General features: G+C 44.3%; 1 protein-coding gene across 1 annotated transcript; it reads left to right on the forward strand.

Annotated features, from left to right (window-relative positions):
• The first annotated feature begins 31,706 nt into the window (after positions 1-31,706).
• On the forward strand, positions 31,707-42,808 carry PAX1 (paired box 1). Its single transcript, XM_003983829.5, has 5 exons — positions 31,707-32,056; positions 32,518-33,147; positions 34,727-34,869; positions 35,395-35,617; positions 40,459-42,808. Exons 1-5 carry the CDS (start codon positions 31,804-31,806, stop codon positions 40,548-40,550), a joined length of 1,341 nt encoding a protein of 446 aa, XP_003983878.1. The 5' UTR covers positions 31,707-31,803; the 3' UTR covers positions 40,551-42,808.
• Positions 42,809-72,089: the final 29,281 nt, after the last annotated feature.

Here is a 72,089-nt window from a genome sequence, read left to right on the forward strand (position 1 = left end):
ATGGGGAGAGGCAGGTGCAATCTTCTGTTTTCCACTTCTGAACTCAAATCCTTCAATGAAGCGTTGGATAGTTTGAAGAGTTAAACTAAAGACAGGGACTTATTTCCATTTCTGCTCTGAACGCTGGAAGATCACCTTTCAGGGTGGCTTGGTGGCTGCATGGGTGCCAGAACAAACAGTGCAGCAGCAGGAAGCAGAGATGGCCAGACAGATGACCCTAGGTGAACATTCCCAGCCCCTTCGTGGTTCCTGTCTGGCGCAGAAGAAACCACAAGTCCTCATATGCCCAAGCGGGTGGCAGTTGTTCTGATCACCTGTTGCAGCCTTATAAACCACCCCAAATTTAGTGGTATAAAACAATAACCATTGTATTATGTTTAAGGTTTCTGTGGGTCGGGAATTCAGAAAGGGCACCAGGTGGATGATTGTGTCTGTTCTGTGATGTCTGAGGTCTCGGCTAGGAAGATTCAAATTTTGGGGGCCTGGAATCATCTCAAGGCACCTCTGCTCTCATGGCTGTTGCCTGTGATGGAAAGCTGAATGTTGGGAACTGTTGCCTGGGGCACCTGCCTGTGATCTCTCCACGTGGCGTGGGCTTCCTCACAACATGGCTGCTTCAGGGCAGTTGACTTGGCAGCTTACCGTTTTAACAGTGAGTATTCCAGTAAGACGAGCAGAACCTCTCATGGTATTTCATAAACTGACCTCAAGAGTCAAAAGACCACACTTCAGCTTAATCTAGTGATCCTAGTAGCCACATATCTACCCCAGATTCAAGGGAGTAGAGACACATCCTCTTAATGGAAAGAGTGTCAAAGAATTTGCAGTTATGTTCCAAAGCTGTAACAATAATGTAGCTAAGAGTATGGCAGGGGAATTTACACATGGCCAGGGTAAAAGGCCAGCAACTGAGAAATATAGGGCAAGTAACCAGATGGGGGACCAATTAGGAGCAGGGGGTGGGGCACTCTGTGGTTCCAGCAAGACTCAGGGTGGCTCAGTCAATAACGGGAGGCCAGGGGAAGACCATGAGCTCCCCAGGGGCAGACATTGGCAAGAACACTAGCAAGGTTCCCAGAAGTGGCCTCCATGAGCCGTACCTTGGGTAAACCAGCTGGCCCACACTTCAGAACCAGACCCACTTCCCCTCAGTCACACCATGTAAGGCTAGATAGGAGTTGAGGGAGACGTGTTGAACTATCCCTGCTCCAGGTGACATCTTGAGAAGTAGGCAAGGAGAGCAACAGAGCCCAAGTTTGGAAACTACTGAATATTTCGCTGATAGAGATTCTTTTAAATAGAAAATGATTACAATACCAGGGAGCACACCTGGGACCCTGAAACACCAGCAGAGGAGACTTCCACATATGTTCTTTCCCTAGTTAACACTGTTTATGATTTAAAAAATTCATATTCATGTTTATGATTATTTACTAATATATTTTTGTGTATTATAAACTTCTAAAGGGGAGGTGTGGTATTTGTAAAAACATGGCTGCAGGTTTTTAAGCTCCTCGCATGGAGAGGGAGGGTCTGTGTGTTCTCCCCTAGAATCTAGGTGGCCTTGTGACTCCTGTAATCTACAGAACGTGTGTAAGTGATGCCACGGGACTTCTGGGATGTGGTTCCAACAAGCCATGCCACATACAGCTTGTACACTGGAGCACCTGATTCTTCAGCCACGTGGGGGAACTCCAGACCTTGTGAGGCCACCATGCTGTGAGGAAGCCCAAGCCACAGTGAGACACCTTGCATGGGCCTTCCTGTTAGCTGCCTTGTTCTTTTTTTTTCTTTTTTCTTTTTTTAAATGTTTATTTATTTTTGAGAGAGAGAGAGAGAGAGAGAGAGAGAGAGAGAGAGAGAGAGAGACGGTGAGCACAATTGGGGGAGGGGCAGAGAGAGAGGGAGACACAGAATCCGAAGCAGGCTCCAGGCTCTGAGCTGTCAGCACAGAGCCCGACGCGGGGCTCGAACTCACAAACTGCAAGAACATGACCTGAGCTGAAGTCGGACGCTTAACTGACTGAGCCACCCAGGCACCCCTCTTTTTAATTTTTCTATATTAAATATAATTTATTTTCAAATTGGTTTCCATGCGACATCCATTTGACCCCAACTGGTGCCCTCCTCAATGCCCATCACCCACTTTCCCCTCCCTCCCACCTCCCATAAACCCTCAGTTGGTTCTCAGTTTTTAAGAGTCTTTTACGGTTTGCCTCCCTCCCTGTCTAACTTTTTTTTCCTTCCTCTCCCCCAGGGTCTTCTGTTAAGTTTCTCAGGATCCACCTAAGAGTGAAAACATATGGTATCTGTCTTTCTCTGTATGACTTATTTCACTTAGCATAACACTCTCCAGTTCCATCCACGTTGCTACAAAAGCCCATATTTTATTCTTTCTCATTGCCAAGTAGTATTCCATTGTGTATATAAACCACAATTTTTTTATCCATTCATCAGTTGATGATTTAGGCTCTTCCCATAATTTGGCTATTGCTGAAAGTGCTGCTATAAACATTGGAGTACAATTGCCCCTATCAGCTGCCTTGTTCTTGGAGCCATCCCAGCTTGGGCGCCACAGTCAAGAGTGATGACACTTCCAGAAGATTCCAGGCATTTGAATCTTCCCGGCTGAGACCTCAGATGTGGAGGGGCAGACACAAGCCACCTTGCCTTTGCCCTGCCCAAATTCCTGACAACAGAATCACTGAGAAGAATCAGTGGGTCAAACAGTGGATACCAAGTTGTGTGGTATCTATGCAGCAACAGATAACAGAACAGCAGGGATGGAGTCATTCTTTCTGGGGGGCTCTCAACCCCACCCCATAGGAACCAGATGCCCAATGGGTAGCTGGGAATTGGGCCAATCTGTTTTTATCCAAACATTGAAGCACCTGAGCTGCTCCACCTCTTGGGGGTCCATTATTGTTTACATGCTGCCTTCAGTTTGAAAGTATTTGTCAAATAAAGTAAAAATGCCATAATGCCACATTGCAGAGATTTTCTGATTGCCTTATATTTAAAAAAAATATATGGGCAGAAACTCAAAGCACACACACACACACACACACACACACACATCTCCCTAAGGTCATATCCTGTCTCTCAATCTCTGGCACTAAGGGGATATTCTTGTCTAATGGGACTACAGTTAGGTAAGGCAATAACCGAAATTTCTCAGTGAGGTCTTCCAATCCAGAAACTTAGGAGAAAGAAACACTGTATTGAAAACCTGTCTGATGTGGCTCCCAGACTCCAGGCACCCCTATCCCTGTCACCCCCAGATGGTCTCCAGGTCCAGGCCCTCGACTGAAGTCTTAACTTCCCTGCCCCCACATTGTTCTTCAGTTTGAAGAGGGTTCAGGGGGCTCAGGACCTGGGGACATTGGGTTGTCAGTAGAAGAATGTGATTATGGGAAGGGATGAGATGTAGGGGACAAAATTCAGAGGCAGGGCTGGGAGTCCTGGGCCCTGCTTGAGCAGAGCAATGGTGGGACAGGAGTCTTGTGGTGCACAGTGGGGGGAGGCTGTGGGAAGCAAAGCTAATGGGTGGGGTGGGAATGGGGTACAGGGCTTCAGAGGGTGGCAGAGGATGAGGGGGCCTAAGCTGGAGGCGATGACAGAACTAGGTCAACCTGACAGCAACTCCACAACACAGGTGGTAAGAACGATTCCCTGGAACTGTCTTTGAAACCCCAATGAGATTTGAGATTCCGGCGTCCAGAGAAATGTGATAGGCAAAGAGAAAACAAACTCCCCCTCATGTCCTAAGCTGGGGTATTTTGGTAAGTGAGTCTGCAGTCCTGAATAGGGGTGTAATGGGTCTGTTAGGGACCTGCCTTTCATTCAAAGCCAGCGTTTTTAGGCAGCACAGAGCACCCTGCCTGACAGGCACCCTCTTCAGCCTCCCCATTCCAGTTACTGGCATGGAAGGAAAGGTATCCTTAGATAGGAACAGGTGTCCTGAAATCCTGGAGCCCTTGCCCTGCCAACTCTGTCTCCATACAAGGTGAGTGGGCACATGTGGCTTGTGAATGATTTTATTTTATCGTTTAGAGAGAGAGAGAGAAAGAGAGAGAGAGCACAAGCAGGGGAAGGGCAGAGAGAGAAAGAGACACAGAATCTGAAACAGGCTCCAGGCTCTGAACTGTCAGAACAGAGCCTGATGCAGGGCTGATTCTCGCTCATGAACCGTGAGATCATGTCCTGAGCCGAAGTTGGACGCTCAACCGACTGAGCCACACAGGCACCCCTAGTCAACCATTTTAAAGGGGATGTCTGCCCAACTGGCTTCCTGTCTGCATGGAGCAAAAGTTTTTGGGATTTTTCTCCATCAGCCATCTCTCAGTAGACTTTTCCATTGAAAAACTGCCTGAAGTCAGATGCAAACTCCCCTCTCCTGAAGTCTTTTCCAGTGGTATTTTCAGTGTGATTGAATCCAGGCATGCACACCTGAAACGGAGTCATGTGCATGAAAATAGTATTGCTTGACAGTAATAAGGAAGATAATAGCAGCTGATGTTTTTTGACTGCCTACCATGTGCCTAAATTCTAGTTTAATTCTTATAATGCCCTTATGAGGTGGATGCTATTATATCCCATTTTATAGATTAGAACACTGAGGCACAGAGAGGTTAAGTGCTTTTCCCAAAGTCACATAGTAAGTGGCAGAGCAAGATTTGAGTTCAGATAAACTCATCAAATTGTACACATTAAACATGTGCAGGTTTTGGGGGCACCTGGGTGGCTCAGTTGGTTAAGCATCCAACTTTGGCTCAGGTCATGATCTCGCCATTCAGAGTTTGAGCCCCACATTGGGCTCTGTGCTGACAGCTCAGAGCCTGAAGCCTGTTTCAGATTCTGTGTCTCCCTATCTCTCTCTCTCTATGCCCCTCCCCTGCCTGTGCTGTCTCTCTCTCTCTCTCTCTCTCTCTCTCAAAAATAAACATTTAAAAAATTAAAAAAAAAGTGCAGGGATTTTTTTTTCTTGGATATTAATTGTGCCTCAATAAAACAGTAGAAAGAAAAAAAAAGATTGAAGCCCTAACAGTCATGCTCTAGTCAAACAACAGCACCATGTGATTGTGAATGCCCCACAACACCAGCCAGTTGTGCTCACCATTTTGATTTTGAATTCATTTTCCAAGAAGGTAATATCGTTTGCCCACAAAGACTTGCCCCCATCTGATAACTTGATTAACTTCTTTTCCTGAAATCTACTTTATTTCAAGAAGATGACAATCATTCCCAAGACAATACTTCAAATATTTTTCAGCAAAGACATTTCAAGATCATCACTGGCCTCTATTTCTCCAGGTACAAAATGAACAGAAAGGCAATATTCAACTGCCTTAGCCAGAGACTTCTGAAATTTATGTGTATTTCTTGAAAGAAAAGGTACATCCTGATTAGGGTTGTAGTTACATGACTATGCATTTGTCAAAATTCATATGCGCATTTACCAAGACAATGGAATTTTACCATATTAAGTTAGAAAGTTTTAAAAATTAAAGTGAGAGGGTATAAGTATTTGTACCAGCAATTCAAAAGGAAAAGAGAAATGTCCAGAGTCCTCTTAGAAGTGTCAGGCTACAAAGTAATATGAACATCTTCTTCAGTAGTTCATAAAAACTGACAGTGTGTGCTAATCCTTTTTGTACCTAGGAGATCTATGGTGACCTACTCTTCCTCACCTGCTGAAGTTGTGATCCTCACTGAGCACATTTAATCCACTAGCTCTAGATCTGCTCTTCACACTGAACACGGCCATCTGTTCTCCTAGGAAAAGTCAAGAAATAGACCTGGAATCGTATTGGTAACATCATAGAGCTGTTTGGAATTCAAGTGTGAAGAGTATTATCACATCACCTCAGATGATTTTTTTCAAGCTATCTGTAGTTTGGTTTCAAGGAAAATGATATGTACAATTGAGCAACATGCCTGAGGCTTTAGAAACTGTGTGGGGAAAAGATGCATTTATTTATGACTGTGATCACAAAATCCATGGACTTGACCTTTGTCATTGAGGGTCCTGCATGGCCCTCACAGGACACATGGTGAGGAATCTGTCTAAGCACTTGCTGACAACCCTGGCCTCAATGTTCACTTTGAGTAGTAGGAGAAATTGAATTATAAGAAGCAATTTCTTTTTTTTAATGTTTATTTTATTTATTTTGAGAGATAGAGGAGGGGGGGAGAGAACACAAGTGACACAAGTGGGGGAGGGGCAGAGAGAGAGAGAGAGAGAGAGAGAGAGAGAGAGAGACCCAAATTGATGCGGGACTTGATTCCATGACTGTGAGATCATGACCTGATCTGATATCAAGAGCTGGGCCTCAACCAACTGAGCCACCCAGGCACCCCACAAATCATTTCTAAAACCAATACTTAGAAATAACTCTTCTAACATTTCAATAGAATGGATTTAAATTAAACATATTTTAGTAATTTACTATGAATATCATTATCTGCCATCGTCCCCTATTTTTAAATAAAAAATTGTCAAGTACACAGAAAGGTTGACAGTTTACAGATGGTGAACACCTGTTACGTCTATCATCTATATTTTACAATTAACTTTTTCCTGCATGTGTATTATTAAATATTTACCTATCCATCAGCCAATCTTTTCATTTTACAAATTCCAAGCACCAGTAAGCTTCACTCCTAAACACCTCAGTATGTGTGTAATTAACTAGAGCTCAATATTTGTTTATACTTCCTTAAGGAAAATTTATATACAGTGAAATGCACAAATCTTAGGCGAACCATTCACGGACTTTTGACAAACACATATGCTTGTGTAATACAACCCCTGTCAAGGTGTAGGGCATTACTATCAACCAACAAATTTCTCTCATGCCTGGTTAATCTCCTACACCACACCCTCAAACCGGAACTCTTCTTATTTCTTTGCCACATACTAGTTTTCTGATATCACTTTTATTGGTTGCATATTGTTCCACTAAATGGACATACTACAGTTGAATCAATTTCCAGTTGTTGGACACGTGGGTTGGTGCCATTCTTTCCCTGCTGGGGGCTATGCTACATGGACATCCTTGTAGCTAACCTAGTGGGAACCTCTACTTATTGCAGGGGGTGGGGGATGTAAGGTCACTGTAAGAGTATCTCCCGAGTCAAAGAGGATGCCCATTTTCAAACCTTCTGACATGCTGTCCATTTCTTCTTCCAAAAGCTGCACCAATCTGCCTTCCTACTGGCAATGTTACACTCCCACCCCCTAGCTTTAATTCATAGTTGGCTTTGTGATTTGGTCCCCTTCCAAGCTGCTCAGTAGGCATGTATATTAAGTGATTCACCAAGGCTGAAGATGCCTCAAGAATGGGTGGGTAAGCCATTCCCATGGATTATAAATGTTTGCAAATACACCATTCAACATGTAAGGGAAGTGATATGGTGCCTTCTCAGGACCTGTATAGAATAATGTCCCCTCTGGACCCTTCTATGGCACAATAGAAGAATGGACTGGTTTATGCAGCCTCCTTACAGGGTGGAAAAAGGAATTTGATCAGAATGAAAGAAATCCTGGGGCACCTGGGTGGCTCAGTCGGTTAAGCGTCCGACTTCAGCCTAGGTTATGATCTTGCAATTCGTGAGTTTGAGGCCAGCATCGGGTTCTGTGCTGACAGCTCAGAGCCTGGAGCCTGCCTCAGATTCTGTCTCCCTCTCTCTCTGCCCCTCCTCCCCTGCTCATGCTCTGCCTCTCTCTGTCTCTCAAAAATAAATAAATGCTAAAAAAAGATTTCAGAATTAAAGAAATACTAAATTCTCAAAACTCTTATGCCACCAAAATGGTATAGAGATATCCATATCACTATCACAAAAAAAAATGCTCCATTAAACTACATTTCAATGCATTCAATTTATTTATTTTTCAAGAGTTTAAGCTTTACCCTTTAAAAATTCCCATGTTCTGGGGATGGAGGTGGTAATCATTTTATAATGTAAAAAGTATCAAATCAACATGTTGTACCCCTTAACTTACACAATAAGTTAAATACCAAGTATACCTCCATAAAAGTGGGGAAAAACATCCTGTGCTCTGTTGATGGACTAAGTCTATGATGATGATTTTGAAACTCAGTGATCTGTTTGGGGTGCCTTGGTGGCTCAGTCGGTCAAACATCTGACTTTGGTTCAGGTCATGATCTCACAGTTCATGGGTTCGAGCCCCACGTTGGGCTCTGTGCCGACAGTTCAGAGCCTGGAGCCTGCTTCAGATTCTGTGTCTTCCTCTCTCTCTGCCCATGTCCCAGTCATGATCTGTCTGTCTCTCAAAAATAAATAAACGTTAAAAAAGTGTTTAAAACTCAGTGACATGTAGATTCCTCACATCCATCGTTCTGCATCCATGGTCACTGTGTTGCTCCCATTTTGCAGATGAAGATAGAGGTGCTGGATGTTAATGATGTGCTCAGGGACAGCTTGGGAGTGAGTGACAGAAGGGAATCTGGAACATTATATCTCCTCGCCCAGACGCCTCCTTCCCACAGAAGGTGTAGATTAAGATAAAATGAGCCTGACAGAGGTTTCACCCAGTTCCGGACCATTGCTTCTTCCTGCAGTGCTGGCTTTGATGAGAGCCACCTCCACGGGAAATAAATTGTCAGGGGAGTCAGAAGAATCCACCCCAGCTTCATGAGAAGCCGAGGTGAAGACATTTTTGCATTAGAATAATTTCTGCTTTCAAAACCCTCTGGACATGCTAAGTAGCCTACCCAGCAAACACACAGAAGGATGACCCTCATCTGTCCTGCAGATGAGACCGCTGGGGAGAGGAGAGAGAGGGCTGCAGCCCATGGGCACCATGCCTTTCTCCTTTCCTTGAAAGTTGCAGAGATGTGCAAGCAGCCTGTTGAGAAATCCCTTCTTGGGCAACCAGTCTGAACTGCACTCAAGCTCTTCTGAGGCCTGGAGCTGGGAAGGGGCTCCCCAGATGCGAATGTCTAGGAACATCCCAGGAAGCCTATGAAATGTACTCTCCAGTTCCTCCTACTGCCATTTCCGTCTTCTTTACTCTTGGATCTACCGTCTGGTTCAGACAGTTGGTCTTCTGCAGCTTCTCCCAAGCCAATGCTAGGCAACGCCCATCTGAAGCCTTGCCTGCCAGAGAGGGCCGGCCTGGGCCATGAGGGTGTGAAAACCCAGCCTTGCTGCGCGGTGCTCTCACTCCTCCAGGCAGTGACAGCCTCTTGGCCCTCTCTGCTGGCCATGGATGCCCTGGGGTCCCAGCAATTCATCACATCTCCAAAGTGTGGTGGCTGCAGGCAGCGGATCTCCTGGCACTCCACCGAGGCTGCCACATTTGGAAGTGATTTGGGGATGAGAAAGGCTGCACAATGAGGGAACTCCGAATGGCTGCTCTCTTCCACTTCTGGCCACCCACTTTCTGAGTCGAGAAAGTGGAATCTGGCCAAGCTGGGGTGAAGCGAAACTGTCTGAAATCAAGCAAGATGGTAGCCAACATGATGGGCGTGGGTGGGTGAGTAACCTTTTCATCCTTCTTGGCTTAGTGGGCTGTCAATTCACACACCTGGGATGGGTCCTTGCCAGCCCCTCCTGCCATTCTGTCTGCCTGGCCTGGCCTCCATCGTCCATCTCAGGTCCATCCCGAGGCCCGCAAGTGCCTGATACCTCTCCTGCTTCCACAGACATCATGATTTCTCAAACTGTTCATCTATTTGATTTCCCTGTGCCCTAGACACCCTCTTCTCATGAGCTCACATATCCTTTGCAGAATGTAAAAGCTCTTTACACACTTGAAGTCCATTGTGATCTTTCTCCGTTTAAGCCACTGTCCCCCCTTTCTGTTCCTATTCCTCAAATCCAACCAGATGTTGGACTTTCCCATCACGTACTTCAACTGCACATCACCAACTGCATGTCAAATGGTGATGTTAGAAATGACTTTCCCTAATGATCCAGAAAAAGTCCCATTTTTCATAAAGTTTTTCTCCCCAACTTGGTTTTACATATGATTATTGTTTGCTGTAAAGTCCCAGTTTTTCAATCAATCATGCTTCCTTTCCGACGCCCCTTTCCCTGAGGTACTGTCTCCCCCTCCATGTTCATCTGCCCTCCCCCAGCCCCCACCCTTAGTGGACAGTGCCAACAGTGTAGCAGGAGGAATTTATGGAAGGAGGCCAAATTTGGCTTCAGATCATTTCTCTTCAACACACACTGGCCTCTGAAAACCAGATTCTGTTTGTCATTTGGTTTGCTCCCCCAGCATTGTGTCATTCCGATGGTAATGCTGATGGATTTCAAGCTTGCCTGGTAGAGTAACGCACAAGGTTTTCATAAGCACATTAATCTTAAAAGAAAAACTGTCAGATGCAAACAATACCCATATGACTGATGTTGTAAAGACACAAACTAACTCTTAACATCCATTCCCAAAGAATATTATCTTACAGGGGCCTGTGTTGCCCCCTTATGTTAATTCCCTTCATACATCCGTACCTGTGTTTCAGGGGTTAGTGGCACCCAAAAAGCTTGCTTTCCACACCAAAAGGCTGGGGATTAATGGCACGTCTGCTCATTTGCCAAGTCCAAATAATAGGCTCAGTCACATGACCATGTAAAGAAGACCATGATTACAAGAAATATGTAATTTCATTACTTTTCACAAAATGTAATATAAGCAGTCCTTATGAAAACCAAATTGGAAAATCATTATACCACAAGAAAAGGGGCTCTGGTCTCCTTGAAACACTAAAAAGTCATTAAAAGATGAGACGCGCTGCCTCAACCCTCTTCCCAAAGGAAGTGTTCCTAGCTCACCATCGGACTTGTGGAGGGCATTTTCCCATTTTGTTCCGAAGTTAGCAAAATGTGTGGTATGAATTAAATATCTGATATTGCTCTAAACGTCATTTGGAAGTGTGCCAGGCCACAATCAAGTATGAGCTAGTAGCTTGTTTTAATTTAATGGTGTTGAAGTGTTCCACTGTAATTAAGCATCTGAAAATTAAATAGAAACAGTCATTAGGCTCAGCGATACAAAGCCACCAGACCAAAGAATACAAGTTTTTTAAAATAGAGACCCCTGAAGCATTATGGGGCCGAAGGGGGGGGGGGTTCTTCAACAGGGGCTTGATTGATCACTGGACTTCTGGGCCATCGAAATGAATGAACACAGGCAGGTCATCTCCGGCTTGCAGCTCTTGCTGGGGAAGCCTGAGTTTATAAGCAGAGGCCATGTTTGATGAAAAATTTCTGGGTGAGGTTAGGCCCAGCCCAAGTACTGTTGACCCCACCTTACATGGTTGGTGTGAATCATAACAGCTGAGATGGAGCTGTGGCCAAGCCGAACAACTCTGTACGCTGAAGGAGACTGAGCATTTCATATTCTGTGTCATGCCCTCAGCATCCAGGGTCTCCTCTCTCTACAGCCCCACAACACAGCTGTCCAGCCGCTCTGGAGTCCAGAGTCCTTGCAACCTGAGAAAACAGTGTTGTTTCCCAACTTCCAACCTAAGGAAGGACAACAGCATGTCTTTCTGATGCCTGCTTTTCCCAGAAGTGAAGAGCTGTGGGGTATTTGGCCAGGCAGGATGCCTACTTGTCCTTTGTCACTCTCCAAAGCTTATTACGGCAGCACTGTGTATCAACTCCGGGAACACTCTTTGAAGTTAAAGTACTTTCTCAAGGCCACAACAGAACCACCACAGTTAGCAGGCAGGGCAGATCCTGTTCTGCTCCTTCACAGATAAGCTGGCTGAGACTTCGAGCAATACAAAACTATCCTTGCTCGATGACTGAGCTGGCACAATAACCAAGATCTTCTGATTCCAAGTTCAGCATGTTTTCAAAAATGCTAGGTTGGGTCCTGGTAGAAAATAGTAAAACTTACTGTGCTACCCCAAATGATTTTTTTATTTGCCACCAAGCCTATTTCACAACAAACTTTCATTTATCCACAAATTTGAATAACAAAGACAATACTGATTTTAGATTTTTAAGTCAAGCTCTTTGACAATATAATGAGAACAAAGGATACTCTCCTGAGAAAATATACAGACACAATTTCAGAGTAAATGTTAGAGATTTGTGGACCTGTTGTCCAGGGGACCCAAGACCTCCAGTTAAAAGGAATGAATACCTGGGTGGCTCAGTCAGTTGAGCATCTGACTTCGGCTCAGGTCATGATGTCATGGTTTGTGAGTCTGAGCCCTGCATTGGACTTGCTGCTGTCAGCACAGTGCCTGCTTTGGATCACCTGTCCCCCTCTCTCTGCCTCTCCCCAGCTGTGCTCTCTCCAAAATAAATAAAAACATTAAAAAAGTAATGGATGGATAATTGAAGTCTTCAAATTATCCCAGGTCTTCACTTTATAAATCACTTTCAATTATCTCCTCTACCAAATAGTTTTGAAACCAGGCTTAGCCAAATTTCCCAATTGACTACCATCACTTTGCTTCCCACCAGCCACCTCCTGGTGGGGGTGCTGGTGAGCAGTCAACACATCTCCAGTTGGGAAGCTAGAGGGTGTGCAAGGAGACATTCAAGACCTGGATAGACTGCTAGCCAGAAATCAGTCCTGGGAAATTCTGAGTGGACAGTGTAGTGAGAGTTGAAGCTTCCTGGATTGAGAATAGAGTGTCCCTTCCCCAGTGTTTCGATCTGCATAGCAAATAAATGTACACCCTGAAGCCAAGATGCCAGGTTCAAATCCTGGCTCAGCCATTTCCAGTTTTTTGTGGCCAGGGGCAGATTGCCTTCTGTGTGCCTCAATTTTCTCATCTGCACAATGGGAATAATTCTAAATTAATTTAGTCTCCAAGGGCTATTGTGAGACTCATCATATAATATGTATAAATGGTTAAAATAATATCTGCCACAAAGAAGGCACATGGATAGAAGGAATGTTCCCTATAAACAGCCTTTTAGCTTAAAAGCACTTCATCTTCATTTTTTAAAATTTCTTATTAGCCTTTTTTACCTTTAGGAAGCTTTTCAACTCTTGTGAAATTCAGAGTTTCAATTCTACTTTCATGATCTGAATTGTCAGTATAATGAAATCCAGGGTATTCCTAACAGGGAATATTAAAGGATGTCTTCACTGCCCCTCCCCACTCCTCCAGTGCTCCTTGGACTGTTGCAAAGCAGGCTTATAGGAGCACACTTCATTCATTGGGCACAGGTGACACCCAAGAAACCCAGCTTGGGCAGCTCTTTCTTAGTGGGTGCTCTTGGCTAGGGCAGATTTGGCATGGGAGTGGAGATGACCCAGGACAATTCATGTGCAGGTGAAGCAAGGCATAAAGAAGGAGTCTGACAGCTGATGACCCTGAAGGTCATGGTGCACAATTGCATTGCTGTGTCTGAGCTTCATACCACATTGTGGTTACCACCTACATCATGGAGTAGTAGGAAAATCTCTTTGTGGTTATAAGGAATAATTTTGTGCTGTCTTGGCTATCTACCATGACCCATAAAACTAAAAAAAAATAATGTTTATTTTATTTCTGAGACAGAGAGAGACAGAGCATGAGTGGAGGAGGGGCACAGAGAGGGAGACACAGAATCCGAAGCAGGCTCCAGCCTCGGAGCTGTCAGCACAGAGCCCGATGAGGGTCTCGAACTCACAAACTGTGAGATCATGACCTGAGCGAAGCGAAGTCGGTTGCTCAACTGACTGAGCTACCCAGGCATCTCGACCCATAAAATTTTTTTGAGCTGAGAGATGAGGGAAGCACATGAAATGGGATGGCTGATGTCCCATTCCAGAGAATAAACATGTATTCACAGATAGAGTTGTTTTATGCAAGACCATTATCAATAGAGGGAAGACTCCCCCCCCCCGCCCCCGCCCAAACCAGACCATCACTTATTTTTGTCTTCTATCACATCAACACCTGATGGTATATGTCACCATCATACACAGTAGGGTCTGGCAGCTACTACACACATCAGGCTTTCTTGAAAATTTAAAATCGTGGTTTTATTTTATGTTAGTATACGATAAGGTTCTATATCAACAAGACAAAAAAAATAGCAAGGTCACAAAATGATGATGAAATAAATGTTCCAGGGGTACCTGGGTGGCTCAATTGGTAGAGCATGTGACTCTTGATTTCAGGGTCATGAGTTCAAGACCCACATTGGGCCTAGAGCTTACTTAAAAAGAATTAAAGGACGAGGGTGCCTGGGTGGCTCAGTTGGTTGAGAGTCGGACTTCGGCTCAGGTCATGATCTCACGGTCTGTGAGTTCGAGCTCCACGTCCAGCTCTGTGCTAACAGCTGGGAACCTGGAGCCTGCTTTGGATTCTGTGTCTCCCTCTCTCTCTGACCCTCCTCTGTTCATGCTCTGTCTTTCTCTGTCTCAAAAATAAATAGGCATAAAAAAATAAAGGAAATAAATGCTCCATTGCTGATATCCAATATAATTATGGTAGATGAACATTAAAATCTGGAGAAAACATGATGGGTTATACAGTTTGCATTGGAGAGCAAGCAGGCCGTGTCTTTAAGAAAGACAAATGGGGAGTGGGTCTAGGAAAAAGATCTGCCCAGAGATATCATGCAGAGCAAACTGATGGGTAAGTTTTTCAGTATCCCCCATGGTGACTTGGTGATTAAATCAATACTAGAAAAGTATGCTTCATATTACATGTATACATTTAGCCTCAAAATTTAGATCTATATATTATACATGAGCAGGAATTGTAGATATCTAAATTATAGGTGAGCAAGACGTTGACATTTATAAAGAGGAGCAGAACAACTGACTGGCCATTTTGTGGACAGCCATTTGAGCTCAACCATGTTTGGTAACAAAACAACGCAAGTTTTAAGAGCCATTTGAAATTGACCACATAGATTTTTTTTTTATTTTCTTGTGCCTCAGACCCTTAAGAGGGGGTTGGTGGCTCTTGGTATCACTATTTTCCAAGCTTCTGTGGGGAGGGAGCCTAGGTATTGAAAACGGGCTTGACAATATCTGCAATTAAAAACTAAGAATGTCAACTCTCACCAAACTACTGGAGTATTACCAGATTCCTGTGATGTTCCAATTTGCCTAGAGGCAACACTCAAACGAAGGGGCTTTTGGAAACCAAGCTATGCTCCTATGCTCATGTGACTCTATGCTGGGAAAAGTTAGCAAATGTCTCCTGGAAACTTGATGCTTGAGGACCAGTGGAAGGAAATAGGACCTGTTTCATGACCTTGAACAGCTCCTGAGGTAGTAGGCATGGGTAAGAAATGTACTAGAATACATCATGTACGTTTGCTGGATTGTGTTAAAGTCCACTCTTGATGCCATTTTATCAGTAGATGTTTCAGTATGCATAGCAAAGAGATGAGGGTTTTTTAAAAACAAAAACACCATTATACACCTAAATAACTAACAATAACTTTAACATCTGGCAATGTTGTCGGTATTCCCATTTTCATAATTGATCAAGAAATGAGTTTTACTGAATCAGGATTGTTTTCTCTGAATCAGGATTCTGTCAAGATCAACTCTTTCCATTGGTTGATATACCTCTTCAGGCGCTTTTATTGATCTTAATTTTATTTTTATCTATTATGTGTTCTCTCTTTTTAAAACTTGCCATTATTGCCATATTGAATATGCCATATTGAATAAATAAGGTCACTCACATCTCTCAAATTTCTCACATTTTGGATTTGACTAATTGCATCCTCATGAGGTCATCTAACAACAATCTTTATCTTTCATGTCCTGTAGGCTGGTTATTTGATCCAGAGTTTTGATCAGATTCAGTTTCACTCTTCACACCTGGGATGCCCACTGCAACATACGGAGGCACAAAGGGTCTGATTGCTCCTCTTTTTGTGATAAGGCTGGTTGTTGGGTTTAGGTGTTGTCAGTCTTATTGGTGGACAGTTTTTCATCAGTGCTGCAAAAGGCCTGAAGACAATTTTTGAGCTGTTTAACATGTTTCAGGTATAATTAATAGACTAGTATCAGCCATAGAGACCTCGTATATGGACACAAGGCAAGATGAAGGTAGAAATGCAGATAATAAAATTTATTTGAACACATATAGCCTAGGCCCTGTGTTAAATGCCTTGTATGTATGTAAAGCACTTGGAGCGGAGTCTTGGGCCTTAACAGGATTAAATAATAAATGCTATTATTGCTGTTGTAAGTTTGAACCATTTTATTCTGCTATGTCCTTAAGATAGCATGGTGATCCAAGGGAAGGAAAGACACCACTGTGGGACTGCCCCCTGAGCACAATGACTTGGTTGGTCAGGACTGTGAAACAGGAACTTCTGTGTTTCTTTGGAGACACTGAGTCAGGCCATCTGTGGAAGTGAACGAATGGTGTTAGTGTAGGTGCTTCCCAAGAGGGCTGGAGGGTCACTGGATGTTTTAGAGTGATGAACAGCATGGTCAGAGAGGAGTTTTGGAAGGAGACACCAGGAAATCACAAACACACAGGAGGAATGGCATGGGATGACATTAGCAGAGGCCAAGAGCACAGGTTAGGAAGCTTTGATAATCCTCAAACCGGGAACTGCACGGTTGTCAGCTCAAAATGACACTTCTATGAGTGGATCCTGTCCCAGGTGGTCCACTGGAGAAAGACAGACCCACACCTCACACTACACACTCAGGTTAACTCCAATGGATCACAGGTTAAATGTAAAAAATGAAGCCATGGAAGTACTAGATGCAAGCATGAAAGACTTCTTGTATTATGGAAGGAAGAAAGCTTTTCTTTTCTTTCTTTTTTTTTTCAACGTTTATTTATTTTTGGGACAGAGAGAGACAGAGCATGAACAGGGGAGGGGCAGAGAGAGAGGGAGACACAGAATCGGAAACAGGCTCCAGGCTCCGAGCCATCAGCCCAGAGCCCGACGCGGGGCTCGAACTCACGGACCATGAGATCGTGACCTGGCTGAAGTCGGACGCTTAACGACTGCGCCACCCAGGCGCCCCGAAGAAAGCTTTTCTAATGGTGACGCAAAATCCAGAATCCATCAAATTTACAAAAAAAAAAAGAAAGAAAGAAGAAAAAAGAAAGAAAGAAAGAAAGAAAGAAAGAAAGAAAGAAAGAAAGAGAAAGAAAAAGGAAGAAAAGGGTAATCCAATTCCTAAGAGTCAAGAATCTCTTGGGGGGAAAAAAAGCAGTCAAAACACAAGTGAGAAACTGGAGGAGGGGGATCTCCATCTTAGATTACAGGTAAAGTATGACTCTCTCTATTATATGAGGATTTCCTAGAAACAGAGAAAAGAGCCAACAACCCAATATAAAAATGGGCAAAGACATTTCACAGAAAAAGAACTACAAAATGCCGTCAACACATGAAAAGATGTTCCATCTCATGCATACAAAGAGAAATGCAAACTATAACCACAATAATACACCATCTATCCCTTAACAGAGAGGCTGAAAAAAGTTGCTTTAGGGAGTGTGATATGGCACAACCCCCATGGAAGATCATTTGGCAGTATTTATCAAGATTACGATGCATAGATCCTTTAGCACAGAAATTCCACTTCTGGAATTTATCCCACAGATGCATACCTGTGTGCCCACAACACGGCAAAAGATTGGACATAATTCAAACACGGAATAAACTCTGGTACTCGGGCAGTGGAACACTATGCAGCTATTAAGAAAAGAACGTGAAGTTCTTCATGTGCTGATGTGGGAAGATCTCCAGGATAAGTGAAAACAGCCAAGGGCAGAACAGTGTGTCTGGCACGCTGCCTTTTGTGGAAGAAAGTGGGGGGAAAGACTATGTATTCTCATTTGCATATATTTGCATAAGAGGCCACAAAAGCAAATAATAAGAATGTGTCCTTGTACATTCCAAGGATGGAACAGGGCAGGATGTGTGTACAAACAAGGCTTCTCAAAGGGAAACTGACCCTTGAGTCATATGAACGTTTCACCTATTGACAAAAAATAAAATCAAATTTTAAAGAATGACTAGTTTCACGGTCTTGAAGGCATATAACTTCCTCAAGGAAGAGACTGGCCCATCAATCTCCAGGGGGGCCCTGGACATAATGCTTTTGCTTCCCTTTTGGCCCCTGGCCTCTCCAGGTTATCCCCAAAGTTCCACTGCTCTCAATGCTGAGCGTATTGTGGTGGAGGAGAATATTGTGAAAGCATACCTCAACTCAGAAGGGGTTTTAAGATGAGGTCCTGTTGTTCTCCAGGGATAAATATGTTGGGGGCCAGCAGGCTGTCACTTGCATAAATTCTGACTTGGTGAATACTAGACTGTTTTACAATTAGCAGAGCAAAATGCCTGCCTGGGTGACTATCCTCTCTGGGATTCCCAGCTCCCAGCTCACCTGGCTTCATTTTGCTTTCTCACTAATTTGTCTTGAGAACCATAGCAGCCAGTATATATTATACTATATTAAAAGGATTATATATCATTATAACCAATAATTGTTATAACATTTATTGAGCACTTGCTATGCAGCTGGCATTTTACTAAGTGCTTTATCTTCTTTACTTCAGGTACATAACTCCAGAAATCAGTTATATTGTGATCCCATTTTCCAGATGGAAAAACTGACCTTCAGAGGTTTGATGCCTTGCCCACAGAATGAAAGTGTTTGAGCCAGGAGTCATCCTCAGTCTGCACAATCTGGGTTCTGCAGTCAATGCTTTTCCCCAGGACTTGGGTCTCAGCTCATCAGCCTCCCCTCCTTGGTGCCCCCTAATTCCATAGCTGCTCCTTAACTTGTCTTCCAAGGCACCCACTGCATGGCCTCAATTCTCTGTCTTACTGTCCTTACCACCACTTTCCATGTGGGGCCCTGCTCCCTTCCAAAACCAAATTATTTACTCTGCACCCCTGCTTTCCCATGCCCTTCCCTTTGCTCACTGTCTTTCCTGGAAAGCCCCTTCCTGCTCCTCCTTCACCCTCTGGGCCTCTACCTGTCAAAGTCTACTCACTCTTCAAGGTTGATCTCAGAGGCCAACTCCTTCCTCAAACGCCCATGGCCCCTAGCCACTCGTGACCTCTTTCACCTCAGAACTGTGGTTTTACCTCTGATTCACTCTGCTTGCAGTGAGGCTCAAAGTTTCCACTACAGTACTCCTGATGCCCAAGGGGAACTCCCTGCCTATCTATAGGCTCCAGGGTGACAACTTCTATTTTGTTCTTCAAATGGGCAAACATGTTGCATCCTATGCCATGAAAAATCCATACTTGTGTTTTTTTAAGGAAGGAAATTTTTTTGTATATATATTTAGTTTTAATTCCAGTATAGTTAACATAAAATGTATTTTTAGTTTCAGGTGTACAATATAGTGGCTCATCGCTTCCATACATCACCTGGTTCTCATCACGACAGGGGCACTCCTTAATCCCCATCACCTATTTTACCCATACCTCCCAACGCCCCCACCCCCACCACTTCCTCTCTGGTAACCATCAGTTTGTTCTCTCTAGTTAAGAATCTGTTTATTGGTTTGTCTTTTTCTTTTTCCTTTGCTTATTTGTTTCTTAAATTCCACATGAGTAAAATTATATGGTATTTGTCTTTCAATGACCAACTTATTTCACTTAGCAAAATACTCTTTAGCTCCATCCATGTCATTGCAAATGGCAAGATTTCATTCTTTTTTATGGCTGAGTAATATTCCCTTGTGTGTGTACGTATATATGTATGTATGAGTATATATATATGTATGTATATATATGTATGTGTGTGTATATATATGTATATATGTGCTTGTATATATATATATACACATATATATCCCACATCTTCTTTATCTATTCATCTATTGATGGACACTTGTACTGCTTCCATAATTTCGTTATTATAAGTAATGCTTCTAGAAACATAGGGTCCATGCTTGTTCTGATATGAAAATAATGTTATTTTCCAAAATCATTAGGTGAGATTGGCATTTCAGGAGGATGTGCTTTCTCATGGCTGGGAGCTCCCTCTATCCCACGGCCAAGCACCAGCTAGAGACGCATGCTTAAGTTTAAGAAACAAGTGACCAGAACATAAAGTCCATAAAGGGCAAAACCACATCTGGATCCCAAGCCCTGAATCACTATCCGTGTGTTGATTGTAGAAAGAATTTTCTTTATAATTTCACAAATGAAGTGCCCATTAACACAACCCTTCTGAAGAGTCTGAAAGTCATTTAATTTTCAGTAGATAGGTTTCCCTTGTAATAGAAGCTACTTGATTAATTTGCTCAATGAGGCTCTTTTTCAGAGCTGGTACAAGCCCATGAACACAGCTCATATTCCCAAATTCTAATTTGTGGAGTCCCTAGGAGTTCTGCTGTATTTTCATTTCAGAAATTTACATAGCATTGGAAACAGAGCCAGACCACATTTTAAAATCACTGCATCTGTCCCAGAGCCCCCTCCTCCATGCCTTCATACTTAACTGCCTTTCTCTTGCTTCTCAGATTCTAAAACCCCCGATGCTAATCTGACATGGCCTTGCTATAGTTCGCCCAGCTCTCTCCTTAGCCTGGGGCTCTACAAGCTAAATAATTTCCTTTCTCTGAGAACTGCCACCTGCTTAGAGCAGCTCCCTCAGTTGGGCAGGAGGATGGTGGGGCAGCTGGGAGCCAGCCATCCTGGCTTCCATTCCTGTGTGGTTGGGTGGCAATGATTTTCACTCCATGCCTTCAACCTTTCATCTTTGGAACAAACCCACATGACTGGCAAAGGAGGTCATATACGTCATGCAGCTGGGTTCCCCAAGAAGCAGACTTGAGTTGGGATTTGTGGCAGAAGGTTTATTGGGGATCAGCACCTCTGGGAAATGAGGGCCCACAACTGAGAGAGGAAAGTATGGCTATGAGCCTTTGCAAGAAAAGCTTTCATGGTCCCACTTGAGCTCTGGCGCTGAGACAGCACTTCACAGTTGCTCTTCTCTGAGACTTTCAAACCTCCACATGAGCAGCCATTAGATGTGGGCTGCCCCCAGAAAGGGAGTGTCTGCTTGGGTGTGATGGCTGTCATCAGCCCAAGGCAATGGGAGGGGGGCTCAGCTGGGAACTGTGAGCATCAGCACCCTTAGCAGCGGGGGTGCGTGTCTCAGACCTGGATGGCGGGGTGGGTGAGGGATCTGGGCAGCAGCCAATGGTGTCCACTACAGTGCATAAAGTGAATGTCCTACAATAAACAGAGGTCATCAGAACACTAAAGCGTGCTGCCTATGTGAATGAGGTATAAATAACCAATAATTCCCAGGGTATGGCTTTTTTAAGAAGATGCCACATTACCAAAATCTTGGATTTGAAGCACTTCAGGGAATAGGGAAAATGTGGGGCAACTCAAGAGAGATGTGTTTTTTAGGAAAAAAATGGCAATTTGCGGAAGGTAGCAGACTCAAGCCTTATTCTCATTCATCCAGGGGCATGCCATCACAGCAGGGACCTGCGTGGGGAGACAGCCACTTAAAACCAAGCCCAAGGGGTGCTGGGGTGGCTCAGTCAGTTAAGCGTCCGACTTCGGCTCAGGTCATGATCTCGCGGTCTGTGAGTTCGAGTCCCGCGTCGGGCTCTGTGCTGACTGCTCAGAGCCTGGAGCCTGTTTCAGATTCTGTGTCTCCCTCTCTCTCTAACCCTCCCCCGTTCATGCTCTGTCTCTCTCTGTCTCAAAAATAAATAAACGTTAAAAAAAAAAACTTGAAAAAAACAAGCCCAAGCCCCAGTTCACAAGACACTGGGCCTATTCCGTGAGAGAGTTCCCCTCGCCCCATGCTTCCTCTGGGAGAAAGAACATGTCCAGGAGGCAGACGAGCAAGGGAAAACCCTCCACTCGGGACAAAAGAACAAGAAAGCAAACACAGAAGTAAAAGATCTTCTTATCTCTGACAAAGGAAGAGAGTGACGTTACAGCTGGTAAAGCCAGAACAGGCCCATGATCCTGTTAGTACAGGGCCCAACATTTCCAGAAGAACTGGCTCCAATAAAAACCACCGTTCTTCCATGTTATCAGAAAAGTCTGGGCCAACTATCCATTTCCCTTCTTCCTTACTTTTCTCAAACTGGAGAGTTTACAGCTGCCACTCGACACCTCTGTTACTTGCCTTCCTTTGGCAGCACACCCTGTCTCCCCGGTGGGTGTCACTTTAGCGCCTCAAGCCAGTCCTGTGCAGTGCCTCAGACCACAAAAGAATGTGGCAAACAAACAGAAACTCAGAAAAATGCTTTAAGCTGTTTTCTTCTGAAGACACAATTTAATACAGTTTGATTTATAAATATTTCTATTAGCAAATCATCTACTGCATGTCTAACAGATGTCCTATGAAAGAGACAAAAATTAAAATGTATTAGTTTCTTAAAAATATGGAAAAATAATGTAATGAGAACAATGGCCACTGATTAACCTAACCACCTCCTGCTGTTGAGCATTTTCTGTGGTGGGAGTAGTTAAACCTTACTGCGACCCTCTCTTGTAGGTGAGCCCACAGAGACTCACTGAGGTTAGGTCTCAGTAAATGGGAGAGCCTGGATTCCAACATGAGACTTGAGAACTAATAAAAGGCCGGACTCATCAATATTGTGCTTTCCGTAACCAGGTTACTTTCTGAGTTTGAGGTGCACGGTGCATTTTTGATCCAATAGATAGTGAGGCTTACAGAGGAGCTTATAGACCCTGTGTGCCAACTCCACAATTCAAAACACACGATCTTGCCATGACTAGTAGCTCTAATCACATTTGATCATAAATTTCCCCAACCTTCCTATCAGCTTCAATATAAGAGACACAAAGAAAAGCTCTAAAGGCACAGTGAGAACAGAGAGCCATCAGCTCAAATCCCTATCCCCTCTGTGATGAAGGGCAGCGTGACTAGAGCCTCACATGCCAGAAGCACCTCAAGCTTATAGTGCGATTAAACTGCCATCAAACTGCACCTAAGGCTATTCATCCAAATTAAAGCTGTGCTGTTCCCCAAGCCCAGCCAATTCCACCGCCCCTCTTCCAGAGTTACCTACGCCCAGTTGAAACAGAAAGGAATATGAAAGTGCCAGATTCGTTCTGCCCAAAATCAGTTGGCTGACATCGCAAACACGAACACATGTCCCCCACATGCAAAGACCAGCTCCTCGCAAAATGACCTGGGTTGTATTTTGTGAAATGTAATTGCAGAAGAGACATGAAACCAAGCAGAGTCTTGGCTCAACCAGAGGTGTTACTACCCAAAAAGAAATGGACAGCACCTCGGCCGCTGCCCCATTACAGGGGAGCAAATCTCTAGCCTACTGGCCTGTCAAAAGGCAATATTCCAAACAGAGTATTTCCCAGCCGGACGGCTATTAATTCAGGTATCCACCTTGCCAACATCTCGATGCTTAGAAACCCTGTCAAAACTCATTTTCTCAGCATATCCGTTTGTAAGGTCAACAGTCCCGTGGCTGTCCATGTTCAGCATCTGTTACTGCCTTTTTTAAACCCTGTAACCTTTCAGCTTCTGGTTGTCGCTGAGAAATGCTGGATCATTTTAAGGGCATTTTAGTTTTGATTGTTACTGTTATTAACTTTCACATGCCTTTAAATTATTTTAACATTATCTTAGAACATAGTACAAACGGTATAATCTTATCACAGTAGATGAATATAAAGAATTTTTTTACAAGATCGGTACTTTCTAAAATACACATTTTTAGGTCTCAAGAGCTGCCCATGTAATATTTTTAAAAATAAACAAGACCTAAAAGCCCCACAAAAATTAGTGTGTTTGTTCTCTTGGTTGTAGTGGTGACTTAGAAACAAATGTTTATAGCTAAAAAGGCTTTTTGGTTTTTTTTAATTTATTTAAAAAATGTTTATTTTTGAGAGAGAGAGAGAGGGGGAGAGAGGGAGAGAGAGAGGGCGTGGGCACAAGTGGGGGAGGGGCAGAGAGTGAGGGAGACCCAGACTCTGAAGCAGGCTCCAGGTCCGAGTTGGAGCTGCACACTCAGTGCAGAGCTGAGTGTGGGGCTCGAACCCACGAAACGTGAGATCATGACCTGAGCTGAAGCCTGATGATGAACGAACTGAGCCACACAGGTGCTTCTAAAAAACATTTTTTAAACATGCACTTTTAAAGTCAATATCCATCCTGCAGCAATGGACTTACTCTCAGACCTTCTTGGAACTTGTTTAAAAATGAAATGCAGGTTATATTTTGAAATACACATAAACTTATAAAGCAATAAAAATAAAATCAAAGTGGACTAAATCTTACCATTTATTACCAAGGTGAGGCTAATAAAAATGAAAAGGCGTTTTCTTTTAATTGATTTCTGAGACCTTTTTAAAGAGGACAGGTGAAGTATCTTTCCTTCTTTTTCTTACCTCCTTCCTCCCTTGCTCCTCCTCTTTCTACCCTCCCCCTCATGATATTGACACTGCTGTTGTTATCACAAGCCAGCAATCCTGTGGGAAAGCAACACCAGGTCTATAATGCAACACTGCCACAGCCTTTGTAAAAAAGTCCTTACCCAAATGCATGGCAATCAAATAATGCTAACCATACAGCAATGATCATGAAAACAAACGAATATTCAGTGTTTCTTAGATGCGACCAGAAGTTTGAGGGTTTTGCCTACCCTGCTATCTTAGGAGTCTAAGGTTCAGCGGTTACTTAATGTTAAAAGTCTAGCTTGACTCCCGCTTCCTTGGACAATGCAATTATTCTGACTCCTTTTGGGCCAGCGTTTTTTATTCATTTCCACCTTTCCCAAAGTCAATCTTATTCAATGCAAATGGCTGTCAATTGCCACCTCCACAGTGACCGCCACTTCAGCTCACTGTGCAGATGGTTAAATTTAGGAGGCTGTGTTCTCCTGTGTGGGACAGGGAGACAGAGGGTTCGTGTTTTAAAAACAGCAAGCAGATTGAGAGGGCAGTGGCTGTCCTTTACAGACGGTTCCAGAGCCAGAATGATGACATCGTGTAAAAACGAACAGGAGGGATGTTTCAGTTGTGGATTTAAACATGTTTTCATGTGTCGTGTTAAGATGTTCACAGAGGTAAATAGGGCTAGTCAGTCCTGCGTCCCTGAAGACGGTGGCAAAGCAAAAAGCCTCACATTTTATTGTCCCTTCCCTAAGGCAGAGATTCCAAAACTTTAATGTACATTAGAATCACCTGGGCAGCTTTTCAAAATTCTGGCATCCAGGCTGCACCCTGACAATCAACCAGAATCTCTGGGGTGAGGGACTCAGACATCAGTGTCCTAAAGATCCCCCTGCCTCTCAGTGGTTCTAATGTGCAGCCATGGAGAGAAGCAGTGTCTTTAACAACCCTTTGCATAAGCAGGACTGGCTGAAGTGGTCTTTATCCAAAGGCATAAAAACTGAATAATGATTCTAGATGGCTGTGCAGTCAGCTTATTGTAGCACTGGGGACGAGCACTCAGCTCATGGTGGTGATGTGGGTCTTTTCCTGCATACAATCTGCAGACCCTGTCTAATATTTTCCATACCGGGCAATGAGATCACAAACTCCAAAACACTAAATCAAAACCGGAGGCATTACGGGTCTTCAATAAAACTCCATAGCCCATACACAAGGGGGGGGGGGGGGAAGAAAATCAAAACCATCACCAAGCTGCAGACATGTCACATATACATACGTATATATATGTGAATATATATGTAGCCAGCATTAGGATATTGCAGCAATTAGACAGAAGGTATCAAGCAATTATTAATCAGCTAAAAGTGACCAACTAGACCGGCAGTAAAAAGTTACAAGTAAAAATCCTGTTTGTGCCTGAAAGAAAGCTCATCATAGAGGACACTTGATTTCTGACAAGGAAAATTATTTAAGTGGCATCACAGGGAGAAATGACATCAGGATATGCACAAGAAAAATTAAGTGAATATGAAGGAGATCCTGCTTTGAGAATATGCAATACCAGAGGCCTTCAAGACTTCTGAGCTTATGCTACAGACAAACCCACAGTCATGGAACAAAGCCTTTATAGCAACGTTTCTAAACAGTGTGGGGGATTTGAGAAACAAAGTCAGTAACATCTAACTATGAATGATAATTTCAAGCTTGCAAGAAATAGGTAACCAAAAATGGGGACGGGACTCCTGCTTCCCTGTCCACCTGCCTGAGGGGAAGTTGAAAATCAACTAGTGGCAGGTTTCAGTGTTCTTTTCTCTTTTGTGTCCAACTTATTATCACAACAATCATTCTGCAAACCTCTTCCCTACCCACTTTCCAGCGCCTGAATTATGGTTACGTGTGTGTGTGTGTGTGTGTGTGTGTGTGCACACTCACATGCACTGAAGACTGAAGAGGACTGTTCTTTAATAAGAAATCAGACAAATCCAGGTAAACCAGGACTGGCTGGGCATTGTCTTTAATTCAAGAAAAGGGGCTCTCCTCTTGTCCTTCAGTTTCCATATGCCTGTTCACATCCAGGTTCTATGTCCATGGAGGATGAAAAACCTCCAAAGCATTCAAGGGCAGCTCACTTCAAGCTGCTTCCAATTAGGCTGGGCAGTGTGAATGTCTCAGACGTGTCAATATTTACAACAGAGCAAGTCTGATTCACAGGGGCATCCTCCAGGCAGCAGGAAACCCTCGCCCACTGCCAGTCATCTTGTAGGCAGGCATGCCATCATCCTCTCACTGCCCCTTGAAACTGCCACTTCTATCTTTTGTACTAGATAGTACATGTGGCTACTCCCAGATCTCTCCTCTTCCAAGTACCCAGACCCTGTACAGGATTTATGCCCCACGGACATTTTAAGTTTCCCAAATATTTCTACTTTAATATTGCTGTTTGGACTTTAGCACTGTCACATTAACATTTTGGAGACCTCACTGCAAAGGTGGAATTTTGACCAGTGCCTGAAGCCCTGTGAAAAATTTTATGTTGCTGGAGTGAAATGAAATAGATCTAATTCAATAGTGTAGATCATTACACATAAGGGGAAACTGAAGCTTATCTGACATACCCACTGCCAAGGAAAGGAGGGAGATTTAAGAACAATAAAGGAAACCCTGGATTTGGTGCCTATTTGAATATACATGCAAGAATGGAAAGGTCGCTGCTCTTTCAGAAGGTTCAAAGAAACCACTGGCTCCTGCAAATGGCATTGTTTTTCTATAGTTTATTTTTATCATCGAAATGTGACATTTAAAATGTTTCTACTCCAAAAGGAATGTTACAAATGTAGTAGTCGTATCACTGAATCACAGGATACAAAGTATCTGAGATCTTCATTTGAGACGCTCAATTGATCCGTGTTTATTTCTTGTGGGAGTTTCTCCGCAGCTGTTTTTCGATTTTTCCCGCCAACTCTTTGAACGGACTCAGGGGACTGCTTTGTTATTCACGCAGAAAACACACATCTATTCTTGTTTAACCATTTCATTTTAGGAAAGTGACAAAAAATGTCTTTGCTTCTCTCCCCTTACAGCAGCCAGTGTAGGCAGAAATGGCTCTCCACCCCACCTCTGCCGACTTGACCTGCTTTCGATAATAAACATTTCCAGGCTAGCAAATAAAATGCGAGGCTAGGCAAAGAACTTCAAGCCCACCTTGGTCACCAGCAGGCCAACTGGAAACAAGCCGTGGGACTGGTGGAGGACGGCATTTCTCCTTCTTGTGGATCTTATTTTAATGCTAATTGGCACCGTTTTCAACACCGTCCATTTAAATCTGCCGGGTGTGTGTCCTAAAGGGGAGCGGCAGGTGCAGGGCGCAACTCCCCCACCGCGCTTCCCTGTGAGTCCACTTGGTTTGGAGGAGGTACCCGCCCAGCACTCCGCGGGGGCCACAGGCAAAAGGGCCAATTCAGCCTGGAGTCTTCCTCCCTCTTGCCCTCCTCCCAACTCCCGCCGCCACAGTAGACACTCGGGTTGGAATTTCATTGCTTTATCTCAAGTTCCCGTTTCCAACGAGCTAGTCAGCCTTTGGCACGTTCGCAGAGGGTTTGCAATTGCCCGATCGGGGTCAGCTCTTCTAACCCATTACTGTTTTTCAAGTGTGGTGCGTGGAATTTCCTTTGCAAATCTGGGGAGGGGGACACAATATAACGTACTGCATAAAAGGCGTTTGAAGCCTGCACGACTTTTTTTTTTTTTTTTTTTTTTTGAGAAAGGAAAATTAAAAGACTCGGTTAGTTTGATTTCTATCCACACGACGCATGGTACAGTGTTCTTAAACTCATAGCAACAATTTGGGGCCTGGACTGAACCGGGACACAAGCGGGAGCAATTGCCGGCTTGGCAGGCCTAAAGTACGGCTGTCGGAAGGAAAACCCTGGCTCCTGACCCTGCTTACTCTGGTGCCTGCACTGGTCCTGCGTCGCGGGAGGAAGGGAAGGCGGTGGCTACCGGCCGTTGGTCGTTAGGCCCAGGCTTGGCTAAGGAGGCTGCCTGTGTTTCTTGCCCTCGGGTCCTTCTTGCAGAACCGAAACGCAAGACTGGCCGCACCGGGACCCGCGGTTGCCCCTTCGACCCAGCGGGACCCCAGTCAGGCTTTCATGAGCCTGTTTAGATTTCTCCCATAGACTCTGGAATACAAGGTTCCCGAGAACACCCTGGCCTATTGCGATTGGCACGGTTTCGTTTGCACCCAAACGGCTCCCAGAAACAGTCCTACCAAAAATTAAAGCGACGCAGGAAACATGAAGCAGGGGCGACTGTCGGCCCAAGGAGGACCTTGGACGACCCTTCCAGCCGCCGCCAGCTCCCAGTCCCCCAAAGAGGCAGGCACTCTATTCCTGCCTCATCTTTAACTCGCGATTTTGGCGGTGTCCGCCTCTCCTTTCTCTGCCTTGGGAAATCTGGGTCCCATTCCGGGACCCTCGAATCCGCCCTTCGCGCAGGGCGTGCAGCCCTCCTAGCTGGACCCATCCAGTCACAGGTCCTGGAGTGCTCCCTTACCTTGGCGGCTCCGTCGCCCCTGGGAAGCGCTCTTCACTCGGTTGCCCGCTGCGCCATGGGCGCTCAAAACAACTAAGCCAAACCTAGCCCAGCGTACATACGAAACTACTTTTTTTTTTTTTTTTTTTTTTACCTCTGCGGGCTCAGCGCCGACCATGTCGCCGTCCCTTTGGTCATGCAGGGGACCAAGCTGCATCCCAGACAGGTGGAAGAGACGTTTCCTTTTCTTCGCAATCCCACCTTTGGATCAATCACCTCGCCCCCAGGCCAGTCCAGCCCACCGCGGGAACACGCTGAGTAGGGTCGGAGGCCGACAGGGGGCGACAAACTGTAAGCTTTTTGGGGGGCCAGCTCTGAGGAGGCTACAGCAAGCGCTGTGTGGTCTGGGCAGCAAGCAGCTGGCTGCTAGAGGGGTAGGGTGGGAGGGTGGATGTGGGATATGAAGTGCGGGGCTGCGGGCTCTGACACCATAAAGAACTCTCGGGTCCAACCCCCGCCCCAACGGCCTTGGCCCAGGGGAATGAGGAGAAGAAGATGCTGTCTGGGCTGCACGTCTTTGCCAGCGTCCAGCGCTCCACTGGCAGAGGTGGGAAGATGTTCCCCTGACAGAGAGTTGCGAACCAGCTCTCCCCATGGCACCTCCGGTTTTATTTGCTCTTCTCTGAGCGTGCATGCTGACTCCTCTGCTACAGGAGAAAGAAATGGCTTTAGCTGTTTCACCTAGCCTTGGGGGATGCACTGGGTTATGGGTGCTGTGGTTCCCAGGTCTAGGGACCAATCTTTTTGGTCTCCAGCCCCCGACCTGAAATTTAGGCAATGAAAGTCTGCATCGGGGACTAAGAGGTTCCAAACCACCTGGAGAGAACTGAGCGGGGGCGGGGGCCGGCGCATGCCACCCCCTGCGGCCTGGCCTCAGAACGCTCTACATCCAGTGTGTGCTCAGTTCTTCGCTCCGTGCCTGCAGCAGAGCTCCTGGCTCTGTTGTGCCCACCTTAATCCAAACCGCCGCCTTTCCCCCGTCGGTAACCCGATCCTGCACGGTCGTGAACAGGCTTAGTCCAAATAGTTTCACCCCACTCCCCTCTCACCAGAGCTCTGACTGTCCCATTCCTGGTCCCCGTGGCCTCCCCGAGGATCCCAGAGACCAAGACTGCACTATTTTCTCGGTGCAGCGGGAGGGAGGAGTCCTCACCTCTTCCGAACCTGGGTTTTCTTTTTCCAAAGATAATTTTTGTCTGGGCCCCGCACCCTCTGTCCAGACAGCCCAGGGTATAGGGCTCAGACCCTCCTAATTAATTGACATATTTTGACAGGTTGGTTAGGAGCCGTTGGTTGCTCTTTGGCCCTGTAGCGAAGGGTGAGAGGATCGCCTCGGCTCCCCAGGCTGAGCTGCTCGGGTGTGCCTCCGGCAGCGTTGTAGCGGGTAGGGGGTGGGGTGGGGCAGTGCGCAGCTCTCTGTAGGCTCCCAAACACTAGGATCTTAGGGGACGGAGCACAGGGGAATCTTTCCGGTCCCCCGAGGAGAGCTGGGAGTCCTGAGCACTGAGCACTCCTTCCTACGTCCCCCTTCCTGCTCCGGCCAGGTCAGCCAATGAATGCCCTTGGCACTTACTGAACCCAAGCTCCGGACTCCCAGGTCCCGGTCTCCTCTTGCTAGTTCAGTGCAAAATCGGAAGCGTTCTCCCTCCACCTGCCATCTCTTGGACCCCACTGCATGGCTCCTTCTGGGACTGCCATCGTTGTCGACACAGAGTGGGAAGTCCAGAACTGGGCGTTGACCCAGATACAAATGGAGAAGAGTTGACGGGGAAATGCTAAGGCCAAAGAGTTCGGGGCTGTGTAAACACAAGAACAAATAAAGGCGAAGGGACTATTCAGTGACTGAACGAGGACCCCCGGAAGCCGCGGATGCTGTGTGACAGACGAGGCTAGGCCGCCTGGGAGGGGAAGAATGTGGGGTTCCCGGCCTGGAAGAAAGGAACTGCCTTTTAGGCCTACAGAGGAAGCTAGGACATGCGACCTCCCACAAGTCGCCAGGACAAGCCTGGCGTCTGGAGGATGAAGGATCCCTGTTCTTGGGGGCAGCAGGTGGGAATTACTTTCCGACCTGCGGCCTGTGCCATCTATCAGAAATGAGTTCGGGTGGGTGGGCCTGTCAGCAGAAAGAATCTAGAATGTGCCCTTTTCACATCACTGAAATCTCGCCACTATCCCAATGGAGTGGATGGCAATTAAATATTGCAAAGATTTCCTATGGTCAGGTTTGGGGTGTCGTCTGGAAATGGGACACGGAGGAGTCTGCTCAAGCACAAATCGCCTTAGGCTCTAGCCTCCCCCTCCTTCCCCGGCAAGCACTGAGCACCACGCTGAGCACTCACCACGACGCACCCATGCCTGGAACTTGGGCACTGGCACCACTCTTTCCGGGCCCCTTCCCCGGGGAAAGAGGCGGTAGAGGCAGCCATACACCAACGACTTTCCTAGGATCAACTCATCCTCTGATATCCTAGCTGCAATGTTGGTGGAAGTGACAATAAAACTAAACCCAAAACGAGTTCTACGACTAATGCTAGCACTAATAAATAGTCACCAATTTGAAATGACTACCCCCACAATTCTCGAAACTGGAGGCGTAAGGGGCTTCGAGGGGAGTCAAGACCCTGGAAGGTCCCAGGCCCGGCTGGGGTTAGGACTTGTGTGTATGTGGTGTGTGTGTGTGTGTGTGTGTGTGTGTGTGTAGGGGGGATGGGTCCCGGAAGAGGGCCGAGGGGGGAGGAGGACAGGAGGAGGGGGGTAGAGTTTCAGGCCCGGGAGGGGGGCGCTGGGGTGCAGTGACGGGAACCAATGAGCTGCCAACTCGCGCGTCTCCGGCGTGACTGCCGAGATTGACGTGGAGGACACGTCAAATTGATCCCCGCACTCTGCAGCCTCCCGATCAGACGAATTTCTCCTAATCGGATGAAGTTCACTCTAGGCCTGGGGTCGCGGGCGTGGAGAGTGTCCTGGGAGCGCCCGGGGGAGGGCGGCTGCGCGCTCCGCGGCGGCGCACGGCGCATTTCCAGCCCGCGGCCCGTCCGCCGCGGCTCACGACTCGCGCGCGCCCTCCCTCTATGCCTCTCCCGCGGCGGCGGCGCCCGAGCTCTCCCGGACTGCGCCGGGCCCAGCCCCGGCCGCCTCGGCGCCAGACAGCTGGCTGGCCCGCGCGCTATGGGTAAGGGGCGGGAGGCAGGCAGGGCGCGGGCGGGCAAACGAGGCGGGTTGCGTCCCGGCGCCTCCCTTCCCTCTCTCCTGCACTCCCTGGGAGAGCAGGTCCCGGGTCCTGGGTCCTGGGTCCCGGAGAAGTCGCGTTCTTCGCACGCCCCCAACCCTCGGGGGTTGGGGGTGGGGGAGTTCGGCATGTCGCAGGAGGGGATGCTCCAATTAGATGCGTGAAAAGTCGAGAAAGGGCTTACAGGGCTGAAGCGCGCGGCGTCCCCCTCCGCGGTCCCTACGCGGGTGCCCATTCCCGGAGCCCGGACACAGTCCGTTTGCTCGCAGATTCTGAGGATCCGCCCGCCGGTCACTTTCAGAGGCGCGCCTGGTGCGGCCCCTCGTCTGGTGTGGCCACCCTTCTTGGCTAACCCGCCGGTGTTTTCTCTCCCTCCCGTTTACTGTCGTCCGGCGCGTCCGCAGAGCAGACGTACGGCGAGGTGAACCAGCTGGGCGGCGTGTTCGTCAACGGCCGCCCCCTGCCCAACGCCATCCGCTTGCGCATCGTGGAGCTGGCGCAGCTGGGCATCCGACCCTGTGACATCAGCCGGCAGCTTCGCGTATCCCACGGCTGCGTGAGCAAGATCCTGGCGCGCTACAACGAGACAGGGTCCATCCTGCCCGGGGCCATCGGGGGCAGCAAACCTCGTGTCACTACCCCCAACGTGGTCAAGCACATTCGGGACTACAAGCAGGGCGACCCTGGGATCTTTGCCTGGGAGATCCGCGACCGGCTGCTGGCCGACGGCGTTTGCGACAAATACAACGTGCCCTCTGTGAGCTCCATCAGCCGAATCCTGCGCAATAAGATTGGCAGCCTGGGTCAGCCGGGGCCTTACGAGGCGAGCAAGCAGCCGCCGCCTCAGCCGGCCCTGCCCTACAACCACATCTACCAATACCCCTACCCCAGCCCTGTGTCGCCCACGGGCGCCAAGATGGGCAGCCACCACGGGGTCCCGGGCACAGCAAGCCACGTCAGCATTCCCCGTTCGTGGCCCTCGGCGCACTCGGTCAGCAATATCCTGGGCATCCGAACATTTATGGAGCAAACAGGTCAGTCTCAGCGACCCTCTGTTGCGTTCCTGGAAGGGGCAGAATTGGGAGATTGGGGGGTGGGGTGGGCTGGCGGGCATTCGGGTGAAGGATCACACTTGCCATCCTCCTCAGACCGGTTATGGCTCAAGGGAGGGTTCAGGGCTGGCCAGGGAGACTGAGGGTCTTGCGCCTTCTGTGGGAGTCCTCGGACATCTTGAACTTTTTATGACAAATATGGAAAGTATTTCTCAAATGGAACAGCAATCGCCGACCACAAATTCAGAGGCCTGAAATTGCGCTTTTTCATTCTTGCAAAAAGTATGCAAACTCCTATCACCAGATCTAAGCTAAACAAACCGCAGAGTCAATTCTGCGACCCTTTCTTCTATCCCGATATTTTGGGTTCCCTTACCGTACCCTAGAGGGTTCTGTTCTTCTCAGGCCCAAAGGCTCTTTTGAGTAAAGGCCAAAGGGGGGTTGTCTAGCCGGTCTTGTCAAGTGGCCTGGATCTCCAGCAGGCCCAGTGGCCCTGTAGCTCCTGGAGCTGGGGTCTCCTTTACAAGAGCCCCAGGGCTGCAGCCGCGGGGGTCAGGGGAGAGCCACAAGGATTTGCTCGTTGCCTGCAATTATAACACAGCAAAGTGTTGCTCCTCATTCTCAACAGGAGTGGGAGGGAGCGGAAGGAGGGAGGGAGGTTTGGGGCAGTCATGGTTGGGGCTCAGGAAGAACTTGTGAGTCTCTTCACACTGTCCTCTTCTCCCAACAGCGGACCAGGGAATGGCGTGCTCTTAGGTGAGCAGACTCAGGAGGGGGTAAAAAGCAAAACTCACCTCATCCCAAGGGAGAGGAGGGAGGGACAGCTGGAAGGAAACTGAAAGCTTAGCCCCAGATGCCTTGGGGTCCCTCCGAGGCCCAGCACAGCTTTGTTTCTCCTGATTCAAACCCAGCCTGGGCCACCTGCTAGGGCCAAAGCTCCCTTGGTAGGATCAGTGGGCGTTTGGCTGGGAGGTGACCTCATCAGGCTTGTGCTCAGATCTGGAGTCTTCTCTTGGTTCCCCATGCACACGAAGTGCTGGAGGAGCAGACATGCATCTGAGAAGCATGTGGTGGCTGTGTTGTTGCCTCTTTTGGGAGATCCGGTAGGTCTCCGGAGGCAGTTCTGTGTCGCCTTCCAGACGCCTGTCCAGACTGAAGAATCCATATAATAGTCATGAGCCTGCTGTGGATGTGAACTTGGACCATTCCGGGTGCCATCTGTGGACAGCGGAAAGGCGCCTCGGCCCAGTGCGCCCAGCCCCTGCCTTACAGGCCGAGTACCCGCCAGAGACTTCCCATTTCGCGGCAAGCGGGTGGAAGTCTGGGAGGAGCGCGGAGCAGGCCGTTCTTCCCTATGCCCTGCTAGGAGTGAAAGCGAAACCCGGTGCCCAGCCGCCCCTCTGCCTCCGATCGCTTTCTGAGCTTTTGAGTATCTCAGGTGTTCCGGAGGACCCTCGGCCAAGTGCTTGTAGGCTTGTGTGGAAACGTCCCGGCCCGAGGGCCGCGCGTGTGCCCAGCGCAGATTGGGATGCCCCTTCTAATCCGTCCTGTGTCCCCGCAGGGGCCCTGGCTGGGAGCGAAGGTGCCGCCTACTCCCCCAAGATGGAAGACTGGGCCGGCGTGAACCGCACGGCCTTCCCGGCCACCCCTGGAGTGAATGGTCTCGAAAAACCTGCCTTGGACGCAGACATTAAATACACTCAGGTAGCCAGGCGGCGCGCGCCGGGGAAGGAGTTGTCTTTAACTGGGGAGCGGGAGGGTCGGAGGGTGGGGGCAGAGAGAAAGGGAAGAGAACTCTTCCCCAGGCCGGCGAACGTGTTGGTGTGTCTGGCTACCCCACCGGCGAGAGTCTGCGCCACAGATTTCTCTCATTTTCTCAATCGCGCTAGTTTGGGGAGGCTGCCTGTCCAGGGGATTGCCTTGCCTTTTGCCAAGATACATTTATTTTAAAAAGCTGGAACCCGGAACACAGATGGTAGAGGACTCCCTTCTAAATCTTGGGTGGTAAATACCATGACCCCCTAACCACTCACTATTATTTATAACAATTTACATGGACATCACTTTGCCAGAGTCCTTACTGGGAAAATTAGCGGCCAGGCTTACCGTGGGGATCCGAGGGGATAGCTAGGGGAAATGAGGATTCCCCCCCAGCTCAGTAATTGCGCCTGCGGGAGAATACGCGGGGACTGCCTGCTGCTGATGGTCTGTCCCTCTCGATCTTCACAGTCGGCCTCTGGCCTCTCTGCGGTAGGCGGTTTCCTCCCGGCCTGCGCCTACCCTGCCTCCAACCAGCACGGCGTGTACAGCGCACCGGCCGGCGGCTACCTCGCCCCCGGCCCGCCTTGGTCGCCCGCGCAGGGCCCCCCGCTGGCACCCCCCGGGGCCGGCGTCACTGTGCACGGCGGGGAGCTGGCCGCAGCGATGACCTTCAAGCATCCCAGCCGGGAAGGTGAGGGGTGCTGGCAGGGAAGGGGTCGGATGAATGCCCCTAGGGTTAGGAAGGGTGTTGGAGTGTGGGCTGGGTCGTGGTGAGAGGGACGGAGAGAGAGGCAGAGAGAGAGAGAAGAGAGAGGAGAGCTGGAGTGGGTCCCAGGCATAAATCTTTACTAAACTTGTAGCTTCTTGGAGCAGATTGATTTTTAACAGGTGTGTATGGTGTATATGCTCTGTCCCTGGAAAGGCAGGTAGAGTTTGAAAGAGGCCTCAGGACTGTCTTTCCTGAATTGTAGGGAGAGAGAGGAAGAGGGTCAGGCTGGCAAACAGGACTCCTAGGTTCCAACCTTGTTTTGTGCCCTTGACCAAGTTATTGTTCCTTTCTGGCTCTCAATTTTTCCATCTGTTGAAGGGTCCAGAAGCACCTTCAGGTTCACCTTTCTGTGGCTTGCAGAGCTTTGTGGACTACAGCTGGATTCTTCCAGGCACCACCTATTCCTTTTCTTTTTCCTTCCTTCTTCCTTTCCTCCCTCCCTCCTTTCCTTCCTTCCTTCCTTCCTTCCTTCCTTCCTTCCTTCCTTCTTTCCCCTGTTCTCTCTTTTTCTCTTTTTCTTGGTTTCTCTGATTCATTTCCTTAAACACATGCTTTGGGAATGGAGAGAACATTTCAATCATGTATCCCCAAGTCTAGTCTCTTGAATTCTGTGTGATCTGGCATCCTTGTTTCTATGGGAAATGCAGCTGGAAATTCTCCTTCCTCTTCTCCCTCCATAAATCCACTCCGAGAAGTCCACTTAACAGATTTGAGGTATTTAATTGATGGTCAACAGCGAGGGGCATCTTCTTACACTGCCTTCTGGGTGCTATTTTTTCCTATAACTTGGGAAAAGCTCACCTGCTCTTGAGTCTCCCTTTCCTTGTTGGTGAATGGAAGGACTGGACATGCTAATTTCAAACCTTCCTGCATCGAGGAGGTTCTCATCACCAGATTTTTGCAACTTCTACAACCCTAGAAAAGGAAGGAGTTCCCTTCCCAGCAGCGAAGGAGACTGAGCAAACTTGGAGGGCAGTGTGGGGCAGAGGGATGTTCCAGATTACAAAGGGATCTTTACCGTCTGATCTGCCTCACACCTGCCAAGGCAGAAGTCCTTCTTTGTGACGTCCAGGCAAAAAGCTGTATTTCCACGTAGTTTCAGTGAGATCAACAGCATGATCTGAAAGAGAGAGAAAAGATTAAGATGTCAACAGTAGCAGTCAAGTGGAGGAAAAAAAATTGCTGTTTCCACTTCTTTTAGAGCACAACCATGTTGGAGTATAAATTACAAAACTGAATATTAATATCCCTTTAAGCTTTATATGTAAGGGCAAATGGGGGTGGGGGGTCTCAGGATGATTGCTTTACTCAGGGTCTTGTTCTTGACCTCAAATCTTCCTGTTTTCTCAGCAGCTAGAGGTTATCTGCTAAATTAGAAATAGAAACAGAATTTTCTTCATTACACAAATCATTTAACGAGGCAGGTTCATTTGAAATAGAAAAGTATACCCACAAATTTAAATGATTTCCCCTGGGCTGATCTCAGGGAGAAGGAAGACTTCAGAAAATGGACTCATACCTCCAGAATAATGCCTTTGGTTTGCTAACCAAACAAACTTTGTCCTGAGAAATTTCAAACTCTACATGAGAAACAAATTATGATGAGTAGGTAACAATTCACAGGTAAAACATACAGTTCAGAATTCTAAACTAATTCTAGCTGACTGAGGGGGGATTCGTTGGTGGCTAATTTTCTTTAGAAGATACTTTTCTTTCAGAAATGCAGAGCCGTTGAATGACACTGGCATTCATGGCCCTTTTTTTACCAGCATATTTGCTTTCTATTATGAAATATCCCACCCATTTTCAAAATCCACAGCAATAATTAGCTACCTTAGTTACTAATACCTTAATTTCCTGACCCCCATAGTTCTTTAGAGATCTAGGTAAAGAATCATTGAATAAATCAGGTTCATCATCGAAAACGATTTCTCAAGCTGGCATTTCAAGTGTTAGTGTTTGAACAGGAACATAAAAATAATGAGAATTACATGCCTACTCGGGGCATGGAGTTTCACCCTTTTTCTCACTGGCAGAAAAGTTGACTTCAAAGACCTTCACTTTCCCTCCCCCCTCCCCAACTGGTCTTTGAAAAATTACAAAGTAATAAGAATCACTGCCTTTAATTTCTCTAATCATTACTTAAATTATCTTCAAAGACACTTATCCCATAAGACAAGTTACTATCATTAATTATTGTTCAGTTTTGAAGAATAGTAGGAATTTTTTTCAGTAACAATTTCTGTATGGAAAGCAACTGAATATCATGAATGCTCAGTAAAAAGCAAATACTTTTGGTCATCTAGTGCATACACGCACAACACACACAATACTGTATCTCCTTATCTACACATACATATGTTTCAATGCATTCTCCAAATCAGGTGCAAATGGACATTAACTGTTACCAAATCAAATGTCAAATTACGCATTGCAACATATTAATTTTATCTTGGTAAAGGGTAGTGAAGCTGGGCTCCCTCTTATGTAAGTGAGAAAATATGATTTATGTTTTCCATCTGTGAAAGGAAAGTTTAATTCTTGGGGCCTGAGAGAATAAGAAAGTTCAGCCTCCTCTACATTTGGAGGGGACATGATATTCTGGGAATCTCAACACCCATCCACTTTCTTGTAATAGCCAGAGCAGGACCATCTCCACACACACCTTCCCTGCCTCCAGACAAGTGACAGAGGCCACCAGATGTTCGCTCAGGACAGCTAGTATTTATAATTTACAGTGTGTTTTCTGGAACCATCAAAATCTTGTGGTTCTAAAATCCCTCCCATAGTGTCTTTGGAAAGACTAAGGTTTTGAATATCGAATCTATAAGATACTGCTTTTCTCCAAGAAAATATGTTGTATTTGTCAAACATAACTTGAAGCTTTGTTCCAGTCATCTCTGCTTGGGATTAGCACCTGAAGGATTAATCCAGAAAGCAAACTTTGCACAGGGTACAGGCGTTTGTGGGAGAGACCAGCAGCGGCCAGCCCGCTTTCCTTTGACCTGGCCTGGAGACCCCTTCCCAGATCCCTCCTGTGTCCGCCCCAACCAAGGTCCCAGTGGCCCTGCAAACGCAGTCCCAGTATTTTGAAAACGCTTGTCCCCATTCCTGCCCACTAAGATTAAATGAGCATGCAGGGCACCTAAGGCCGTTCAAGCCTCCCAGGCCTTCCCTATGCAGCCACTCACGTTGCCCTGGGCCCTGCGTGTGGGAAAGGAGGGGAGGAAAGGTCCTGTGGTAAGGGCCTGGTGTGGACAGAACTAAAAACTCAGCTGCAGGAGTCACCCCACTAGGCTGGGGTGGAATCTATCTCTGGGCTCCTGGATGCTAACTTTTTACCAGTTCATTTTCTCGCTTATGTCTAAGGCAACCGGCCCAAAGGTGAGAAACCTCCTCCTCCTCTGATGTTTTCTAAGCAGGTCCTCACCTTGAAGCGATCGCACAGAGTAGAAAGCGAGGGTCTATAGACCTCGCTGGCTGAGCGGACACAACTGTGTTTAGGAAGGAGCTGAGAGTCGAGGGAGAGCAGACTGATCACTGTGTCCTGAAAAGGTCTTCAGATAGCTTCAAAACCTCCGCGAAACCATATGTGCGTGCGTGCGTGTGTGTGTGTGTGTGTGTGTGTGAGAGAGAGAGAGAGAGAGAGTCCCCGTCCCTCCAACAGGGTCATCCGGCCCAGCTCCGCGCAGCCACGGCGGCAAGCGGCACCTGGGACTGGGGTGCGGGCAGCTGCAGGGGAAAGTGTTCCCCCTCATCCCAAAGTGAGGCGCTTTGAGCTACCCCTTTAAAAAAGCACTTGCAAGGGGGGTGGGGGAAAGAAAGTTGAAAATGGGAGCCTTTAGGTATAAACAATTTGTGCCTCCAGCAGGAAGAGCTGAGCGGCCGGGGGCTGGGAAAGGAGAAACAGAGGTTGCCCAATCGTGCCGTCACTTTGCTGGTTTCCAGCGGCAGCGCTTGGGCCCCTTCCCAAAACCCGAAATAATAGAGCAACACGCAGAATGCCGTCTGATCTGGCAAATCCACTGTCACTTAATCCGGAGGCCCGTAGGCCCCGGGGCATGCTATTTCCGCAGTGGGGGATCGCAGCTGGGTCCCCAGGCCGCAGGGCAGAACGAAGACGGCCTCCCACTTAAAGCACGGCCGCCTTCTGTGTGGTAGGGATCCAAGCGGCCGCGGGCCGTCCACTAGGGGCGGCTTTGGTGACCCGCTTTCCACTAGGTTGCCCCCTGCGCACCGCGAGCGCCCCAAGTAGCTTGAGGGACAGCGGACCTGACCCGCTGGGAGCTCCCCCCACCCCTCCCCCCACGACTTGCGCGCGTGGCTGGTGTCTGGTGGCCATTGGAGGAGGGGCGCGCGGGTCTCAGCTCCGTGTCTCCTTCCCTGCGGTCTTGGAGCTGAGAACCTCTCCTCGCCCCGGGGTGCACGACTAGGCCGGGCAGCCCCGAGCCCATCGTCTCCTTTATTGAGAGCGTGCGGGGCAAACCCAAGTGCACCCGGGCCTCGGTCAGGGAGCGTTTGCAAAACGGCAAAGTCTGTGCCCTGGAGTGGCTCCCTTAAGGGGATCTGGAAGGGTGGGCGCGCTAGCGCGCGCGTGGGGCCCATGGAGAGTGCAGGTCCCTGCTTCCTTCTTCCAACACCCTAAAGTGTCGACCCCGGATCCTCGCGCTGTCACCCGAATTTGCGGAGGTCCCGGGCCTCCAGGTGTCTCGCTCTGCGCCGCGCCAACCAGTGACCCGATGTCCCTGTGCTTCCTCCCGCAGTGGCCGATCGGAAGCCTCCCAGCCCCGGCGGCAAGGCCCCAGACGGCCTGAGTGGCTTACACGGACTGCCCATCCCGGCCTCGACCTCCTAGGGGCAGCGCTTCCCTGAGCCCGGAGCAAGCAGCGGACCCGCGGGCGGACCGGGGCGCGCAGCTCGGCCTTGCAGTCCCGGCGACGCGCGCAGGACCCTGGACACACCGAGGAGGTGCCAGGAGCCGGCCTGCTGGGGGCCCGCCCCATTGGCCCCCAGATCTCGCCCTGCCCATCGGCCCGGCGGCTACATTTCCTTTGCCGCCCAGGAGTTTTAGGCTTTTCTGAACTTTGGCTTTAGACTGTGGCACCCTCTTCCGGATCCTTGCGCCTACGTGGCCTCCCTCCCCGGCCAGCCTCAAGTGTCCTTTCATACCTCTCCTGAGGTTGTTCGGCACCCCTCCCCCTCCCTCTTCCCTTCCCTCCTCCCGCTTCCCTTCCCCTCTCCCCCTGGAATCAGTCCCGTCCCTTCGGTCTTTGTTTCCTCTCTCCCTTTGTTTCCCCTCTCCTTCCTACCCAGTCTTCTTTCCTTCCTCACGTTTCCCTGCCTCCCTTTTGTCCTCTTAGTTTTTTCTCCCCTCTGTTTTCCCTCCTTCCCTCTCTCCATCCGTTTCTGCACCACTGTGCCCTCTTTCCTGTGCTCCTCTCCCCCTTGTCTCCTCAGCGTCTTTTACGGTGACTCCATTTCTTTTCATTTCTTTTCATTCCTGACCTACACCCCCTCGCAGGTGAGCCCCAGACTGGACTCCTCGACAGTCTTCCTGGGCAGCTGGGACTTTTTAGTCTCCACCTCTTGGAGCTCCCCCAGCGCAAAGGGAAGGGTCCGGAACTTAGGAAATGGACAGAGAGGCCATAGCCTTTATTTTATATTTTAATATTAATGAACCCAAGCAAAACCCGGATGAACTGTCCTGTCCCCTCTCTCACCCCCAGGGTATTGTCTGATAATCTGTATTTTCTCCATGCCTACTGGCTGAACTTCTCTTTGCTTTCCCTGAGATGATGTGTCCCCAAAGGAGATTGGGGTACTAGTAGGGGGCACTGGGGCCATTGGCATTTTCTCTAGTTAGAAAACTGCGTGCCCTGGAGGTTCCCGTTCCCACCCCTCCACACCTAACAGGAGGGAATCTGACACAATATAAATGCATCAGCACCCTTTCTGTTTTCAGGGGTCAGCACATTTGTTAATTTAAACCACAGACTGCTTCCGGGTACAAAGGTGCAATCTGGCTTCTGGTTTGCAAGGGGACGAGGGTTGGAAAACCCCAGAAAATGTCTCATAGAGCTGGACGCAAGAGCTGTTAGCTGCTTCCAGGTTCAGGCGCACTGGTGGCGGGACCCTGGACACAAAACTGCAATTGTTGTAGTCCTTAAAATGTCATTGGTGACGGTGTGGCATCACCTGTAAAACGTGGCTGCCTTTGAATAAAAGAGAGCATCTGAAGGCCGCTTTGTAAGGGTGAGCAAGTCTGTGTCCAGTCTGCAGTGCTGTGTAGTCACCTGCTCTAGCCCCTCAATTTCCAGCATGAACACTATGAAGAATGAGTTATTTTACTGGTTTATTCATTAACACTCACATCCTGGGTTGGGCTGGAGGTGGAGGAGAAGGTGAAGGAGGAGCTTTCTCAAGGATTTGTCCCAGGAATGTCCAGGCAGAGAGGCACTATGCAGAAATCATGCTAAAATGAAGCTAATTCTTAGAGGAATAAAATGGGTAAAAGACAGCAACAATGAGGACTTTTCCAGAACATTTCTAACACTTCGAAAGTGAAAGAAAATTATCCCAGGCTACCAAACAATCTAGGGATTTCTAACTACACAGGGGTCTCTGGCTAATTGTTTTGTTTTTCTTTCCTGTGTTTGGCTTTCTCAAATGGATGGAAGAGATTTTTGAATTGAAGGTTTTGCTTGTAAGTGGAGCTGCCTGTTTGGACTAACAGAGGGAGCCAGTGGGGAGATTGTTTTCACTGCGTCTTAATGCAATCGTACCGCTGAAGGTATTAATCACAAAAGAATATCTGCTATTTTTCATGCAGAAACTTTTGTTCCCAGGTTTTCAAAGGGTCTTGCCTTTAAAAAAAAGTTCCATTTTATAGATAAGAATGCTGAGGACTAGCTATTTGGTTTCTTTTCTCTGGACCATACAGCGAACTGTAGCTTGGGGGCTTGGGGACAAAAACTAGGTGACACCATCTCATCAGAGAGCCAGGATTGAGGCTTGAACTTTGAGCCTTGGGTCCTGTGCCAGCATTCCCTACAGAGAAGCTGCTCAAAATGATAATAGGAATAAAGTATGAAAAAGAAGCATGTTTTCAAGTCACTGGACCTCTCCGCGTGTCTTCATGTCCTTAGATGTGTTTTATATGTTTGCGGCTGTCATGAGTCCATGCTTGCTGCCAGGAGAAGGAGGATGGGCTTACCTGGCCCAGGAAGAAGGCCTCTCCGAAGAAACACTATTCTATGTACCTAGCCTGTGTCCTGAATTGCCATCATCCCCATTTCCCTGACACTTTCCATTCTGTGTTTGTGCTGATCAGAGTTAAGGGTGGGAAAAGCAACACAGGAAGGGTGGATGACACTTATGTCATAAATGCCACCTGCATCTGGCACTTTCCAAATCTGTCCCCAGTGGCTCCCCATATCCCATGGCTGGAGGTGGGCCTTTCAGAGTTCCTTGGCTGTGGGGTGAGATTTCATGGTGCATGGGCAGCATGCAGTCACAGTGCCGCTGGCTTTGACATTGGATGTGGGACATACAGGGACATCCCTTCTCTCTTGACACCTTAGGCCCTGGCAAGTCCCAGTGAGTTTGGCTTAAATCCCTGCTCCACTGTAGTGTGAGTGACGGAGGCCTGTGACCTCTCAGTTTCTTGTGTTCTCATCTCTGAAATGCACCGTCCAGTACAGTGACACCCATGGCAACCTGGCCTGGAGGAAGACTAGCATCGGTGTTGCTTAATCTCCCTGGAGATGATTTTGCTGTTAACAGAGGGGAGTCATTTTAATGGTTGATGGGGGACCCAGCATTTAAGCTTTTTTTTTTCCCCCAGAAGATCCCATTGGAATATTGCAATTTTGGTTTCTGTGCATATGGATCTGTGGAGGTGCAGGAGACTTAGGATAAAATCATGTAGTATCATGTCAGGCAGAAGAATGTAAGAAACAATTACTCCCCAAGAATAATTTTTCTTTCCTTTAGCACCTGCCTTTTTTTTTTTTTTAAAGAATAACGTCCCTTTTTAATACAGAGAAGCACTAAAAAGGAAACAAACAAAAGAGACATAATCATTCAAATAACCCTTTGTTTTTTTTGAAAGAACATATGTACGTTGTTAGAAAACTCTAGCAGTACAGAAGCACTGAAATGAAAAGTATAAGTTTCTTCTTATCCTCATCTCTGTCCTTAAAGATGAACAGTGTTACAGTCTTCTTTTAAAGTTATTTTTGAGGGGCGCCTGGGTGGTTCAGTCGGTTGAGCGGCCGACTTTGGCTCAAGTCATGATCTCACGGTCCATGAGTTCAAGCCCCGCGTCGGGCTCTGTGCTGACAGCTCAGAGCCTGAAGCCTGTTTCAGATTCTGTGTCTCCCTCTCTCTGACCCTCCCCCGTTCATGCTCTGTCTCTCTCTGTCTCAAAAATAAATAAACGTTAAAAAAATTAAAAAAAAAGTTATTTTTGAGAGAGAGAAAGCACAAGTGGGGGAAGGACAGAGAGAGAGAGAGAGAGAGAATCTCCAGTGGAGATTCTGACAGTGCAGAGCCTGATGTGGGGCTTGAACCCATGAACCATGAGATCACGACCTGAGCCACAGTCCGACGCTTAACCTACCGAGCCACCCAGGTGCCTGTCTGTTATGAATCTTTCCAGGAAACAAAAATGCAGACAGCAGAATATCTCAGCTTCTGTATATGTGCTATCTGACAGTACAAAGATCTGGGCTCTATACATACTGATAGGGTCTGGAGATCTGATCTTTGCATACCAGCTGCTTCAGCTCCACAGTATTCACTTTATTCTCCTGAATGGATGCATATCATCAGGGTTTATTAAAAACAGAGTATTTATAAAGAGGGCCAGCTCTGTGCTTTGAATGAATAAAGGCAGGATTTTGTTGCATTCATTTTTGGAGGAAGTGCTTAGAATGGATTGTAATAACTTCTCTGGGAAAGGTGGCCGCTTTTTGGCAAGGAGGAAGGAAAGCAAACCAATAAGGAGACCCAGGGACAAGAGACAGAGTTTTGTCTTTCCCGAAGACATTCTGATTTGTTTTATAGATCACTGAAGGGCATTCAAAGCTGCAAGTGGTGGGGCCCCTGGGTGGCTCAGTCGGTTAAGTGTCTGACTTCAGCTCAGGTCACAATCTTGCGTCCTGATCTCAGGTCACGATCTCGGTCCGTGAGTTCGAGCCCCGCGTCGGGCTCTGGGCTGATGGCTCAGAGCCTGGAGCCTGCTTCTGATTCTGTGTCTCCCTCTCTCTCTGTCCCTCCCCCATTCATGCTCTGTCTCTCTCTGTCTCAAAAATAAATAAACGTTAAAAAAACTAAAAAAAAAAAAGCTGCAAGAGGCTAAGAAATGCAATTTTCCTTTCCTTTGAAGGCTGTCTGTCTCTTTTGGTCAGGAAAGAAAGACTGAGGTGGGGTGGGGTAGAAATATTGGATAGGAATAAAATGTAAATATCCAATACTGGCACAGGCTTTCTTATTACCCATCCCAAATCCACTTGGAATCTCTTAGCCTCCTTACGGATGAACCTCGCTCAAGGACAACTGTTTCCCCATTTGCTTGTTTCTTGACTCCTGTTAAAGAGGATGGGATTCATTTAATTGAATGGTGGTTCCGGTTAAAGCACTCGGTAGATTTCCTGGCATCAGCTTCCCTAGCTAGAATTACACTGGCCTGGGTTTCTTTTCAAAAGAAACCCTACCTGCTCCATGTTAATGCTGGGTAATATGAATTTAGAATCTTGCCAAAATGTGCCTGAGGAATTCATTTGAAAGGCCTGTGCATCCAGACAGGCTGTGTAATGAGAAACACTTGATTTCTTCTTTTAATGGGCAGGAATTATGCACAAAATGGTATTCGGTCTTCACCTTGACCTTGCTGTCTGAACTATAGCCTCATTCACTGAACAAATGTCCCATGGCTGAGATAGTTCTGGCCAAATGATCGAATCTCCACTTAAGAAGGAAACAAAACAAAAGAAAAAAACATCTGTTTTTGGATTCCTCCCCCTCTCCCTCCCCCCTTCTTCTTCTTCTTCTTCTTCTTCTTCTTCTTCTCCTTCTTCTTCTTTCACAGAGCAAGGAGGAATCACACTGTCTCTTTTTCAAGGCATTACAATGAGAACCACACATAGTCAGAATCCAACTTGGGGATTCTATAAAGTTGGAACAATTATACTCAATTTAGGCAAGTTTCTTCTTTGGAGTTGAAACTGGTTGAAACCCCTGTTTCACTCTAAAGAGCTCTTCTCCAGGAGAAGCAGTCTGTGATCTTGGTTGGAACACACATCTGTTTCTGGGCTGGACAAATCCAAAAGAGGAATCCCAATTACAGTTTTCATGGGTGATGGAATTTCAGCTGCACTACAGTTGAACCACCTGGGCTGCCTCCACTGTCTTTTTTTCTTCTTAAGGATGAAATAAGCTGATCGAGTGTTCATTCAGTTCTTAAATTACATTTCCATCTTGTAGCATTTTATTTCCTTTTTCTCTGGTGAGATATATTGACCAATGGATTATCTCCAGTTTCTTACCAGCAGCACAATTTTCACTGTTGGGAGTTCTCCTGGTTACTGATGGATGTGGTTTTAGCTTCCTAAGATTTTCTCTTAGCCAAAACAACACACAACAAAAAGAAAATGCCTTAACTAGATGGTTTGGATTTAACAACAAATCTCTTGGAGGAAAAAAATAAGTGAGATATTTGAATGAATTGAAAGAAGTTGATTTTTTTAAAGAGTTTAATTGGAACCTAAAATTTGTGAAGCAAACAAACAAAAGAAACAGAAAGAGAGAAAATAAAAAGAAAACACTTTGACAAAAGAGGTATAAAAAGATCAGCTTGATCAAGAAGTGAAAAGTATCATTCTGGCCACCAGGGGGAGCACATATAGTTCTGTGCAGATAAAGAGGAAAACAAAGCTAACAATCCACACAAAAAAATTCATCACTCTGGTGGACCTGTCCAGGTTGTGAACAACATTTGTTTACAAGAAGAGCACTTTTGTTGTTGATGTTATTATTGTAATTGATAACCAGATGCTTTGATTTCTGGAAGAAAGAGGACCAGCTGGGCATGTGGTGAAAAATGAATTTTTTAGGCTTATCCACATGGGAATTATCAAATAAGTTAGCTGAGAAGTAAATAACCCTTTTAAAATAAGTTTTGCTTCTGACTTTGACCCTGGTAGATACATACATCCAATTCTCTTAATGCAGAACAAGTAAATATGAGTTTGAAAAACCACCTGATTGAAACTGACGATTTTAAGGAATACAATGAATTTTATCTGTATTTGTGCAGTTTTGATGTTTTTGATTAATTTGTATTTGAACCTCAATTTTAAGCAACATGTATATTTTTAACAATGACTTTTGAAGTTCTTAATTGTTTAAAGTCATAATTCATACTTATAGTAAGTGTCAATGTATTACAAAGAGGCAGCAAGGAAAAAGACTTTTACTTTCCCACTTTTCTGTTTATTTTAAGATAAAATCCTTAAAAAAGGAGCCTCTCTTACTATGTTTTCCTCTCTTAAACCATTTTCAACTTGGACTTTTACATGTATTAAATTCCTACTACCAGCTGAGGATCACCCCATCTGCAGGAAGTAGTCTGGGCAGAGATGGGGTATGTGGTGGCTAAATGTTGGTAGAACTAGCTAGGCTCAAATCTCTGTTTTACCACTTGGCAGCTGTGTTGCTTTGGGCAAGTTTAGACAAAACTTAGCAGTCTCGGTTTCCATGTCTGTTTAATGGGACTAATATCTCCCTTTCAGGGCACTTGCAAGGATTAAATGTGATTATATGTAAAAAGTAGAGACCGGATTTTGGGTCAGAGTTAGTCACTATTTGTGTTGTTATTGTTGATTTCTTCCTTTGCTTTGTGCATTCCTCATCAATATTTTATAGTGCATTCATTCATGTCACAGCCCTGCAGAACATATTTTCTGTATACCAGATTTGTGAAAGATACAGAGGCTGTCAAGACTGCTAATGCTAGGCTTGGAATTTCCTGAAACTTTCAACAGCATCAAAGGGAGTGCCACTGTAAGCTACTAATCAAAGTTTGTAAGCCCTGGGACATTCACCAAAACCTTAAGAGTACTTGATGATTTTATGGCTAGACCAGTGAGGATTAATGACTGGCCCGTTGGCCATCATTACTGCATTGAAGTAGATTTTATGTGCCAAGTGCACTTAGATCAATGTCACGTGACCATGCTTCCTGTCAAGTCAGCAGACCAGAAACTGGTATACAGAGGCCTTATCTTACTCTGTTCACCTCAAGGGGGCCGGAAAGCCTGTTGCATTTCCTGCCGACTACAGCATACTGATTATTGGCAGCCATGTTGGTCTTTGACTTTTGTCTTCCTGTTCTTCACTGAGAACATGAGTTTTGTTAGGATGAAGCCACCCCCATTCCTGCCTCCTCCCTCTGGTTGGCTGCCACTGGGGGCACAAAAAGTTAGCACAGAAGCCTTCAACTCAATATCTTCAGGAAGAGTCACATTTAAAGTCTTCCCCTTGGAAGATCCATAAATGGCTTTTAGGCGCATCTGGAGAGGAAATGACCTGTCCTCCTCAGGTGTACATTTTGGAGTTTGAAGTGTAGGTGGGATCTTCATATGTTGCTGAAGTTTAATTACAGGAAATCCACACATGCTCAAATGTGTGTGACAAAGTCATTTAAGGGATAGCTCTAGAATTTACTATTTTGGTAACATTCATATGCGTCCATCTAGGTCTTTTTATTTAACAATGTTTCGTTGCTCCAGAGGGTGTCCGTGGGTTTTTTCCAAATGTTTGTAGCCTTATCAGTTGTGTGTGAATGGTGCATACTGATTGAATATGGCAGTTGCATTCTGAATCTAAATTATTTGGAATTTATTCTCACAGAACGGATGTTTTCAAAAGTAAACAAAGACATTAAAACATTTATAAAAAGACTGTCACACATTGTGAAGTGCAAAGTGTAAATGAATTTTTATAAGCATATGGATTTCATTTCTCTTAGGATATGCATGAATTTAAAAATTAAAAGGAAATATGCTGGCTACAATGTGTTTTTAGTTCACATTTAGACTTTAAAAATAATCAGAGGTGCCTAATATATTCATAAAGGAGCAGACTCCTTCATCCTATGATGTCATTTGAACCATGGAATAGTGATTAATATTACCCCCAAGAGTCTTTTTTGAAGGAAGCTCCAGAGTGGCACTTGCAATTTGAATTTCTGTTTTTAAGCACATTCTACAGTTTATGGCCAGACTTCTTTTTTCCTGAACAAACTTCTAAGTTGCTGTGCTCAGCACACTATCCCTGTCATTTAAATTTGGATAACACCATAGTCAAGTCAAATAGTTGAGGCTTCATAATATTTACATTGAAGCGGAAGACGCGTGAGAGAGGAAAAAAAGTACAAGGGAAGCAATGTTCAGCCCCTGTGGTCACATGGAATGGATTCTGTCAAGAATGTAAAATAACATTTGTATCTAAGTTGTGCTCAGAATCAGTAAAAGATCTACAGTCCAGTCAAGAATGTAGCCAACGTTGTTATTTTTAATTGCCGTGATAACATAGCCTCAGAGGATTATTATTAAGAAATTTTGGCTGCAAGCATTTCATTCCATTTAGTTAAATGAAAACAAATTAGCATAGAAATTATTTTCTTGCAAGCTTCACTTTCAGCTGTGATGTTATCAATTGCTGCAAGAGTGGTAACCATTGGTTCAGTAAGAGATCCTTTTGAGAGTTTGATACATGTGAAAATAATAAATGGTCTAGTTGACTTTCATCTGTTTTGATCAATGTAGAGCCTTTAAACTCAGGATTCTTTGGATAAAAATAAAATTTTCATACCCTCCTATGTGTAAAACATTGTTTCAAAATAAGTATTATGGCTTTAAAGAAAGTAATATAGGAGAAAAATTTCTAATCGTGAAAGAGACATTCTCTATCTCACTCTTCCCTTCCTTCCCCCTCCCCCTCCCCCGCCCTATAGATGGAAAAGTGGAATCTCTTGTTTGCCGGAAGCTTTTTTCTTTTTCCCTTTCTTTCTAATTTCTTTCTTTCTTTCTTTCTTTCTTTCTTTCTTTCTTCTCTTTCTTTTTCTTTCTTTCGAGAGGGAGAGAACACACAAGTTGGGGAGAGGGGCAGAGGAAGACAGAGAAAGAATCTTAAGCAAGTTCCATGCTGAGCTCAGCTCAGCTCCGCATGGAGCTGGCGTGGGGCTCAATCCCATGACCCTGGAATCATGACCTGGGTTGAAATCAAGAGTCAGATGCTCAACTTACTAAGCCACGCAGGCACCCAACGTCCCAACCTTTTCTAGCAGAGATAGAAAGATACCACATGGGGGTGCCTGGGTGGCTCAATTGGTTAAGTGTCTGGCTCTTGGTTTCAGCTCAGATCATGATCTCACAGTTCGTGAGTTTGAGCCCTGCGTCAGTCTCTGTGCTGGCAGTGGCCAGCTTGGGATTCTTTCTCCCTCTCTCTCTGCCCCTCTCCCACTCACACTGTCTCTGTATCTCTCAGAAATAATAAATAAATAAAACTATATATCTATATCCATATCTGTCTATATCTATCTATCTGACACCATATCAGTGATACCTAGTGTAGAGTCTACAGTTTTTAGAGCCAGGGTGCAGGAGAGCAGGGTGCATGAACATTGGCTATTATCTTAAATTATTAAATTTGCTCTTATAAAGTGCATAGGCTCTGTCCACCCCAAATAATAAAGGCTAATATTATGCTTTTACTAGGTGCCATGTATGTTTCAAAATAGTTTATGGATATTTTCTAATTCATTCCTCACAGACTTTGGGGGAGATACTATTTCTATCCCCATTGGTAGATGAAGAAATTAAGGAACAGAGAGGTAACATGACTTATCTGAGGTTATTCAATTAATATTGGCAGGTCTAGTACTTGACTCCATACACTTTGGCCTCAGAGTCTATACTTAATCCCTGCAAAACCAAGAGATTCTGATAAGCACCTCAGTGGTTTCATCTACTCCTCTCCCTCACTCCAAGTGGAGGGTCTCTGCCCTTCAGGTCTTACCTGTTTCTGATACTGATATGATGTTACATTTGGAAAGTCCCTAACTTTGGGATTGGTTCCAAGGCAATGCAGAACTATCATCTTTACATGACATTTGCAACATTACCGCAGATGTATCAAGTAGCCATTGCTGTGTAACAAACCAAATGGCTTAAAACAATGGCTCCAAAACATAATGGCTTAAAATAACAATGCTCTATTATTTCTCCTGTTTCTGTGGGTTGGCTGGATGGTTCCTCAGCTGATTCCCCCTGGACTTACTTATGCAGCTTTATTTGGCTGAAAGTTGGCTAGGCTGAAAAGTCCAAGGTGGCCTCACTCATATGGCTGGCAGTTGGTGCTGACTGTTGGCCCTCCTTGGGTCTGCTTCAAATGGCCTCTTCTCATCCAGTCAGCTAGACCATCTTCTTTACCTGGCAGTCCCAGGGCAGCAGTCCAAGAAGGCCAGAATAGAAGCTGCAGGATCTCTTCAGGTATAGTCTTAAAAGTTGGATAATGTCATTTCCACAGACTTCTGTTGGTCAAAGCAAGTCACAAGGCCAACCCAGACTCCAGAGATAAAAAAATAGTTTCCACTTCCTTATGGGAGAACATCAAAGTCACATTGCAAAGGGCCATGAATACTCAGATGGGAGAAATATATCGTCAAGTTTCTCAGGGTTATCAATTTTTAAAAAATCACAGCAAAATATGTTTTTACAATATTTACAATGTTTTCTTTAATGGCTTGGAAGTCATTTCAGCATTCCTACTTCCAGTTCCTCATTAAGACATTGATAATAGTTTCAAACAAACTTTAGATATGGAATCAGGAGACACTTCTGGATTGTTATCAAATCCAACATGGATGAGAAAAGTGAATAAATTTTTTTTAAACTTCTGTCCAGTTGTCTGAATCCTGGAGGGGACGTGGGAAGTAGGAAAAGGTATGATGTTTTATTTCGATATCTATGTGTAAATAGTTAACTGGGAAACTGAGAAAGTCCTAAATGTCCCCATGGTTTTGGCTTCAATCTTGTAGACAGTTCAATTCTTGGACTTTGCTCTGGATCTGGAGGCTGCTGTGGAGGAACAGCAGAAACACACAGTGCTATGAACATGTCATTTTAACTTTGTTTCCAGCAGGGTCAAAAAGCAGAGGGCAATTCACATGCAAAAGCCTGTAAATGCCAGCTTTGAAACACTGTTGGGTGAAGGCAAGGCTTAAGTAGGTTACCTGGAATGCTGGTAGTGCACACGGAGCCTGAACACTTGTGTTTTTGAGGTTCATCTGCTGGATCCTTAATGTTCTATGCAAGAATTTAAATTTCCTTTTTTTATTTTTTATTGCGGCTTGGCATTCAGCTAAGAACTAGGAAAACAACCTGCTCTTTATACAGAGAAGGAGGGAAAAAAAAATCCTTGTCTTTAGCAGAAAACACAGTGGCTTCACCTTCCTCAGCCCTGAAACCTTGACATGCAAGTCCAGGACTGTTCAGGACCTCCTGGTCTTTCACAAGCAAGAGGCCCATTTTAGGGTGTGTGAAATCTGATACCACCAGTTGGAAATCTCCATGGTCCTCCCAAATCCAGAGTTTCACTTGTGTTTGTGGAAGGTAGGCCCTGTGATCATGGTTCCAGAACAACATGGAAGCCAAGAGGGAGGTTCTGGATTCAGATATGAATTTTAACCCCTGTTCACTGCTGATGGGCCAAGTTAAATGGGGGAATTTATTCTGTTTCTCCTCAAGCCTCAAGTTCCTCATCTGTGAAATGGGTCTGTACAGTGCCTGCTGAGTGGGGTGGTCAACAAACCTTCCTGTTAATGCCCTCAGCCCAGGGCCTGGAGGATGATCATTATTGGCAGTTATTGGTGAATTTTGGAATTGTCTTTGGGATCTTCAAAGATTCCACACTTCAGGTTTTCACTTCAGATATTACCCCCAAATTGCTTGTAGAACTTGCAACCTGATAATCACCTCACTTTCCCCCCATGGTACCATTGCATTCAACGAATTCGGTCAAAAAGAATTCAGTCACATCCTTTTTATAAACTCACCAAGCAAAAACCTCATGAAACATTTTTTGACTGGCTTAACTGGTCTACCTGTTCAAAGGAATTGACCTGGAAGGATTGATCTGTCTATGTTCTGGGCAGGTAGCTTCATGGACTTTAGACTTGTACAGTCACAGAGGATCCTGTGCTTAGAAGGAGCTTGGCTTAATGCTCTGTTGTTGCCCTCTTGAAATTTTTATAATTTTTGAGAAAGGAACTCCACATTTTCTTTTTGCATTGGACCCTAAAATTATGTAGCTGGTTCCGATCCCATGTTAAAAGGCAGTGAAGGCTGAGAGGGTCCTGGAGAAACCTGACTGAGACATTCACCTGTCCTGTGGAAATGACTTTGACTCCAGAGTCTACAAGACAGAGGGCACAGAATTTCCTGGATGTCATAGTGGTTAGCTTTTATTTTCTTCCTTGACAAAATAATAAATTTTTAAAATACCAACACAACAAGAACACCACAACAGAACTTTCCCAATTTATATAGACAATTTCATACTCTTTGAGGCAGTTTCTAAATAATCTTTTCCTTCAGCAAATATTTCTATAACAGTAGGGTAATGAAGGACTTTGGGTATGTGATATTAAAAACACAAATCACAAAGGAGAAGTTGGAGAGATCTGACTACATACAAGTGAAAATGTCAGCATATTTAAAAATATAATAGGGACACTTGGGTGGCTCAGTAATTTAAGCGTCTGACTCTTGGTCTCAGCTCAGGTCCTGATCTCAGGGTCATGAGTTCAAGCCCCATACTGGGCTCCTTGTTGGGCGTGAAGCTTACTTGAAAAAAAAAAGTATTATAAATCTAGTTCGAAGACCAAGGATACATTTGGGAAGATACCTATCAGTAGAGGAAAGATGATCACTGTTGTAGGAAATGGACAACTGGAAAAAAATCATTTATATATCAGTAACGAAGCGTAAGAGCAAATGCCCAGGAAGCAGTGAAACAAAGCCACACTTTCGTAGTAATCAAAGAAAGGCCAAATAAAACCTGTTACTATTTTTTTTTTCTCTCTTCACTGAATATACACAGATTTTTTTTTTAAAAACATTGGAGGGGCTTGGAGCAGCAGGCCTGATGGTCGGCAGAGGAAGGAGAATTTGGTGTTGTTTCTAGAGTCCAGTGGGACAATGTGGTAGGGTGGGGATCCTCAGCAAGTGGACTTCTGTGGAAACCAGTGTGAGGAAGGCTGTGGGATCTGCAGGAGGGGCTGGGGGGCCAGCAGGGCTCTGATGCCTGGGAGATAGTTCAGAATGAGTTACCCCCGCCCCAAGGCAGTCCCATCCTGGGGCGAGAGCGGGGGACCTCACATCCCTGAAGTGGATCACTGCTGCGAAAGGGTGCTGGCAGCTCTCTGCAGCTAAAGCACCCCCTAAAGGTGACATGGTCTGTGCACTGGTGACACTCACAGCAGCTACATGGAGGTTCCTGCATTCCAGCACATTCTACACATCAGATGTGGTGAGCAGAGCCTCTACAAGGTGGAAGACATTTGGGTGTAGATGTGACTCCCTGGTGTCTTCCTGAGGTTCCCAAGGGCAAGTCTGGGCCTCAGCAGTTGTGGCGACTCAAGGAGTGCCAGCTTGGGGCACCCAAACCTTTCTGTCCATGCCCTGGGGAGAGCTGTGTCTCCCTTCACCAGGCACCTTAGGACCAATCCCTGTTGTGGATTTCCCTGGTGGATCTCTTTCCCCCTTGCCAGGCCTACCCAACAATGGTCAATCTCTACATCAAAGTGTGAAAATGCTGCCTAAAGTGGTAGCTTGGTTTTTTATTTTTCTTTAAATCTTTGTTTATTTGTATTTTGTGATTTTTTATAGTAAAAGTCATGTTCATTTAATAAGACAAAATATACTTTTTAGTTTTTACTAAAAGTGATGTAAGAACAATGAAGAAAAATGTCCAAATAGAATCACTTAAGTATATGACATTTAAAAATGTGGGGCTATGGCATTAGGGTCGAAGAAAGTTAAGAACAAAAAAGAAATTAGGGGCGCCTGGGTGGCTCAGTTGGTTGAACATCCGACTCTTGATTTTGGCTCAGGTCATGATCCCAGGGTCCTGGAATAGAGCCCTGAGTCGGCTCTGTGCTGAGTGTGGAGCCTGCTTGGGGTTCTCTCTCTCTTCTTTCCTTCTTCTCTGCTCATACTCTGTTTCAAATAAATAAATAAATAAATAAATAAATAAATAAATAAATCTTAAGCATGATATAATAAAACAATAAAAGAATAAAGTAGGGAGAATATTTAAAAAGCAAGAAAAGAAAAAAGGTTTATACAGAGGCATGGTGAGCAAAATGTAGAAAAAATAACTATTAATGAATACAGTTTTTCTTCTGTGAAACAGGACATTATCTTAAAAGACCAGAGTTCATTGAGAAAACATTCAGAATGACAGAGGAAATGAATTCCCCAAATTTCATATATCAGTAGTAATAAGATTTTAATCAATACTGGAGTTTGAATTATTAAAAGGGAATTACTGATTTTTAAAAGAAAAGTATTTTAGAATTTTTTTAGAAAATCCCAGGCAAAATGTTCTAGTCTTCCACTATTCAAACATTTTTACCATCAGTAGAAACTTAGGACAATAGCATTTTATTAGTACAGGAGCAGAAGCAATGGAATGGAAAATATAATTTAAAGTAGAAAATAAACTGACTTAATTTTATTAAGACAGAGGGAAAAAAAAGCCACCACCAGCAGGAATGAAAGTTAGTGGTGTTGAAAAATGTGCCAGCCATATAAACCATTGGTTTTTAAATATTGTCAGTTGGAGAAGTGTTTTATTTTGCACAGGGAATCTTTGTACAGAAATCCCATGTGTATAGCAGGTGATGAGGTAACGATGGATAGCATGGCTGGTGGTGGGGACCCTAGCCATTATACAATCCCCATTCTTCCCTTGTCTCCTTCCAACATGCCCTCTTTTAGGCCCAAAGCATAGATATTAGTACTTAGCAACAGATCTGAGCACCCTTGAGACCCTCTACCTGGCATGCCTCTCGAACAGTCCCTTTCAGTGATACACTTAAACTTTCTCCACAGGGCCAGAAAGATGCCCTTCAAATCATGAAAAGTCTGATTTACATCATGGAAAACAAGCCTAAAACATACCAGTGTTGCCCTTCTCCTTAAAGATTTAAATTTCCAAGAAAGATGATCAAATTGACTTACTGAAATGTGTGTGTTATAGGTTCAATTGCGTCACCCAAAAAGCTTCTTTGAAATCTGAACCCCTGGTATCTGTGAATGTGATCTTATTTGGACATGGAGTCTTTAAAGAAGTGATTGAGTTAAGATGGTGTCATTAGAGTGGACTCTAATCCAGTGTGACTGGTGTCCTTGCGAGAAGAGGAAAACACCAAGTGAAGACAGAGACACACAGGGACTACAGAGACAGGGAGGACAGAGACAGAGCTGCAGTGATGCGACCACCAGCCAAGGAATTGAATGCCACTCTCAGAAACTAGAGTGAGGCAGAGAAGGGTTCTATCCGGACTCTCAGAGGAAACGGTCCTGCTGATATCTTGATTTTGGATTTCTAGACTCCAGATCTATGAGAGATTTAATTTGTGGTGTTTTGTGCCACTCAGTTTGTGGTAATTTCTTACCACAGACAGCTACAGGGAACGAACACTCAAGATTTAAGTAATCTCTCCATCCAACGTGGGGCTTGAACTCATGATCCCGAGATCAAGGAACATGTGCTCCACCAAGTGAGCCAACCAAGTGCCCTAGAATTTATATTTTAATAATAATTTTCAAAAAGAAGGGAAAACATTTATTCTTAGCATCTTAAGGTGAGGTTCTTAAAGACAAATACTATGCCTTATTTATCTTTCTATTCATGTGGGTTGTAGCACTGTGCCTGGTACACATTGGCACTCAAAAATTGCTGGATGAATAAATGATGAGTGAACTTAATGGAATATTATGGAGTCGAATCCTGGTTGAACCAGAGTTTCAACTTTGATCTGCGTAATGACAAAATCATCATCTTGAAAGGGGAAATTTTGGGGACACTTGGGTGGCTCAGTCAGTTAAGCATCGAACTTCGGCTCAGGTCATAATCTCATGGCTTTTGAGTTTGAGCCCCGCATCAGGCTCTGTGCTGGCAGCTCAGAGCCAGGAGCCTGTTCTATCTCTCTCTCTTCTCTCTCTCTCTCTCTCTCTCTCTCTCAAAAAATGAATAAACATTAAAAAATTTAAAAAAAGAAAGGAAATTTCTGTCAGTTGCTCTATTTTGAGGCTTATGTGACAGTAAGTATGTTTTCAGAGGAGAAACAAGAAAAAATGTCATAGAAAGTTCCTCTTTAATACTGGGACTTTGTTTAATAGAAGCTATATCTATGTGGCACCAACAACATTTTAATAAGGATTTACACTATTTAAATTTTGCTTTTAACCAGAATTTGAGCGCAAGCTATGGCATCAGTTGAGGAACCCCAGATTCCACCCCCTGTTTTAAGGGACTACTCTGAAGGTTAATCTGATTCCCAGATGGTACAAGTTCATGCATATTTGCCTTTGGTTTTAATTTATCCCTTCACTCATTCCTATTCATTTAAAAATGTATGAATGAAAAAAACAAACAAACAAAAAGATAAAAAATGCATGAATGAGTAAATGGAACAGCTTTTGTTTCCTCAGGTACTTTGATGAGTATTAGCGGCTTTCACATATGTTAATTATGTATTTTTTTCCAATAGCCTTCTTTTTTGTTTTCCTTTTTTCTGTTAATTTTTAAAGTTTGAAATAATTCTAGGCTTACAAAAAAGTTGCAAAAATGATACAAGAAATTTCTATAAACTCTTCAAGATTCCTCAGATTTATGTCCAAATACATCAGCGTGTATTTCCTAAAGTAAGGGCATTTTCCTCTGAAACCACACCATAATTAGTAAAATTAGGGAATTAACATTATTCTATTATCTAACTGATGGACTTCATTCAAATTTTGCCAATTATTCCCTTTATCTGGCCTAGGAGCCAATCAGGCATTGTATCCTGTGTTTGGTTGTGTATTTGTTTGTGTTCCTTTAAGCTAGAACAATTCTTTGGTCTTTGTCTTTTATAACCTTGAGTCTTTTGAGTATGGTTTGGTTATTTTGTAGAAATACTCCAAATTGGGGTTTTCTGATTTTTTTTAATGGGTTCTTTCTTTCTTTCTTTCTTTCTTTCTTTCTTTCTTTCTTCTTCTTTTTTTTGAGAGAGAAAGAGTGTGAGTGAACGAGGGGCAGAGACAGAGGGAGAAGGAAAGAATCCCACAAGGGGCAGAGAGACAGAGGGAGAGAATCCCATGCAAACTCTGCACTGTCAGCGAGGAACTGAAAGTGGGGCTCGTGCTCACTCCATGCGGGGCTCTATCTCACCTGAGGCAGGACTTGAACTCAAGAACCGTGAGATCATGACCTGAGTCGAAGTTGGATGCTTACCCAACTAAGCCACCCAGGCACCCCAAGGGTTTTTCTGATTTTTTAGAAGTGTCCCAATTTGGGTTTTTCTGATTTCTGACTTCGTTGTCATGATGAGATTCAGGTTGTGGATTTTGGGCAAGAATGTCCTAAACGTGATGTGGTGTCCATTTCAATTTATTATATCACGAGGCAGATGCTGTCCAATTGTCTCATTATTGCTATATGTTGTTATGGGCTGAATTGCGTCCTTCCACATCATATGTTAAAGTCATAACTCCCAGTGTCTCAGAATGTGACTGTATTTGGAGATAGGATCTTTACAGAGGTAATTAAATTAAAATGAGGTCATTGGGGTGGTCCCTATTCATTATGACCTGGTATCTTTATAAGAAGAGAAATTTGAACACAGACACTTACAGACGGAAGATGATGTGAGCATACAGGGAGGCAACCACCATCTACAAGCTCAGGAGAGAGGCCTGGAAGAACAGATTCTTTCTTCATGGACCCCACAACAAATGAACCCTGTTGACACCTTGATCTTGGACTTCCAGCCTCCAGAACTGTGAGAAAATTCATTTCTGGTGTTTAAGTCACTCAGTCTGTGGCACTTTGTTATGGTGGCCCTTTCAGACTAACTCACAAGTTAACTTTGATCACTCGGTAAGGTGGTATCTATCAATTTTATCCACTGCGAAATTGCTGTTTTTCCCTTTGCAATTAATAATATCTTGGGAGGATGTGGCTCTGTTGGTTAAGTGTCTGATTCTTGGTTTCAACTCAGGTTATGATCCCACAATTTTGTGCGCTCAAGTCCTGCATCGTGCTCTGTGCTGCCAGCACAGAGCCTGCTTGGGATTCTCTCTCTCCATCTCTCTCTACCCCTTCCCCACTTGCACTGTCTCTGTCTCTCTCAAACTAAATAAATAAACTTAACAAAATTAAAAAAAATAAATAGTCAAACTTGGTGAATAAATCAAATCTTTGGCTTTATATAAAAAAATATCTTGTGAGGAGACACCTGGAGATGACAAATATCCTATTCCTCATCATGGTGTCACCACACTCAGTTTAGCATCCACTCATGACTCTTGCCTGAAATAGTGATTACTGTGGTGGCTGCCAATTGTATGTTAACTGTTTTGTCAGAGTAAAACATCAACAGGAAAGTATACAAATCAGCAATTAGGGCTCGATGAATTTTCACACAGTGAACACATTCCTGTGGTTTCTCACTGGCTCAAGAAATAGAACATTATCAGCACCCAGAAACCTCATTTCTCTTCTCAAACTACCTCCCACGTCTCCTCAGTGGTAAGCTCAGTCATGATTTCCAAAACCAAATGAAAACTTTGCTGGATATTAATGGAATAGTTTATTGTGGATTGTTTTGTGTTTGGCTTCTCTCAGTCAATATTTGTTTTTATTACTCTATAATATTCCATTGTATGAATATATCACTATTTATTAATTACAATATTTTTTTTAAACCTGAGCTGAAATCAAGAGTCGGATGCTTAACCTGAAGCATATCAAAGTTTTTCAAATGCTCCTTCTGCATCTGTAATAGAGTCATATGATTTTCTCTTTATTCTAACAATGTGGGGAATTACATTTATTAATTTTTGAATGTTAACATTGCATTTTAGAAATAAAATCAAGCTGGTAATGACATAGTATTCTCTATGTATGACTTGATTTGTTTTTCTAGTATTTTGTTAAGCATTTTACACCAACATTTACAACTGACATTGGCCCTCAAATTTCCTTTTTTTCAATGGGTTTTTCAGATTTTGGTATCAAGGTTATACTGGCTTCATAAAAAGATTTAGGAAGAATTTCTCTTTTCCAGCATGCTGGCAGTTTGTGTAAGATTGGCATTCTCTCTTTATTCAGCATTTGGTAGATTTCACTAGTGAATCCAGTTGGGTCTGTACTTTCCTCAAGGGAGTTTTGTTCTTACATATTCAATTTATTTAATGTTGTCTTTATGAAATGTTATGGAACTATTCATATTTTCATCAGGAAGATGAAAATTATTATTAAAAATTATATGAAAAATTATATTAAAGTATATGAAAAATTATATTAAATTATATTAAAAATTATATGAACATATTATATTGGTAGATTGTTTTAAAATGTTCATAATATTTTTTCATGTTTTTTTAATTTTCTAAAATCTTCAGTGATGTTCTTTTTTTCATTCCTGATATTGGTCATTTGTGTCTTCTACTCCTTTCTTCCTTTCTAGAACCAACTTTTGGATTTCTAGATTTTTGTATTGTACACTAGTTTTCTGTATCTATCACTTTTATTATTCCTGTCTGTGTCCTTTCTTTGGGTTTAATTTACTCTTTTCCCCTAACTTCTGTAGTTGATCATTAATTTTACTTTACTGTTTTTCTCAAATATCCATTTAAGGCCATAAATTTTCCTCTCTGAGTGTCTTTACTGTATCTCACTACCTTTTTTTTTTAAGGTTTATTTTTAAGAGGGTTCTGGCTTGTTCAATAGGTTAAGCTCCCAACTCTTGATTTTGACTGAGGTCATGATCTCATGGTTTGTGAGTTCAAGCCCTGAGTTGGATTCCAAGCTGACAATGTACAGCCTGCTTGGTATTCTCTCTCTTCCTCCTTCTGTGTCCTCCTTAGGTTGTGCATGCACTTGCACACACTCCCTCTCTCCCAAAATAAATAAATAAGCTTTAAAAAAAGATTTTATTTTTAAATAATCTCTACACCCACCCTGGGGCTCAAACTCACAACCCTGAGATGAAGAGATGTGTTCTCAGTCAGCCAGGCGTCCCTGTATCTCACGATTTTTGATACATTTTTTAACTACCACTTCGTTCTACATAATTTCTGATTTACATTGTGATTTCTACTTTGGTCTCTGGGGATTTTAAGAGTGTATTATTTAATTTGCAAATTTGGAGATTTTGTTAGTTATCTTTTTTTATACTGACTTCTCGCTTAATTCCACTGTGATCAGAAAACACATACTCTTTGGTTTAAAACCTCTGACATTCATTAAGACTTGTTTAATTACCTCACACTTTTACTTTGACACTTACTATTCTAATTTCCACACGGGCTCAGAAAGCATGAATATTCTATAATATTCCATATACGTTCAATAAGTCAAGTTTGCTAATTGTCTCATTTAAGCCTGTATATCTTTACCAATATTTTTTCCCCATTTGCCCTATCTAACAGCACTATGATAGGCTAGATGTGGTTTCCTTTATTATGTTTTTCTGCTTATATCACTTTTGGAAAGTTTTTCTCTATTGTTCCTTTTTTTTTTTTACAGTTTATTTTTATTTATTTTGAAAGAGAACAAGAGGGAGAGAAGCAGAGATAGAGAGAGGGAGACAGAATCCCAAGCAAGCTCTGTGCTGTCAGTTCAGAGCCTGATGTGGTGCTCTACCTTATTAACCATGAGAGCATGACCTGAGCTGAAATCAAGAGTCAGACACTTAACCAAATGGTCACCCAGGCACCCTGGCCATTATTTCTATAAGAAATGCTTCTGGTACAATCTCTCCTCCCCCTACCTCTGAGATTTATTAAAAGGCATGTTGTACTTCCCTGTGCGCCATACTTCTCTTATGTTCTTTCCGTGTTTTCCATCTTCTCTTTGTGCCTCAGTTTAATTAAATTCTACTGATCTTTTTTCCAGTTCATCAGTTCTTTCCTACTTTTGAACCCATTTCTTTTCAGTTCATTTATTTTTCAGTATGGAATCTGCATTTAATTCTTTCTTAAATTGATTTTAATTATGTGCTGTATTCTCCCTCGTCTGTTTTCTTAGAGCATGTTTATCACAATTATTATTATTTTTTAACATGAAATTTATTGTCCAATTGGTTTCCATGAAATTTATTGTCCAATTGATGTCCAGTGCTCATCCCAACAGGTGCCCTCCTCAATACCCATCACCAACCCTCCCCACCCTCCCACCCCCCATCAACCCTCAGTTTGTTCTCAGTTTTTAAGAGTCTCTTATGCTCTGGCTCTCTCCCTCTCTAACCTCTTTTTTTTCCTTCCCCTCCCCCATGGTCTTCTAAGTTTCTCAGGATCCACATAAGAGTGAAAACATATGGTATCTGTCTTTCTCTGTATGACTTACTTCACTTAGCATAACACTTTCCAGTTCCATCCATGTTGCTACAAAAGGTCATATTTCATTCTTTCTCATTGCCACGTAGTATTCCATTATGTATATAAACCACAATTTCTTTATCCATTCGTCAGTTGATGGACATTTAGCTCTTTCCATAATTTGGCTCTTGTTGAAAGTGCTGCTATAAACATTGGGGTACAAGTGCCCCTATGCATCAGCACTCCTGTATCCCTTGGGTAAATTCCTAGAAGTGCTATTGCTGGGTCATAGGGTAGATCTATTTTTAATTTTTTGAGGAACCTCCACACTGTTTTCCAGAGAGGCTGCACCAGTTTGCATTCCCACCAACAGTGCAAGAGGGTTCCCATTTCTCCACATCCTTTCCAGCTTCTATAGTTTCCTGATTTGTTCATTTTAGCCACTCTGACTGGCGTGAGGTGATATCTGAGTGTGGTTTTGATTTGTATTTCCCTGGTAAGGAGCAACGCTGAGCATCTTTTCATGTATCACAATTATTTTTAAAGTCCTTTCTGGGAACCCTGTTACCTGGACTTTCTGTGGGACTATTTTTTTTTTTAAACTTGTATATTGTCATGTTGTCTTGTCTCCTGGTAATGCTAAGTAATTTTTATTAAATGCCTGACATTGTATTTCAGAAATGTCAGAGAAAACTTAAAGCTTTGGACATTCTTCTCTTCGTAGACTTTACTTGTGCTTCAAGCAGGCTGCTAAAGAACAGGAGATCATGGGTTCTGGTCAGGAACTGAGCCCAGCCTTTGTCCTGGCTGGTGTGTTTCCGGTTTGCCATTATTCCTAGGGTGTATCCCTGCAATGGTGCCTCCAAGAGCTGGTGGTTATTGTCTAGGGCTTGTCTTTGGTCTGCTCTGAGGTCTAATTTTTGTTCCTTCCACCTAGCTTTGGGAGAGCACATAAACATACACATAGCACATTTCAGACTTCTGGCCATCACTTTATGCTGGTTTTGTCTGTTTGTTTGTTTTGCCACTCAGTGTTTAGGCCCTTAGGTTGTTGCTTTGGAATCTAGAAATCTGTCAAGGGGAAGGGCTAGACCAAACATAGGTTCACCTCTGTTTTTTCTTCTGCCTTGGAACATGGCCCTTCAAATTCTTGTTACCTTCTCAACTCTCTGTTGCCTCCAGAGTGGTATTTTTAATATTCTATCCAACTTTTGTAGTTGTTCTATGTGGGAGGTTTGGTTTATTAGAAACTAGTCCACCATAACTGGAATCATGTATACATTTTTTAGAAACAAATCCCACTTATCCTCATCTTGCAAGTCACAGGTCTCAGACTCGGAGGACTGAATAATTTTCCTGAGTTAACATGTCTAGTTAATGTGCAGAACCAGAATCTGGACCAGGTCTTCATCCAGGACTCCACAGTTCCCTGTAGCAGCCACATCTAAGGACTGAACACCTCTGCCAAGGCAACAAGGAGAGTGTTTGGATGTGTCAGCAGGGAGAGGAGGAGCCGGCTGAGTGGTGGCTGCAGTGCTGGCAGGGGTCAGCTGGCTGAGCTTGGCTGAAGCCACAGTTCTGATGAAGGCATTCACATTCATCATTCATTCACCCTCATGACCCAAGACTTGTGGCTGCACATGTGACTGTGCCTCTCCCCTCTTGCTACCACCCCTCCACCTTCCTCCCCCAGATCTGAAGAGATACGTGTGACAGGAAGGCTGCTCAGGTGATTTGGTCTCCAGCAGTCAGTTGATTTAGAAAACTGGGCAAGGATCTTTATTGCCTTTGGGACATGCACTCAGTGAGGCAAATTGTACCTTGAGCCTGAAAGACAATTGGCTTGGCCTAAAAGGAACTAAACACATAAGTGCTTTATTCATAACACCAGGAAGTACAAGCCACAAAACTCCTCAGCTACCATTTTCCCTCTGTAGGAAAGGAACCAACAGACATCACCAACGTGGCTAGAAGTTTGACCTTAGTTTGAGGCTGAACAGAAAATGTGGTCTCAGGGCTGGGTGTGGAAGGGGAGGCAGTGAGTAGAATGAAGGGAGAAACCAGTCTGCTATTTCGTGGAGGAGGTCAAACCATAAGACTACTTTTTAGTGGCCACCAAACAGCTTATGACAACATGATAATGGTTATTTTCCTCATTTCTCTTCAAAATGTCATGGTGGCTGACTAATGGCGATTGTTAAGATGGAGGCTGAAGCAATGTTCTTGCCCACACTCCTCCCTCTACATCCTTAAGAATGTCCATAATTAAAACAGTCTCTTCCATGACGCCATCTTCTGTCAAATGCAAGTAAAATGGACACTTGTTTTCCTCATCACATGTTATCTTGCTTTTCAAGGGGGAGCAATCATGGAATGGAAACTTTTAGCTTCTCCCTTGCTTAATCTTTCCCAAAAGAAAGAGCTAATATGATTGGTTAAAGCTTGCTGTTTTGTTTTGTTTTGTTTTGTTTTAGGTCTGCATTGCCCAAGAATGGGGATACTGGGCCTTAACAGCAAAAGCAAACAGAACAACAAAAAACCAAAACCTAGGCCCCACCTTCTCCTTTCTTGTGCTGCCTCTCTCATCATCAGTAAAATGTGCCAGGACCTCCTCATTTCTGTTCTGGAAACAGCCCAGGCCATGTGGTTGTCCTCCTCCCACTATTCTGAAGCCCTGGGCAGGGAGACCCAGCCACCCAACTGGGGCTGGATGCAGGAGCCATAAAGTTGTGGGTTTTCCCACTTCAGGCCAGACCTAGGAGGTGTTTTGTGACTTCAAATCCAATTTACATCTTTCTGTCTAACTACTGTCAAATCACTACTAAAGGTATTATCTTGATCTCTCCTGGGTCATGTGAAGAACACCTGTCCCTAGTTTTCAGGCATTTTTTTGCTCCCAGTGGCTGGATGTACATTTACTGGCACTTTGACATAAGCAAGACATGCTGTGAATATTTCTTAGTGTGCTCATGCATTTATTCAACATGTAATATATAAGAGTCTGAATCACCAGGTTGTAATCATAAAAAAATATTCTATTTTTAAGCATGTCATCTTGGTATTCTAGATTCCTAAAACATAAGTCTTGAATCTCTTTAGTAAATGGATATACCAGAACATTATAACTATGAGTAGCAACAGGAGAAAGAGAGTTAAAAAAGAAACCACAGCGGAAGCAGTACTGAAAAATTCAAACAAACATGTGAGAACAGAAGCACCATATATAATGCTGACTAGTGTTCATGCAGCTTTCTGAGCTCCTTGGAGAAAGGTGCTACCTGAAATATAAATAATATAGATATTTTCCTCACATTCTTCATATCCTTTTTCCAGTCTTGGTCACAAAATGTACAGAGTGTCAGGTTACTGTTCAACCAAAATTATATTATGGGGGACTTCAAAACAGTTCCTCTAGGGAACTTGGGGGCTGATCCACTGGTATCTCCTAAGACCACCTTGTTTTTACATCAGTTCTGTTCCTGAGACCTCAGGGAATGAAATCTATGAATTTTTGGAACAGGAACTTGAAAATTATGTGCCAGATTGCATCCTTGTCAAATGGCCTCATTCAGGTCAGTGGCTTGAAACATTACTTACCGTATCCCAGGACACACGTCTATAGTCATGGCAGTGGAAATTACTTACTGTTGGAAATTTGAACTGCAATCCTTTAACTTCACCAATGTAGATGTCCCAAGGAATTCTACATTGGTGAAGTTAAGAGATTTTGGAACTCTGCCTACATGTGTCACCTGCTACCTGTTTTCCTGAGCATGTGTGTCTGTTTCAACACTGAGTTTCTAGCACCTGGCAGGGAGATCTGGCAGGTAACAAGCACTCAATTCTATTTGCTAAATGATGGCACTTACAATTAACCTACCCAATGCAATTTATGCTGATCTGGAAAGAAATATGTGGAAAAGATGAGAAATTTACAGTCTGAAAGAGATAAAGAGGCCATGGGTGGAGTGCTCCTCTGTAGGATCTGGCTTTATCTGAGGGCACGCAAACTTGCCATCTTGTCTCCAGGCCTTACACATATACATATATACTTGTTGGCTCATCAACAACCAGGTTCCCAACGTCCTCAAGCAAGAAAATAATTTGTTTTTTAGTCTTTGAAGATGTGACTCCGAGGACGGCTTGGAGAGATTCTGTCAAAATATAACAGAAAATATTCAAAATATTCCAGTGAAACCCCCTTCCTAAAGATCCCCATGACAGCCAACCTCCAAGGCAGCCCCCACTGATTCTGTAGTCCCCTCCTGCACTGTAAAGGGCTAACCTGTGTTACCGATGGGATTCTATAGGAATGATAGCATGTGACCTCTGAGGTTAGGTCATAAAAGACATTGTGACTTTGCCTTGCTTCTTTTGGATCAATGCTGTGGGGAGAAGCCAGCTTCTATGTCATGGGGACACTCAAGCAACCCTAGGAAGAGTGGTTAGGAACTGAGGCCTCCTGCCAACAATCATGTTTAGCCTCAGTTTCTTTGTGAAATATGTGTGCTCCCCCAAACCACATATCCACTCTTCCTACCTTCCTTGATGTGGCCTCTTTTCTCCCTGTAATTGTGCAGTCTGTCTGTCCTCAGGTCAATTTCTTGGGAATGCAGAATTATTTGATAGTATCTAGCTGTGTTTGAGGGCCAAGGCAAGCCTAGAGTCCTGCTAATATGCTGCCATGCTAGCTTCTCTCCCTCATAAAATGTGAGTGCAAATAGTGCACATCTCATAGGTTTTATGAGGATGAAACAATGCATTCTTCAAGTGCAACTCTTACTGGTTGTATAATGCTTCATGATGCAGACATATTAAAGTTTATTTAATCATGTCCTTTTGGGTGGACAAGTAGGTAGTTTACAAATTTTACTCTTCTTATAAATCCCATTGCAATAGATATTGTAGAGCATAGATATTTGTCTGGGTCTTAAATCATTCCTTTTTGGTACATTTAATTTGAGCATGATCACTTGATGGCTTTAGAGATTTTTCAATTTTTTTTAAGACAGAGAAAGTGTGTGAGCAGGGGAGAGGGGAAGAGGGAGAGAGAGAGAGAGAGAGAGAGAGAGAGAGAGAGAGAGAGAGAGGATCCTAAGCAGGCTCTATGCTCAGTACGGAACCCATCTCGGGGCTTGATCCCACTACCCTGGGATCATGACCAGATCTGATCAAGAGTCAGTTGCTAAACTGACTGAGCCATGCAGACATCCCTAGAGATTGTTTCATTGAAGGTTATGAAATTCTCTATATGAATAGGTGCTTCCCCTTATACTCATCTTCATCTCACCAGGGTACCATCATCAAAAATTGAAAAGTGGGCAAGAAATCATGTTGTTGTATGTGAGTTCAACAGACCTTGTGGGGACCTCATTTCCACAAATAGTGACTAGAAAAGGATGAATTTGCCACAAAATAGGAAAGGGACAGTACCAGGAACATCTTCCTTGAGTAGCCTCTGACCCCGTAGGAGAGGAAGACCTGTGGGTATTTCAGTATGGGCTTCTGACAAAATACAAACATCTGTGCTTCTTCTGACATGTTCTTGGTTAACTCCATGTTCATAGTCAATATTTACTTCAGCTTTTCTGCAAATGCTTATCTTTCTTGGTAATCAGATCTCTTAAGACTTTTGGGCATTTTGGCTCCCCGGGAAATGTATCTGGTTCTACATTGGGAAGGTCATCCAGGACTTAACCAATTGTAGTGAATACTTTTCCCCATCCTCATAAATGTTTGATAACCTTTTTACAATATACAGATTTTCCTGAATTTATGATGGGGTTACATCCCTATAAACCTATCATAAATGGAAAATAATAAGTCAAAAATGCATGTAATACACTTAACCTGCCAAACATCATGGCTTAGTATCACCTACCTTAAACATACTCAGAACACTTACGTTAGCCTATAGTTGGGCAAAATCATCTAACACACAGCTTATTTTGAAATACAGTGTTGTCTCAAGTAATTTTTTGAACGCTGTACTGAAAGTGAGAAACAGAATGGCTGTATGGGGACAGGTGGTTCTAAGTGTATTGGTTGTTGACCGTTGTTATCATGTGGCTGATTGGGAGCTAAAGCTGCTGCCACTGAACAGCACCACAAGAGATGATCAAACTGTACATTGCTAGCCCAGGAAGAGATCAAAATTCAAAAGTCCAAGTTCAGTTTCTACTAAAAGTGTATCTCTTTCATACCATCATGAAGTAGAAAAATCCTAAGTTAAAACATCATAAGTTGGGGACCATCTGTATTAAATTAAATTAAAGGTGCTTGTTCCTGGATTGTCTATTTTAGTCACCCAGTCTGCCTGGGCATTTTTGTACCATCACCACATGGACTTAATTTTGTGCTTCTCTAGTATTTTTTGATTTGTGATTATAAATCTAGTTTCCTCTACCTAAGTTTATTTGGTGGGGGTGGGGTGGGGTCCAAAAGTTCTAGCTCTTTCTGCTAATTATTCCTCTTGATTAGAAAACAGATTAGAACCTAGGCATGAAGAAATTGTAGGTCGCATGGGATTCTCTGAAGGTAAAGCATACAGCTAATTCTTTTTCGTCTTTCACTTACACTTAATGCTTTTCTTTCCTGCTTCCACTCTTGTTTCTTCTCTCCTCTGTTTTCATGCTCTCTTTCTCTGTTCTCCAGTTATATTCCCAAGTTTGTATTCTTCAGTTATTGACTTGCTGGTGTCCTGTTGGATCTTGTCTATAGTTACTGTCTCTTATTTTAGAATTATTGACAATCTATTAATGTTTTACTTTCAGGATTTTAGAAATTGAGGACTTGGGGCGCCTGGGTGGCGCAGTCGGTTAAGCGTCCGACTTCAGCCAGATCACGATCTCGCGGTCCACGAGATCGAGCCCCGCATCGGGCTCTGGGCTGATGGCTCAGAGCCTGGAGCCTGTTTCCGATTCTGTGTCTCCCTCTCTCTCTGCCCCTCCCCCGCTCATGCTCTGTCTCTCTCTGTCCCAAAAAAATAAAAATAAATAAACGTTGAAAAAAAAAATTGAGGACTAGCATAAGTACAGTAAAGTTCATACGATATGCTAGTCTTAGACATACAGCTTAATGAATTTTTATGACTGTATATGGACCCATATAACTACCACCAACGTGGAGAATCCATCAGGTTCTCCCATGCTCCTTCCCAGTCTAATCCCATCTCCACCCAGTATTAACTACCATCCAGGCTTCTGTTAACACAAGCATGTCTGCTTGTTTTCCAAGTTCACATAAATGGAATCACACTGTTAGTATGATTGTGTCTGGTTTCTTCTGCTCAGATTATGCCTGTGAGATTCATGCATGTTTTACAGGTACCAGGGGTTTATTCTTTTTATTGCTGTGTTATATTATAGTATAAAAATAAACCACAATTTATTTATCCATTCTCTTGTTGATGGGACAGTCCTACTCTCAAAATAATATTTTAGTAAACTTTATTATCCACAATGTTCCATAATTAGAATAAAAATCTTCACACAGTATTATAAAAAAAGGCTAGATTCTCCCATAATGTTCCAGAGCTAACTCAGCAAATTTGGCCTATCCTTTGTAGTCAACGGTCACAGAATTTGACCTCTTTATTTTCTCACTTTGTTAGATAAGCACTTTTTTTAAAAAAAATTCTGGTGACCTTGAGATACTGAGGTTTTAATATACTTTCCTCAAAGTTCACAGATGACCAGGGAAGAGCTATGGTCAGCAAAGATAAAGGAGATTATCTAAAGCTGGATGAATGTCTTCAACATTTATTTGTTAATTACATTTTAGGGAACATACTTTTCTTACATACAGAGTTTGAAGTGGTGTGAAATATTTGCAATGAAGGGGTCCATGTAAATGTGAAGACAGTAAGTGATTCACAATCATTTCCCATGATTACTTGAGACAGATAGGAGGCCAAAGGTTTGACAGCCGGCAAAACAGGTTTGCTGAAGGCAGGGATGGGCAGACGCTGCCTTATTTTCTCTGGAAGCCATTTGTCACTGTCAAACACACACAGTGGCCTCTCTCTTAGCTCTGTTTAAACAAGAGTACAGTTTGCATCCTGACATTTCCCTGAAAACAGCAAGTTTCATTTATCACCAAGGTAATTTTCAAGCTTCGTATTCACTGTTGTAAAGAGGAGTTGAGGTTTTAAGAGCGGTTTTGTTGAAAAATATTCTTCCCCCATGAAAACCCATCATTTGACATTTCAAATGTATATCCCTTTACATTCTTTTGCTGTCTCACTAAAATCTGACACTTTCTTTTTGTATTATGTGCTAATTAAGCTCAACTTCGCTCCTTAAATAGTCACATTAACTTCATGTATAGGATTGTAGGTCACTGATTCTTAAACTATTACTATTAATGCATATCTTCTCTTATTAAAAAAGTTAATAATTTAAATATATGAATCAAAAGGTGAAATTAAGATTGTTTTGTAAAACAGTGGTCTAAAAGCTTTGAGTAGAAATTACTTTAGCCATCACAGAACTGTAGACAACAGAATTGTTGTTTGGGAATAAAATATGTTGTTTTTCACATGAGATAAGAAAGTATAAGATACTTTTGTATTAGAAGAACATTAAGGACATGGTTAAAAATAATTATATGTGTACACCTCATCCAGCCTCTATTCCCTTAGAATGAGTTCTAAAGCTGTTAAAGATTTGTAAAATTAAAATATTCTTTTTCTTATTATAAAGGAAATGTGGCCAGATTGTATAAACAGCAGAAAATATACACACAATTCCACAACAAAAACATTCCAAAAAATGTATATAAAAATAGTTATAGCAATTACTATATCTGAATCTTAGAATTCTAGAACTTGATGATACCTAGGCAATATTTTAGTTCAGGAATTGGCAACCTGTGGCCCATGTGCTGAATCCAGCCAGGCATCTGTTTTGTATGTAAGTCTTTATCAGAACACAGCCACACCCACGTGTTTACAGACCATGGCACTGCACAGCAGAGTGTGTAAAGATTAGGTTATTTGGAGAAGCACTCTTGAACATATTATGATGTGCCCAGTCCTTACTTCAAGGAAATTATAGTCTAATTGGAAAGATAAGGCATGGGAATGAATACAATTTGAAGTAAAAAAAAAAAAAGTGATCAGTGTTATAGATGGTACAAAGTAACTTTAAAGATTTCAGTGGGGGGGAATTAGGGGAAGGCATCATGGAGAGGGTGAAGTTTGAGCTCCGTTTGATGGATAGGTAGGATGTAATTATGACAAAATCTGTAAAATATTCCTGTTTGAAAAACAGTGGTAAGAAAGGCTCAGAGATCAGGAAGCAACAATGCAAGCGTGATGACCAGCAGACAGACGAACTGGGTTAGTGTGAGAGATTATGAAAGAGTGTTGAGGGTACGTTTGGAATGACAAGGCTGAGGGTTTTGAATGCAGTCTGAGAATGAGTGTTTTATGTGGTTGGCTTCAAGGGGGTTGAAGGAAAACATGGTCATTATGGTGGTCTATGATATATTCACAAATTCTTTGACATTCCCTTCAAAAGATGGGGCTGAATGTCTCTCCCCTTGCATGTGGACTACATTGGCCTTGGTGAGTCACTTCTAAATAGAGAAAGGTGGGAGTGATGGTGTATGAGTTTCAAAATTAGGTAACAAAAGACACCGTGGATTCCTTCCAGCTCTCTCTTGGATTGCTTGCTCTAGGGGAAGTCAGGTGTCCTGTCTTGAAGATCCTCAAGCAACCCTATGGAGAGTCCCTT

Source organism: Felis catus, chromosome A3 (genome assembly GCF_018350175.1).
Source record: "Felis catus isolate Fca126 chromosome A3, F.catus_Fca126_mat1.0, whole genome shotgun sequence".
NCBI lineage: Eukaryota > Metazoa > Chordata > Mammalia > Carnivora > Felidae > Felis > Felis catus.

Excerpts from the sequence above, each read along its gene's own strand:
- PAX1 (XM_003983829.5), top strand. The coding sequence starts at position 31,804 with ATGAAGTTCACTCTAGGCCTGGGGTCGCGGGCGTGGAGAGTGTCCTGG. Across the intron at positions 33,148-34,726 it reads AACATTTATGGAGCAAACAG|GGGCCCTGGCTGGGAGCGAA; the intron begins GTCAGTCTCAGC and ends GTGTCCCCGCAG. Across the intron at positions 35,618-40,458 it reads CAAGCATCCCAGCCGGGAAG|TGGCCGATCGGAAGCCTCCC; the intron begins GTGAGGGGTGCT and ends TTCCTCCCGCAG.